Below are 70,001 nucleotides of genomic sequence, written 5' to 3' on the forward strand. Positions count from 1 at the left end.
GTGGCTGAATTGGCGTCTCACCGGATCGCACTTCCTTTGCCAAAGCCGACAGCAACGATGACAGATGTCAGGACAGGACCTTCGGTTTGTGAGCGGATTCAACACCAACACCCTTTAGCGTTCGGTGCCTTGACGCGAGAGGTAATCGTCATCCATTTCCATCCTAGCAGCAAAGGAACCGTACACAGTGACGTACGGTATCCTCCAATGCCAACTATGATTGCATCAACGACCGTTAGGTGGTTGCCGTTGTAGATTCGAACCTCGGTCAATGGCGCCCTTTTATCTCTTTGCAAAAATTCACACGATTTTGTGTTCGTTTTAACCGAAAATAGGCGCGCTGTCACACTGACGTATGACGAAACTAGTCGCTTCCAAAACGGTGGCCGATAGGCGACTTCTCACCGACATCACCCCAAATAATCGCTCGGAAACTTCCCGCCATCACCGCCTACCTGGTGCTAGCTTTGGGCCACCCTGCACCAACCCCTTTTCAGGCTACGGCTTTCCTTGCATATCCATCGAACAGGGTGGAATAACAGCCATTACCACAACCGCCACCGGAGAGGGGCTATCGATTTTTCCAACCCCCTACGCCTCTTCACTTCCCTTCTAATGGCATCGATCTCGGGGGCAACTGGAGCCACGGAGCCTCCATTTTATTTGCTTGCCAACCCTCACCACGTCCCGACCACCCGGTGCTCTATGACGTCATGCGGCGTGATGGGCGCTGGTGATAGTGAAGTTTTGCTTTCAATGAAAGAAATTAGCATTTCTATGGAAGCTGCTGGAGGGGTGGCGTAAGAAGGATGAGTGGAACTGGAGGACGCACGCGGAGAGACGACAAAATTGCCATCGACCGAACGGACCGGTAAGGAGAGATGCAAGCGGATACCCAGGAAGGGGCAAAATGCCGGAAGCATTGTCCTTTGACCTTCGCTCTACTCCCCTACCTCCTTGCCACCGTCCTCTGCCACTCCCAAGTGGGGGGAGGGGGCGGAGGAAGCGAGATGGGCCACGGCGAATGATTGAAATAGACAAACCGGCAAGTTGGGCGCAGGAAGAGGCGTTCGTGCGGGGAAAATTATAACACGCCCCTTCCCGAGGGGGCGCGAACACGGATGGATAGGTTTATCGCAGAATAATTTTGCTTTTAGATAAATTACGGGGCTTTTGGTGGGTGGGAGTTGCATTTGCATAAAAATTCCAGCTCGTCCCGATATCGGCGAAGATGGATGGTTTTCCATATGTTACGCCCACGGGTCAGCGAAATAGAAACGGCGAGGCATTGAACCGAGCTTTGGGAATGCAGGAAGGTATAAATATGGTCCAGGAATACGAAGCAATGCGGCAATTTATGAGCTTTATTGGAGTATTTTCATGTGAGCTTGAGACACCAATTTAACGTTCGATTGTCAAATGACGTCTCGTTGGCTGTCAATCGTAGTAGGCGGATTTTAAATTTTCAAATGAAACACGTGGCCGCATATTAAGAACCCAATTTGCGCATATCAAAAGTACATTTAACTAGAAACAAAAAATGTCTGCGGATTAGAAAGTGCTCAAAAAACTCTCGCTCATCGACCCGTTTTATCAAAGCTAGGTCAAAACCTTCACCCAAAAACCTTATCACCCTTCGACCGGCAAACTAATTCTTTCGCCCTTTGTACTATCACGTTCTGTTCCACGCCGGCTGTCACCACCCATCAACCCACCCTCGAGAAGGAGTCTTGCGGCCGTAAAAGTGTTCCCGTCAAGTGAACCGCACTTCATCGGTTTGCTGCTGGTGGCGAAAAGAAGACTAAACTTAATATACCTTCCACGGTTCGCGCCATTACTTCGCCCGAGCCCTATCGCCAAACACCATGCTCCGGAAGGGCACGCTTTTCATTTCCGGAAATTCCACCACATCCTGATGCTTGCAGCCCGCAGCCTGATGCACGAACCGAGCTTCGGGTGAAAGTTTTGAGGGGCCCTCCATTTCTCGACTAATTAACATCTTGTTTACGCAACGTGGCGGCACGCCTTGAGGAGGTGTTGGGGGTGGTTAAGGGCCGCGTACGGAACGAGTAGTAGGTGGAGCTCGGGTAGTATTTCCCGAATTACCACCACCGGCAGCGTCAACGGCAGACCAACCGCCGTATGGCCGTTTTGTTTGCTTTCGGTATGTTTGTTTCCATGTTTCATTTTTCATTGTTTGGGTGAAGCTTTTTTCTGCTTCATTACCTCCGGGCAAGTGCTTCAGTTCCGTCCTGGTTGTTTGAATTCACAGCATGTACTTTTTTCCCAACTGTTTCCTACGCTCGATCGGTGAGGCGTTTTTATGCCATTCTGCACATCAAAATTATCCTGCGGGCGTGAATCCCGTACTACAGAGCAAGTTATCATCCAGCGATATCCTCGCGGCAGGGTAACGAATTTATGACTTAATTCGGCGGTGGCAGGAAACACGAGCTGATGGAGAGGTATTAATACATTACAACGTTTCCTCTCGCTTCAGTGCCACAACCAAACAATGGAAGGCCGATGCTTTTCCGGCCATTTCCGACGGAACGGACTCCGCAGGCTGTTTACGTACTCTCGGCCGTGTGATATGTGGTGTAGATGGTTTTTTTCGGTTATGTTTTCGATTTGCTAATATGAGCCATAAGAATATCTAAGCTGTATTTCAGTCATGAAAAACTTGCTTACATTTGTTTCAATTCACGAAATAGTACAAGGATTCCAGTCAAGGGTGGATCCATTTCTGTTCATGATATTCATGTTCGGAAGAAATTCACATTGATTCGCTTTGGTCTAATCTAATGAAATGAAGGCCAAGACCGCCAAGCAGTTGTAGCGCCTGATAAGTAAGTAAGTAATCTAATGAAATTCATACTGGTTTGCTTTGATTTGTTTTAACAAACAATTTTCTACGAATTTACGAACGATATCTGGATGAAAGAGCAGAGTTTCCCTTCAAAGAATTTTCCTACATAAATCGCTTATGTGTGAACACCCTTCACAAGCATACATTGGGTGTAATATAATTCCATAATGAAACATAACTGATGATCTTCATTCCACCATTCTCTCATCATGTGCCAGTGAGGGAATCTCCCATTTCTAGCTGATCATATGCTTTTAAAGAGAAGAGCGAATGCCAGTCCCAAGATGATCAAGGGCACCATCTGAGAGCAATCTCTTCTTCGATCCCAGTTGTATAAAAATAAAGCAGATAGAACGTGGACAGAGCCAGCAGTCGGGAGAAACCACGAGAATCACAAATGATCTCGAAACTCACATGCGCTCCAAACCAGTTCTTGAAAGACGTCACTCTTGCACAGTGGAGCAGATCGTCTATCAGCGATCGGCTGTCAAAAGGCGCTTGACCGGTCGATCCTTTTCAAAACACGCTACACAATGCATTGGCTGCACTATTTAGGACTCTTGTTTTTAAGTCAAGCTGTGGCTTACACCATTCCAGAGGTACTCTTCGAGTATCCAACGATGCGAGGATTCCGTGCCAGCATTCCGGGTAAGTGCAAACTGTCGAGCTGGCAAACCACCAAGGGGGTTAAACATTCCTGCTTTTTCGCCCTACTCCCACAGACACTCCCGGGTTGGAGATGTTTGCATTCCATGCGCGACTCAACAAACCCTTCGAGCGGTTCGAGGAAGGAGATTACACCGAAGACATTGTAAAGCCCAACGACAACGGCCAGTGGACGTACGAAACCACCAAACCACAGCTCCCACACGGTACAGTCATCTACTATTGGGTGTACGTGCAGTTCGAAAATGCTGGCTATTGGCTCAAGGATCAGGTACACACGGTTAACAGACCGAAGGGAACGGGAACACGTAAGACCACTCCAAAACCAACCACAACCGTGAGTCCGTGCGTGAAAACTGTGACGACCTTTAACGGAGGTCAGTCGACCTGTGCCGGGAAGCTGATTTTCGAGGACACTTTCGAACAGGGTACCTTCGCACCCAAGTGGCAGCACGAGATCCGCATTCCACTGGACACGGAGGTAACGTGAAGAGGTTATTACTGGAGGCGCAATCCGGATTAATGCTGCATTTCACCATTTTCGTAGTCGGCCGAATTCCTATCCTACCAGAACTTATCGGAAAACAGCTACATTGCGGCGGGCCGGCTGATCATCGTCCCAACACTTGTTACTGCGGACGGGGTCTATACGGATGAGCGGATTCGGACTGGAGAACTCGTGCTCTCAGGGTAAGAAGTCATGTGCGGAAAGATAGACAGTTTTAATGCGTTCTTGGCTGAATAACTCGACCAATAACCTGGGGAGTGTATCAAGCTTTTTGAGTTTTTTTTAAAATCCTGATCCAAGCATGCTTTGATGTCTTGTATCGCGTTTATATTGCACATTGCATTACTCTTAAAGTTCGCTTTTTCATCACACTCACCCGCGAAACATCCTATGGATTGTCTATTGAAGTTCTGCCAATTTTTATCCACATTTTTACTCGCTCACCCCTAATGAATGATGTATTTTGATTCATAATTTGCCAGCTGTAAATCTCCCACGGCCAATCCGTACGAATGCCAACGACAAGCCGCCCGATCGACCATTCTCCCGCCCGTCGTGTCGGCAAAACTAAACACCAAAAACTATTTCCGCTTCCGATACGGACGCGTCGAGATACGCGCGAAACTTCCAAAGGGCGATTGGATTTTCCCACGTAAGAGTTTCTCCACAGTTTCGAGTCCTCGAAGGCTGGATTCACATTCCCATCCAATCCCCGTTTCAGAGCTTTACCTGCAGCCGTATGAAAACTTCTACGGATTTGCCGATTACGCTTCCGGCCAAATGTGGATCGCCCATGTCCTTGCAAACCGTCAGCTAATGGCGGCTGACGGAAAGCAGCTTGATGGCCGGCGATTGCGAGGTGGTGTGCTCATCACCAACACCGAACCCGTCCGGTCTGAATTCCTGCGCTCGAACGTGAATGATGATCATTTTGGCGATCAGTTCCACGTGTACGGATTGGTGTGGACACCGGAACAAATTGCCCTCACCATCGATGGGTTCCAGTACGGCACTCTACGGCAAAACTTCCGCCAGCTCGCACACCAACGCAACCTGACGCAGGCAACTCACTGGAATGCGGAAGCACCTCTGGCACCGTTCGATCGTGAAGTAAGATTTGTCCTCTAAGGATCCATCTAGGGCTCTAAGGCTTTAACAAAAACGTTCTTTTTTTGGCAATTGCTGCCTATTTTCAGTTCTACATCTCGCTCGGTGTTGGCGTTGGTGGTGTGAAGGATTTTCCCGACCTTATCCAGACCGGACAGGGTAGAACACCGAAACCGTGGAACAACACCAGCCCGAAGGCGGAGTATTTCTTCTACCAGAACCGCAACACCTGGTACCGGACGTGGACGGAACCAGAGCTAACAGTGGACTACGTGCGGGTTTACGCACTCTAATCGGTGCTGTGCTGTGTGTGTGTAAATAAATATTTTAAAACGACCTCACGGCGTTCTCGTTGATTTGAAATTAATGACCGAATGGGGGAGTGTTCCAGTGTCGGGTAATATGTACCGAACAACGCGCCTCAAGCTATCATTCTTCTCACAACCATGGAACGGGTTCGTTTGGTAGCGTTGACACTGCTCCTGGCCGTATTGCTGGCAAATATCTGGTTTGGAAGTGCACAGGTAACTGCTCTCGACTACTCCGGGGAAAACGAGTTGATTCCAGTGTCGCCTTTGATTCCGTAGTTCTCCGAGCAGGAATGCAAACGCAAGATAGAGCAAGTGAGCATTCGACAGTGCTGCAAAATGCCTCAGATATTGCCACCGGAAGTCGTCCAGTTGTGCCGGAAGCGTCCGATGCCTCCCGCGGCCAGTCCGGCTGAACCGAAACCGTTTCGTGTCAACGTGAGTGTATCGAGGATGTGAGGAATTGCTGTAGCAAAACGATAATCCACCGTTTACCGGGTTTCAGTGTCATGGGGAGTGTGTCCTCAACGTAACACGTGTGCTGATGGATCGAACGTTTCGTCCTGAACAAGCACAAAAGGTCCTGTTGGCTCGAGCGTTGAATGATACTATTGCCTGGACACCGGTCATAAAAGTTGCCGTTAAAAAGTGCTACATGATGCAGGTGGTGAGTAGATGTAGCTTGTTACTGTGTGCTACTGTATGATATTGAAGAGCGCGTTCGATGAAACTTCCATGCTGTTGTAGGCCAACGTGTTCTACTTGACGGATGTGGCGCAAAACCGCATTTCCAGCCAGTGCATCCCATCCTCGCGCCGATTCCTTGAGTGTGCCTTCGCCATGATATACAGGGTAAATGTGACGCTAAAAGCCTTAGAAGAACTTCAAATCATCTGAAACATTTCGTTTTACCTTTCATCCGGTAGGATTGTCCCGAACAACACTGGAACTATAACGATGATCGTTGTAGAGACCTCGTGACTACGTTCAACAACTGCGATTTTCTCTTTAAGCTCGTGTGGGACATCTAAATTGCCGAACAATGCTCGCCAAATGGAACGTACGCTTCTTCGAAACCATCAAATGGAAAGCATCTATGAATGAAAAACAAAACGATGTAATTGCTTGGCACATTTTGGCAGAGAAATAAAACAAAAAACGTAAATAGCAGCATTCAAAGTCTCATTTCGGCGTATTATTTTTCGCATTGGATGAAAGGAGTAAATAAGTAGCATTGGTGAATTGAAACGTTAACAACATTAGGCTAGATGTTTAATCCTTTTTTCTACCCTTTTCCGCAATTGCTGTATGCTTCTATCAGCTCACTTAATAACCAATTTTGACACCAATTACCCAGAAAAGTTTAAAAAATACTACTTACAGTAGTAGTACTATTTGGCTGGCGTTTTCTCTTCATCATCGATTTCGGATAGCTTACAATATATTGCACGATTTTGGACACATTATTTTCACAGATTTTATGCACAAACTATGCAAAGTTGATACATATATTTGGTTTCTCTTACAAGTAACAATCTTGCTTCACACACACCAAAGGGCAGCCACCGCAACCCGCCCCGGATCTTGCTGGCAATGTACGGAAAGGAACAACACGGATGAAATGAGAGCAGGTGTCGCGGGGGAGACGGTTACTAGAGGGCTGCCTGGCAATAAAACCGGCATACAGCGTTTCTAACTTAACGTACTTTTGTCAATAAATTAGTCTACATGTAGATTGCATTCTATTCCACCCGCACCATGCACGCCATTCCGCCGATGGTCGGAATGTGCCCGTGTTAAATTATGAGCGAAGTGGTCAATAAATACATATTAAATACCCTACGGACTCCGCGGGCCGGAGACGCAGGTGATGGTTTTGCACGAATCAATCACCCGGCCGGGTTCATTAAAACATTCCAGGCAAGCGAACGCGCGGAAAAACAATCGAATTAACTGGCATAAGATAGAGAACGGGTTCTCGCTGAAAATTATGTACAACCAACCACGCGGAAGCGGCGGTTTCTGGTGTCATAGCACCGCTGAGATACGCATATTTAATTTTTTTCTGCTTTCAAAAACTGCCACACTAACGTCCTTCACAGGTGTGTGATTTATGCTAGTTGATGCTGTTGATTATAAACTAATACTGTACAATTGTGTTTTGTTGACTAAAAATCTAGCTGCTACGAGAGCGGATGATTGATTGACTGTCCTGTTACGATAGGGCCGCAAGTGTGCATAATGCAGTGGAGAAAACAAGATATTGTGGGAGTCCATTCTTTAATCATCAATTAACCCAGACTTCCAGGATATCTACTACTCGTACTTAAAGCATATCGTTTTGTACAACAGCATGGCGTATGGGACGTTTGTACAATAGATGGCTAGAGTATGTATGCTCGCAGAACATATGCAATGCATGCGTTCTATTTATTAAACTAACCGAGATACTGTGACTAATACAACGGACTACTGCCACATTCACACATCGGCTGGCAGCAGGGGCCACCAGTCATTTGTGTTATGATCATTAGGTAAAATGAAATCGCTTCTAAATGCAACCGTGCATTACCGCATGGCAATTGAACGCATTTGGAACAAAAATGCAGTCTTGGGATAGAAAACGAAAACGATGCATTACGTGCCTGGACTAGATTTTCCCTTACGTCCACGTGCGTGAACTAGATCCCTAACAGTACAGCGTACAACGACGCCTCGTACATTTCTGTACACTTAACGCTAAAATGAGAGACAAAGAGAGCGTGGAATCCCGACGACCGTTTACGTCTGACGGTTGGTCGTCATGAGCTGCGAAGTGTCGAAGATAAAGTTCGGCGGCATGGCAAATACGGAATTTTGCACACTACCGGAGGTGGCCGCCGACGACGTGGACGTCGATACCGTCTGACCAGTGACGTGGTGCGGTAGCGTTATTTGCAGATGCTGAATGATCTGTTTACCGTTGGCAGTCGAAATGTGCGCCGGGATGGCGATAATTTGCTGCTGCGTCGTACCATTCTGGGGTTGTTGCTGCTGGATCAGCTGATGCACCTGCTGTTGGTTGGCGCAGATAGTCGGCAGCTGGATGGTAGCACTGCTAGTCGGAACGTGTGTGATGGTAAGCGGCAAGGACTGCACCACCGATGTCGCCGGGTCAGATGTCACCACACTCGAAACAGGCGTCTGAGCAAGGGGTGGTGGTTGTGTGGATGATTTCGATATAACCGGCGATTCCACATAGGTGATACCGCTGTTTACAGCTGGTTTTGTTTCCGCTTTAACGACCAATTCCTTTTTCAATGGTGGCTTATGATAAAGGAACACAAATCAAAAAATGTTTGCGTTAAGCCATAGATTACCTCAAACAACGTAAGATCCTACCGAATGATCTATCCATTATACCGTCGCTTAGCAACGTACCTTTGGCGCTGCCTGATCCTCTCCGCTGCTGTCATGCGTCAATTTATGCTTCATTGACTGCGTTGCTCCAGGCTGTTCTTGATGCGTTCTGAAAAGATTGATTACATGAAATTAGAAATGGATGTATGAAAAAACAAATCTCGTTATGGTTTCCACCATTGAGACAACGTACTTTCTGTGCTTGTTGAGATTGTCTTTGCGCGAGAACAGCTTATCGCACTTGTCACAGCGGAACCGTTTCTGTCCGGTATGTGAAACCCGGTGCCGCAACAGATGCTCCTTCCGGTTGAAGCTTTTATTGCATGTGGGATCCTCGCACTTGAAAGGCCGCAACCCGAGGTGTGATTTCAAATGCTGCACCAGATGTTCCTTCCGCCCGAACTGCTTCTGACAGACGGCACATGTTGTGAAGCTGACACTGGCTGGATCTCTTCGAACACCCGTGCCCGCGTTTTCGCCGCCAGTACCTCCGCTTGCCAGCTGATCCGACCCCATCGGTTCCTGCTTACAGGACATGGCCGAAATCGCACTCATCTGCTGGGAAGCCATCATTGATTGTACGCTTCGGCTGGGGTCCGATTCACCGCTCTCTGGTCCACTTTCGTCGAAATCTGCCGATTCTGCGGAACTATTGTGCGCGGAACCATTGCTAACAGTCGCCGTCACGGTCGTTGTCTGTTGTCCAGTACGACCAGCGGTCACGGAAGGCCGAACGACAGTACTGGCCGTAGTACTGGTGCTCTTCAAATTACTCACAGGCCTATTTGCGACGGTGGTCGTTTTCGAACCAGTGGTAACGTGTACAAGCTTAGGTAGCGTATTCGTCGGCTGCGTTGGAGCAGCTTTGCGAACCGTTGGAATGCTTCGTGGGTTGGTTTTTTGCACCGGTCCAGCCCCAGAGACCGTTACGGTGCGCTGTTGCACTGTTGGCAATGGTGGAGTAGGCTGTGATTTTTTTACGATTTGTGTTTGATGTATTTGTATCTGCTGCTGTGGCTGGTGTTGTTGCTGTTGCTGCTGTGGAACAGGTTGCTGCGATGATTGAGCAGCCTGTGATGTCGCTATCAGGACACCCATCTGTTGCCCATTAGCATCACCAACGGTTTGCGTTTGGGATGATGTTTTCCCGACTAGCGTGACGTAGTTACCGGCACTTATCTGGCCTTGTACCATCGGTTGCGTTTGTCCCAAAATGGCCATAGGCGGCAGAGAGGCAACCTGCTGGCCGTTGGTAGTGACCGTGCCCATGCTGTACTGTGGCATCGTCGATTGTTGCATCGCAAGCGGAGGATGCTGCACCGGTGCGAACCGCATCACACCATCCGGTCCGACCTTGACGTGCAAAACTTGCACCGAATTCTGAGGCACGTTGCCGGTAATGGCGGGTGTCGACATCGTCACGCTAGGGACGGTACTAGTCCCGGTGGTTTCCACCGATGCATTTTCGCTTTTCACTACAATCGGCAGCAGGCATTTGTTTCCGGCGGACACGACCTTTACCTCATTCGGTCGCACGAATGTCTTCTGTGGCACACTGATCGGGGTGGTCGTGTAAATAGTCCCGGGACCCGTCGTGCACACGATCGTACCGGACGAAGCGGGTGTTGCCACAGGAAGTGTCCCAACAGAGGGACTCTCTATCGTGATGTTACCAACAGTCGTGGTGGTCTTTGGTACTGACGTTTGGGTTACTGGCGGATTTTTTACGATTTGAATGATTCGCTTTTTCTTTACCGGAACGGGCTCGACCTGACGTTGCAGAGGCAACATAAAAAAATCGTCAATCAATAGTGTTACGAATGTTTTAGCATGCTTTTGTAACTACCGTCAAGCTTTGAGGCTGTGCGCGTTTTAGCAGCTTCGTCGGGCTCACTTTGGGTTTTAAAAACTCGTCTACCTGTGTTAACGTCCTGCTAGAAAAAAAAGTACATGATGCGTTTAAAAGACAGAACCCAGGTACACGTTGCGCTATTTCGATCCGACTTACGTCTGCGTTTGCACCTCGGGGGCCTTCGACGTGATCGGTATGAGCGTTCCGTTCTCCAGCTTGTACAGCGTGTTGTTCGCCCTTATCGTCATCTGCCCATCGAACGTTTTCGCGAACGGCTGCGTCGCTGACTGCAAATTTTGGATCGTCAATATCTGTGATTGGTTGGCAGCGTGTTGCGTTTGCTGCTGCTGCTGCTGCTGTGGCTGCCCTACTACGATCGTGCGGTTCGAATCGTTTTCAGGTTTGATGCCAACCGCCTGAATGATCGTACTAAGCTGATCCCCGTTCGACGTCCGTATTGTGGTTGGTACGGCCGTCAGGGACATCGTGCCCGTGCTATTCGTCGTCCCGTTCACCGTGTGAACGATATTCTTTGGACTGCTGGTTATCACCATCGATGCGGTACTGACCGGTAGCTGTGACCGTTGGGGCGGTTTTTGTTGTTGCCGCTGCTGCTGCTGTTGTTGGCCCTGCTGTGTTGTGGTCTGTTTCGTTTGGACAACTCTAGTTGTAGTGCCGGATGGTGCAGTCTGCGTTCGTCCTGTGGCCGCCTGAGCCGGCTGATCGCTCGCTTGCCGAATATACACCATACCGCTCTTCTCCATGCTGGCGGGTTTGAGACAGCTCTCCAGCATGCCTTGCGCTTCCACTGCTGTTTCGCGGAACTTGTCGTGCATCTCCAACTGCTTCAGGCATTCCGTGCACACGGACTTTGGCAGACGGTCGGTCTCGTGTACCTAAAAGGCCGGCCAAGCCCCGACAAGGTGGAAGGAAGAGAGCATTACATATGAGAAAAGAAGGGTGGGTTTTTTTGCGTTAACAAAACGCGCTACTCACTGTAATGTGCAACGAATCCGTTATCTTGGCGTTGATTCGCTTTTTGCGGCCTTCCTCCGAATAAATGCCGACCAGCGGACTCTTGCTGCAAGCGCACAGCCGGCACAGCTCGGAAATATGCACGCTTTTGTAGGCCATCATCGTTCAAGCAGGTTGTGGGTGTTGTGCAGATGAATTGTCCCTCCTTACAGGATCGCCTTAACTCGCTTTCCTACGCTAAGTTCCCGCCTTGTCACAGTCGCGCCCACCAACAACAACACCTGGTTGTTTTGTTTATCTTTTTTTATGCTCTCACTTTGCGTAACTTAGATCAACAACGCGCTTTTTTACAAACATACACCCCACCCCTCTACACACACATGCACTTACTAAGCGTACAGTGGCACACACGCATGTGAACAGTCGACAATAAAAGCCCGTGGGGGAGGAAAAACACAACCTCCTCGCCAAACCACCCGCGCAAATTTTCCTGACACACACACATAAACACACACGCGCGCGGGCCCTGGTGCAGTAGAGATAGGATGCACTAAGCGCGAAAGCGCACAGCAAATTAGGACGAACGCTTGGTACCAGCAGATTGAGACACTAAACACACGTGCACTATTTTACGAAACAGAGAAACCGCCTTTTGCCAGTAGCTCCAAGAAGTAGCTTGCGGCAAGACACGACAAAACACCCCAGCAAAACGGAAGCGTCTAATCAATTACGATGGTAGAACATTTAGACGAACTAACCCCGCTCATTTCCCTGCGGGACAGAACGCTGCATATTTTCGCCGGAGTACTCCATCGCTTACAGGCACGGCACCACACAAGGGACACAATTTTAAGATACTTTTCATACAATTTTGCTAGCGCGACACGACAAATATTTCTGCCGCGACGCTGTTTCCCTTTTTTGCTTGATTTTTTTTGTGTTTTTAATTTGCCCCCTTGACAGTCGTGACACCCACTGGGGAGGTTGACAGCAAAATGATGCGTCCGTCTATGGATATGGATAGAAGGGTAGGAACCGCAGCGCTATCTGTTATACAACCCAAGCCATAAACCAAGCCGTAGTACAGTCTCGAAAACTGCATGCGTATCAACGAAATTGCATTTGCTTTTGAATAAAACCACATATACTACTGTTACACCATTGTCGTTAAAAATATACTTTATTACACAGTTACTTTACGTTTGTTTCTATAAAGCATTACATTCTCACCGTTACTATGATCGTGTAACAGCGTTTGGTGTCGCTTATACCTATCTTACGGGAGAATGCAGATCAACGGCCATCTTCCCCTGCAATGTTCTATGCAATCGTGCTCCATAGCACCCCATCATGACGAACTGATACTGCGCTTACACTTTACGGTAACATTAAACATCTAGTTTCATACATATTCAACCTAGCGATAAACCGATGCAAACGGTGAAGTCTCTAGAAGGTGAAGGGTACACTAGCAGTCTATGAGAAGAATAGTGCCACCGCCGTTGAAGTATTCGGCAAAGGAGATATGCCCAGCTGAGTAGAATATGTTAGTCTGGAAGCCGTAAACCTAACCATAATCTTGCGGTGTTGATTGACCAACCGAAGCAGACGATCCCACTGTTGGTGTGCTGTACAGTTGCGCTCCAGAATCGCACCCTAGGCCGTCCAATTCGCTCTAGTTTCGAACCTTCGCTCGTGCTGGAACCGGAGAGTGTGCCGGTGTCGCGTTCCGACTGTCAGTAGAACCACTATCCACCGAACTGCGGCGGGAGGTGTCCGTCGATCCGTTGGTTTCCAGCGACGCTTCGTATTTTTTGATAAGCGCGTTATTATTCGCGTACGTCACCTCTAGTCTACGGTGGAGCAAAGGGGATTCGAACAGTTAATGTAAGCTGAAACGGATCATGTCAAATGATCGTCCAACACCTGCCGCCTTCCTTCCGGAGGGCGCCCACCAGATTAGCACGTGCACCATTCATGCCGGATGGGTGGTTAAGCGGCGGTTTTGTTTAAAAAAAAAGCCAAATTTTGTTTTAGCATGCAGGTCACATGGCTCCCACGGGGGTATCTTCATACATCAGTAGGGTGAGTTAGGTGTAGGTCAATGTAAGGGTCAGTATGCTTGCGAATCGGATGGATGCAGTTTTGGCAACGTGCTCGCTTTCCAACTGTTTGTTAGTATGCGCACAGTACACACCACATGTATCCCCGGGCTTACTTTGGCACTTCCAACGGTCGGATCAGACTTTGGATGATCTTCCGGTTGGCAGACAGGGCCGGGCCGCTCACGCACAGTGTGGCCGACTTCAGGTAGTTCACCAGATCCTTGGTGTAGTTCTCCTCGCCCTCCTTGTTGGCCGTCTTCGAGTCCTTGGAGGAGTTGAAGTTAAAGGGAAATACTTTGCGGAACTTCGAGCGGAATCCTGTGGGTGGAGCAATGAACCACGTGTTTACAAAACAATTGCAACCAGCTAAACTTTGATGAGCTAAAGTCCTTCCGGGACGTACCATTTTGCGTCGGTTGTGGCGTAATGCTGCAGCTTCGCGCCTTAAGTGCATTCTTGTCCACCGGAATATTGATGTCATGCGACCACCGGCCACAAGGAGTCGATTTGTCCAACAACCGAGCACGGGCACATTGTTCTATCGTTTCCGCACATGTGTGCCTATTGTGTGTGAGAGAGAAAAAAGAAGTGAACATTACTATTCCGACCATTCTGATCCTTCACCGCAAGATATCTCAACCTACCTGCCACAGAAGCGGGCCCACTGTTCCGCCCTAAACCCTCGTCCGGCATCGGTTTCGACTGGCGATGCCCCTGTCCGAGGGATGGTAAGCACGGATGACGGAGCACGGAACGACACCACGGTGGCGAGAGAAAAAGTTAAATAGAAAACATCTTCACCGAGAGCACCCGCCGTGTGGCACACTTACCAGCGAAGAGCAGCAGTTTGGCGCAGCGTGTCCGTCCCTGAAGGGCGGCCTTCATGAGCGGCGTGAAACCGAGGTTGTTCTTTGGGTCGATCGTCAAACTGCGGCACTTGGTGATGAGCATATTAACCACATCCGAGAGACCTGTGCAAAGGATTCGAAAACTCCCATTGAGTGTCCTTTCCTCAGTGATCGTGATACGGGATCGTCCCCATCGACTTACCAGCTTGTGCCGCAAAATGCAACGGAGTGTTGCCCTCGTTGTCCGGTTTGTTAACATCGATGCCGGGCAGTTGCAGAAACAGCTCCAAAAAGTTAGTTAAATTCGTCGAGCAGATGTACGATATGGCCGTCTGCAACGGGAACGAGAAGGTGAACGATAAAAAGCCTTGAGCCGGGGGAAACAACCCACCACCGATGGGGTAAGAATTTATTATTTTTACAACCCCCAAACAATTGGCCATGAAACGGCACGGCGTTCGTTCGATAGGAAATCTGCCCGATAGGAAGCAGCCAGCTGTCACGTATTTAAGCGCGAAGGCCAAACATCGCTTCGACGGTCGCGACTACCGAGACTAAAATATCAATTCATTTCCTTTCAATACAAGTGCACACAAAACTGCCGTGCCGTTGGAAGGAAGCGTTTGTACAATCGTTCATTATCGACAGCCACGTGGTATTCAGAAGCTATGGTTTGTATCCTCACCGTGACATCAAATTGCGGGGTCCAAACCTAACTCACCCCGCAAACCTAACTGAAAGGACAACCTTTAGCGGAAAATCATCGCCCACCTTCTACGGCATGCGAATAAAGGCCGCATTCTCGTCGCCGCAAAAAACATCGCCCAATCAAAGTATGCGATGCGTCAGTTGCTAGCGCCGTCCTGGTGTGGGGTGAACGTTGCAACAACCGTAATAAAACGGGAAGCCAACCTGCCAACTGCAATGGCCACCGACAACACGACTCGTGCGGCTGTTGTTCGCGGAACACAATTAAACCAGAACCGTGCGGCAGAGCTCGAAGCACCGGACGACAGCGTAAACAAATTGCGCCGCAAAAGATCGACCGAATCCATTTTCCAACCCCATTTTTCCGATCCCTATATCACGCGTTTATTTTTTTTTTGCATCCCCAATGCCCACCACACTACGCGACTGTGTGTCTGTGGGGAGTTGGGGAGGTTTTTCATTCGTTATGCTGTTCTATTTCGTTATTTTCATATTTTGATTTTCTCCCCACCGATTGGCCGTGCCAGCCGCTAGAAATTCCTGATGTATTTGAGCTTGTCCCGAGAAGCGAATAGTTTACAAAATGCCACTAGAAAGTCTCAACGAGGGTGGGCGTGGATAACAATGTTATCGAGAAAATGTGAGCGAGGGTTTTGTTTTTGAGAACAGAACGCCGATGGAGGCGTTAGTTGTTTTCCGTTTGTTATGCCGGCGGTGTTTTTTTTTGCAGCGTTTCTTCATTGTCCGGTTATTTTGTTCCGTTTTCTTGCGTGACCACGAAGTTTTCAGTGAAGATTTCCCGGAAAAGCGGAAAGCCAAAACCCCGTTTTTACCCTCACTACGACGCCGTGTTCCCGTGCGGTGTTTACGCCGGGAAATTGAACGCTTTCCCGCCGGGGAATTTCCATGCAACGACACACCAGCACGGTGGGCGATAAATGGTCGTTAATGCGAGCTGTGGATGAATCAGGCTCCCGTCGGTGCATCTAAAGTCGTATGGTGAAAACTCACCCCCGATTGAAAGCGATCCCACCCGGGAAACGGCATGCGATCGCGTCAGATCCTGTAAATAGATCATGCCGGCCCGACGCGCCACATCGAAGGTTAATTAATCTTCGGAAAAGCGCGGAACAATCACCAGAAGAATGCGGTGCGAAAGGCAAGCGCGTAAACACGGGCGGAAAATTACCATTTGCTCAATCGGTTATTAAAGACACCGGCAAGCGGCGAAAGAACATCGGCGAGAAGAATTCGTACACAACAGCCTGTTGTTTTCAAAAGGGCACATCGGCTAGGAAATTTTCTACGAATGGCTCCTTTGCCAGTGATTTGTTCCATTTGTCTACCGCAAAGCCAACTAGGATACGGATGGATAGATTTTGCGAAACAAATCCTACCCCAACACACCGCCAGAAGACAATCAATCTCCCATCTGACACGCTCCAATTAGCCTCTCATTTCATGTTTTCAATCATCCCGATTCTAACGCTCCACACGTCCGAACCGGTTCGATTACGAGTTCTCATCGGATGGGAGTTCATAAACAGCCAAGGGAAGCAGGCAAACTAGGGCTTGTTCTCGTTCACTAGACCTTCGGTAATGTCTCTATGTCATGGTTCGTTTGTCGGTTGCATAATGCACACGAACGCGGGCCATGCGATGAGATTACTTCCAATAGGAATCAATGTCTCCAACTCTCATACATGTGTCACCCAGCAGTCTGACTTACCCGTCCGCTGCGATCGGTCGAGTTGAGGTTGTCCTTTGAGATGCCATTTTCCAGGATGTCCCGGAACACCTCCTTCAGCAGGTACTCGTTCGCGTCCCGGGAAGCACGCAGCAGCGTCGTCACCGTTGGCACCTGCTCGAGGCTCATCCTGAGGGCGCGTATCCGCGAGCTGAGCGTAGGGCTAAAGCACCATGAAATGGAAAGGTTTTAGTGCGGGTTTATTGCAAGCGATTCACAGAAAGGCACTCAAACGCGCATTGACGTCACATTAGAGAGAGAAAGAGGGTTTTCTTCGAAAGGTTCTAAGGGTTGCTGCAACACCTTCAACACACGGGTGGGATCCCAAATTTCACAATCCCCAACGACTACATCTCGGAGAGCTAGTTAATCACGAAAAAGTGCTGTCGAATGAAAGCGTAACGACGAACGCACGCGGTTGCATCAGTTGCCAGGGCCTCGACGAACCGCGTGCATCATCTTGCACAATCCGCACACTCGAGCAGACATCCCTCACGCATCCCTATGGCCAATGACCGGGCGGTTGGGAATGTGCGTGTGTGTGGGAGGGGGAGGGGAGAGCAGGGATGAGGCTCACCACGATTCACTCGGCTGTCCTAAATGCCAGCGGACTGGAGAGCGAGACGCCAGGACGTGCTAGCAGGGAGGCCGAGTAGGGTTGTCCCAGCATGCTGTTTATGCTGAGGACGAAAAGGGGCAGGAACCGAGGGAGTGGAGGGCAGTAAAGTAGTACAACATTTCCCACATGGGGCCCATGTGCGTCTGCGGTAGTTTCTTGCCCCCGATCAATCGATATAAATAGAGCAACATCGAATCGTGGCACCCTGGCGAGTTTCTGAGCCAGCAGAGCAGAGCAGAGTGCTTCCGTCGGTGCAGCTGCTTCAACCCCTCCGGTGGGGTCAATCACGGTAACATGTCACCTCCCCGGGGGGAGCAACTAAAGAGCCTGACGTAACACCGACTGGGAGACGGTGAAATCTTCTTCGGTGTCTCGTGCATTCACTTCCGGTGAAGATCTCCATTACGCGACCCAGCAACATGCCTTACCCGTTGACGATTCGTGGTGTATTTTAATCGGTGCATTAACCGCAATTGACCGCAAGAAACACACATACATACACCCACGCGCTAGTGCAGCAATCGAAAGCAATAATCCATACCAGACGCAGTTCCGAATGCCAAGCGCAATCCGCTTAGGTTGAGGTCGTATGGCCTGGTGCATACTAATGAGCGTATAGAAAGGCTAAATGGCTAAAGGCTTCTGGTCTACCAGACCGCCTCCACAATGCAATCGAGCATGATTCACCTTGGGGTTGATGCTAAACGACGGTGGTACTAAGCGATTAAGCAATAGCTATAAACGCTGCGCAGTAACCGACCGGCACAGATAAGACTAATCAAACGGAAGATGCGCTCGTTACCACAGCATCGTATTTGTTCTAGACCGCTATGAGACAGGCATGTTTGGTTGATTGCATGTGATGTCTTCAAAATTTCACTCCTAACCTAACAAATTCGTGCTCTTAACCTATGTTCAAATGCACCGTTGTCACGAAATCTGTTTCGGGCAGTTTGCATGTGGTTGGGTGCAAACGACTTATGAATACTTAAGCGAACGATAAACGACTGATGAATACTTAAGCACAGCGTCAGCTAGAAACCTTTCCGTTTAGATCTCTACCGTTCCATTCAGCTGCAACTGTACACCTTTTTTTACGCAGAAAAGGGACTAATTTTGCCTCCACGCGACTCTGTTTACGATGCCTCCCCAACCCACAGCCTACTACTGCTGTTTGATAGTGTCCAACGAAAACAGATGTGCGCTCCATCTGTTCGGACGTTGAATCCCTGTTCGCGGTTGAAGTGGAGGCAAAAAAAACACAACAGCACCTAAAAAAACATCGCCACACAAAAGGGATGCGTGCGTGAATGCGTAGTGTCCACCTTGTGAACACCCGTTAGAAGTTCAAAGGACTGGTAATTTATTTTTAAATCCACTCCTCTTACAAACGCCACTAGCTCATCCACAGATGGTATCAAACGTGTGTAAAATAGAGTATGGTGAGGTGTGGGGTTTTCTTTTTCCACGCTCTATGGTCCTCATTTTTTCGATCAATATGGCGTACATTGATGGCGTAGCTGAGGAAAGCGACACACCTCTCTCAACACCTGGTTGTGTATATTTCTTAACCGGTCTTTGGACGCCCTTCAAGGTGCGAGATATCACATTTCCTGACGTTACAATTACGACCTTCTCCAAAGGGACGCGAGGATCTGTTTGGATTATTGTTCCATGAAAGTTTCCACAAATCCTACGGCGCTGATCCTTGCCATTCGGCCAACGTGCCAACAGATCAATCCCGGACACAGACAGGGATGAATCCATCATCTCTCGCCTGCTCTGATGATCGATACAGTTTGATTCGTTCTCCTGCCGCCATCATTGACGTCTGACGTTCGGAGGTCTGACGTCCATTAGTGAAATTCGGAGAAATCCTCCGGCGCACTCGAAACCGCGATTGCGGTCCAGTTGATTTCGGCTCAAGTGCCGGCAGAACGGCTCGAAGCGGTTTTCAGAAGCACATGTGGAGTTGCGTAGCGCGATTTCAAACATCCACGTCTTTCCACGCAACATATCTGTCAGTGATTTCGGGGTGCGATTCTATTCGTTTACACAATGTCCTTTTACACATCTGCGGCTAGCCGGTCTTCTTATCGTTCGTCCATACGAAGCAAGAAAAACCGGTGGGGAATTCGAATCAACCGGTTTTGGGGTGAGATTTCATAACCGCCTCATTGGGGTGCGGCATCATTGATAGCACCAGGAAAATCGCACAATCGCGGGACCACCGAACCACCGACAGAATGATGTTTACGTTTGGAGGTTATGTTTTTTTTTACGTTCCTGTGTTTTTTGTACCGATCCGTTCGATGCTCTCGGGTCGACTGATAAGACCCGTAGACTCAGGTTATCAACCATGAAGTATACCCCCTTGTTTAAAGTACGCAGCATTGCCAATTAGCCTGTTTGGTTCGCGAATGCATGCTTAGTTCGCGAATGACGCAGCAATTCGCTTCTATCTCTCGCATCCTCAGTGGAATTGCTTTTAGAATTTCTCCATCCGTAGGCTGCTTGTTTCTGCAAAACAGTAAGCAAACTCTGCCAGTCCTGGAGGCGTTATTAATAGCTATGCTGGGTACGGATTGATAAATGAGCATGCATAAACGTTTGGCTAATTTTCGTACATCCCACCGGGTTTTGCCCTTGCCCCTTTTTCCTGCACTGCCACCCTCCCCAGCCGTTGATGAAAACGAAGATCCTGGCTTCCAGCGAGGCACGCCTCCAACGTCCAAAGTAAGTTTGCACACAGCCGAAGCTCGTCATTTTTCATCTGTTTCCACATCCCGACAAGCCGTGACCACTGCTGCTGTTGCCGCTGCCATCACTGTCGCCGCATAGCCTTTCGAAAGGAACTTCAACGTCTCAACCGTGCAGCTGGAATATCCGCGAAACGCGTCAGCACTCGGAAATGGACGGCGAATGGCCGGTCGGAGGACGGCGTGCGCGATACATTCATCTCTTCGGTGAGTAAATATTTACCCTACAACTTCTCTGCCGACGGGGTGCCTCGGTGGGAAAAATTGTTTTCCCTTTCGTCGATTTTTGCCTTCCTCCTTCTCGGCTCGGGGAACCCGGCGAGATGGCGAAATGCATTGAACCGAAATTGGATGAAATATAAACGCTATCTTTCATGCGTTCATCCCGGCGTGGAACTGTGTGCGATCACGCACTTGATCGCTAGACCCCTGACGGGTTGAAGATCTTGACTTCGTGAACCCTTCCAGACCGTTCGTGGCAATCGGATCATCCAGGAAGAGTACCAGATACGATCCATAGGGATCGTTGTGGTCCAGTTTGCCCATGACCGATGACGATCAGTATCGATAGCTTCCGGACGTGGCATTCAGCTTCCCGGATCTTGCCGTACATGGGCTAGCAACACCCTATTTCGTGGGTCAATTGGTGGAATTGAATTTGCAAACCATCACCAGCAGTAGTCCTCAATTGATTGTACCTTGTGGAGGGAATTCCGTGTCTCGAACACGTCGATTCAATGTGATACATTGATTCAGCTGGCGGAACTCCTGTACTTCTGCAGGCTATTAATAACGATCGCTAGCTTAAGTGGATCTGGTAGCATAAATCACGCCGAAGAAAGTCGATTGAGTGTTTCGCCTTTTGCGCGAAAGTTCCTCCAACAAATCAAGATCCACATCAAAGAACTACGTGTTTTCAGGCCGTACGGGGTGAATTTTGACTCTATTACGACTGGGAGAATAAATGCGGTATTTCGGAAACCGCGAAATGAATCCCATACCCCTCGTTGATGTCGGAAGGAACGAGATTCTCACATCGGTGTAGTTGAACGTGGGTGTTTATCTACTGGTACGCCTCGAGTGGTTCACTTTCTGCTGAAACACTTCCATTTTTTCCCGTTCTACTCGTCGATCCAAATGAGGCATTCCTGAACTACGGAGGAATTGCTAGTACGCGAATCTACTCCCATACTGGCGCCGGAAAGGGCTGCGGCGTACTCAAAACGCCGACGTTCTAAATAAATACACCCCCGGTAAAATGATGTGCGATAAGTATGGTTCACCGTAAAACTACCCACCCAAAGATGAGGTGCGCGAATAATCCGGCACACCGATCGGCCATTTCACTGCGCGGTGTTGATTGTTGATTTTTTTTTTTCATTTTATCTTTCTCTCTCGAGCCGCCACACCGAATCCGGGAACGCGCGGGGTCTTTACATTTGATTTACGAGGCGTCTGGGAATGGCGCAAGCACCCGTCCACCAGAAGTTCGCAATCTACTACCGAGGTAGGAGAGTCGAATTATCACCTGTCAATTCCGGTACGGGTGCAGGTGGTTCGGTCGTCCGGACCAGACCATGCGCAAAGCAAGTCAATTTAGATAGCAATCTGCCCATTATTTACCCGCCAGCTCAGAAGTAATTGAGGTGCCGCACTAGCAAGATGGCTGTACGTTTGCTAGTTGCGATCATGCGTCACCAGAGGGCGCGTTCATTTGGCGCGTTATCAACCACAAATCGTAATGTTCTCTCTCGTCCTCTGCCTCGGTCGTACTGGAGGCTGCGTTAGATCTCGAAAACGTCCGATCACTATCGCTACTTGCTTCTTCCGGCTCCGGACTTACAGATATCTCTTCCTAACAAGGGCGCAGTTAATGTCACCACGATTGCATTCGTTACCGCCCATCCGGTACCATGCGAACCGAGAGGCAGAAATGGTGAAAAACCATCAACACTAACGGTGCAATTTGCATGCGCAATGTTTGATTTATATTAATTGTTGTTTAGCTGTCAATGGCACATCGCACAGCAAGGTTCTACCCGCGAAAACCTTGCCAACCCCTCAGTGGATGATGCTATCGCTTTCGGGGTTGGGGTTGTTGTTTTTTTTCCACCCCCTCATTCGAGGTGCAGCTCGCGCAACGGCTAAAAAAATCAACACCAAACACGCTGCATTTCAATTCAACCCGCGCCACGGCTTAGAGCCGTTAACATCGCATGCGCCCATCTTGAAACATTATTTTTTCCAATGGCCGTTCTGTTCCGTTTGCACCCGTTGAGTTGGTCCTTCGTGAACTTTTTTTGTCTTCATTTTTGAGTCTTTTATTTTAAATTTATGTGATGACAGCCCATCCCGACCATCCGCGTGATCGCATTCGTGTGCCGACGGCGGAAGGAAACGTGCTGCGCAAAATAAAAAAGAAACGTCGAAACCCGCACTGGGGTTGCTCCAATTTTCGGTCCACAGGACACAAACCTCCCCCATCATCGCCCGGTAATGTCAAACGCCACACTGTCTCGGCAGCCGGCTCAGCGACATCCGTTGGCGCGATCGGCGCGGTTAGGAGACTTTATTTTCACACCAACACCGGGCGCGGACGAGGGTATCGATGCTGGATTGATATTTTTAACGAACGAGCGTGTAAACCATGTTTGTTTACCTTTCCTTGTTCTCTTCCACGACTCCTGCTCACCCGATAAGTGGCCATTTAATTATATGGGTGTGTTCTCTTTTTCATATTTCTTCCATTTCCCAGAGATGGAATGACGACATTTTTTCTCTCACATCCACCCTTCTTCCACGCTGCACCTCAAGTTGGTCTTTATTCGGGAATATTTTGCTGCCACCTACCAAATGCAACATCAACGGTGAGTGGGTTTTACAGGGTGCAAAAACGAGGATGGGAAAACGACATTTTCCCCCGGGATTTAAACATCCCCAATTATGCGCTATCCGTTGCATCTCAATTTTTTTTCGGTTGAATAATTAAACACGGATTCGTGTGCACTCAATTAATTGCACGCAAGAACGCCATGGAAACACCGAAAGTCGATCAGACGTACGTGTTTTCTGCCCATGTCCTTACGAATTGGATTAACAAAAGCCTGTACCAAATCCGAAGGGATTAATGGGCCGTATGCAAAAAAAGTACGCGATTCCGATATCACAAGGTGGCGATATCGCGCAACCGGAAGGGCACCGGTGACGATTAAACCAGGGTGAGTGCTGGAAAAGCGCGTTAAATTGATGCCCCTTTGGGTGGAGCTGTCCATCATGAAACAACAACCAACGCAGCAGAATTGTGCGATCAATAACTATTTTTAACGCCCTCCGTTTGTGACGCCCATCGTTCGCAGGCGTGTGCGGCTTTTTTAGCATACAATAAGCTATAATTGTTCGAAATTGCTCGAATTTCAAACACTCATCGGAGGCGTGTTTTTCTATTCGCATAAACTGCTGGCATTCGAATCGGTTTGAAACCGTTGGCTTGGATTTCCTAAGTGATGGAAATCTGCCTTAGCCGCTCAAGCTCGTGCATTCACATTCACTGCCGGAGTTCAACCGATCAACCGATACAACCTTGATCGACTGCACACGCACTCGAATTTAATGCTCAACCTCCAACGTTGAGCAAATGCCGCCAGGCCACGTACCAAATAACGTGGCAGTTTTTGAATGCTTTTCTTAAAGATATACAACTCACGATTTATAGCGCCGTTGCTGTGCGTTTCTTGACCGCAATAATAAGCGTGTTTCACAGCCGCAGTGTGAAGCGATCGCTTGAGGAAGAGGAAATTAATTTCACTGTGCACAAGTTTTGAAAGCAAACAATAGTACTGTGTTCGTTCGCGAACGATGAGTGTTTTTGCTGGCAACGCACTAGCACACCGTTAAGATTCCAAAGCTGCACTGAATCGAACGTTGTCTGCTTTCGAGAGCCGGGATGCGAAACCGCGCCAAATCGCACATTGTGGGGTATGGAGTGGTCAAAAATCATACACATCAATAAGTTTACTGAAGAGTTTATAATTTTGCATGTGTAGCGTATCGTGAAGAAATTAAAATATATTAAGACTTAGTTACTAAATGTTAATTTTAAAAAAAAATAGCATTCGTTTAGTGTTCCGAAATAGTCCAAATATGTGACGTAATTGTACGGGGACAGAGTTGCTGGCAAAATTTACTAATTTATCCTTTTTGTTAGGTTACTACTAATAAGGCACATCAAATGAATCGAAGCACTGATAAAATATTTATTAAACAAAAATAAGATAAAATTTTGCGCTAGTAAAAGGCACATAAGCTCGTTGTGCAGAAACACCGAGAGAGTAAGCAATGGAAAATCTCTCTTCTGAAATTCTCACGGAAATCCGCGGGCAAAACCAGATCTTTTGAATTGAAGATATCCTTAAATCCTGTCTTGTACGATCCTACAGAAGGGTTTCAATTTACTTAATACTTTATAAACCAAAAAATAGATTAATTTGCTCACGTGGATAAAAGAAGAAACAGAAAAAGATCGTTAGGGGTGAGTATAACAAAACTAAGGGAGGCATCTATTTTCAGCGATGGAAAGCGTTTCAATTCGTATAACAAAACGCTTCAAAAACGCTTCGATTCAAGTCATGATTAGGCCATGGTTAAGGCATGCTATTGAGCATGCTTCCTACTCATCGTCGATTTTTTACTCAAATTTTATTCAAACACCAAAAATACATAACATTTTAAAGAGTTTGAAAGCCATAAATTATCCTCAGGTTCACACTAATCGATAGAGGCAGCTTAAAATTCGCTTGTCGAGTATACAACACCTACCTTTTGTTGTCGGACTTCGTCCGCTCGGATCCAATAAGTACCGACGTACTAACCGGTGCACTAGGTTCGTGGTTATCCTCTCTCTTGAGTGCTCGATTCGTGCGCCACCTCTCGACAAAGTCCCAAAACTGTGCAGCGTTTCGATCCCGGCCGAGGTTCGTGTCACGGGTGCACCGGAACTTCGTGTCGTCCTTCGACGCATCACCGCCATTCTCAGACTGCTCGTGGCCGTTTAGACCTCGTTCTTCTCCACCACTACCCCGGCTTCCATCCTGCTCACTATCATCGAGTTCGTCCTCCTCCTCGTCATGTGCCGTCACTGAAACGGCCGTCTCCATGCCCTCGTACCTGTCGCTATACTCCGGCACGACCAGAAACTGTCCGCCCTTTCCATACACCGATCGATGACCACCGCCGGTTACATTGGGCTGGCGAATAATACTGGACACGTTGATCTCCTCGCCACGGCGGTCCTTTCCATCGACTGGTGCAATCGACTCGCCCGGAATTTTATTCACTCCCGACAGGCTCTCCTGTCCTCTGCCATCCATCGGTGCCAGGTGGGGTGAGATAAGGCCCTTTGGGTGGCGCCCTCCGGTCCCCATTCCTCCCGGTAGTTTTCCAACCGATTTCGTGCGAGTTCGCCCCGAAATCGGCGGGGCTTTCGAGGCATGCGTTTGTGTACTACTGTTCGAAATCGTGCGCAGTATAATGGTAGGTTTCTTAGACGGATGTGTCCACAAACCTCCAGCAATCGAGCTGCTCAAATCTTCGGCTGGTCTCTGCCGATTCACACCACCGACGTTGTTATTCACGTCTTCCGTGCTCGGGTACTTCTGGTTAATCTGAGGCAGCGACTTGAGAGACCGTGCGCCTCCACCACTAGCCCCACCGGCACCAGAAGCACCAGTGGACCCGCTTTTCACCGCGTACGGTTTTTGTCTCGATGCTCGATTCGCATCGGTGGAGCCACCTGGTGAACCCTTCGGTGAGGACAACTCGCTGCCACTGTCAAGCGAACTGACGGATGGGCGCAGGTGAAGTACGATTTTGTTGTTCAGTTCCTTCGGTTTGAATCCGGTCACGGATCCGGCGGATGTGGGCGTGGGTGTGATTTGAAGGGATTGGTGAGAGCGAGATTGGGCCGAGGTTGATGTCTGTGCAGATTGGCTGATGAGCGTTCCATTCACGTACTGCATCGTGCCGTGGGCCATCCGTTGCTTTTGGACAGGAGTTGTCGAAGGAACAGCGGGGACCGCGGGCTCGGGTAGAGAAAAACGCACCTTCCGGTTGGCTTTTGGTGGTGATCCATCCATGGTGAATGCTGGAAGTAAGCAGAAAGGATATTCGATGAGAAAAAATTGAAATAAATAGCTTCAATTTGATACCTTATCATCTTCAAAACACATCTAAAAACAAAATTATCATCAAAACTGTTGCTCGTGCAATTTTTTTCTCTCTCTAACGCCTGCTACATTAAAGTCTGTCACGCGCCTTGTTTAAGACGCGTGTTTACGATATCGTTCGTCCAACACGTGTGGCCCGTTTCGAATGGCGATCAAGTGAAAACCCGTAAATCATTACCAAACGGCTCAGCTCACAAACCGGGAAGCCAGCTACGGTATGCAGTGGATTGAGGGAATTCAATGCACGTTACTGCAACGTTTTTGCTTTGGCTTTTTCCCAACCCACTTTCACGGTTTTCGATGGAAAAAGAACATTCTGATCTCTCGCGCTTTTATTAAACAGCTGTTTAGCATCAGCATAGTGGAAGGGTTTAAAATTTCCTTCGGCAAGAGTTAGTTGTGTTCTTTTTAACCGTCTTGTAAAATTCCTTTAAGGAGACGATCGGAGGAACAACTTAGTAACTTCAACGAAGTTTGATATTTTCTTCTTAAAATAGGTTTAAACAATATGTTGACCTACCCAATCGTGTGTGTTGCGTTTTGACCACTGTGCAAGTGAAAAAATCAACGCAATGGCAGACTACAATAATAAAATCAACGAGACGGATTAAACGAGCAGAATAATAAATCCGTTCGTAATAAAATCTTATTTGTTCAACAAATGGACGGTTGGAGTGTTTTCAATTGGACAACTGTTTTCACGAGCATGGGTCATAATTGCAGATTTCACGCCAATAATCATAAATCCGCATTCCAACACCACCGAGTGTGTAAACGTGGCTGCTTACAAATACAACGGAGGACGCTTCTGTGTTGAGTGAACGCGAGAATATAACAAGTGACAGCAATTTATAAACAAATTTGTGAGTCTGTTGATCATAAACATGCGTTAAAGATGAAGTGCAAAATGCAATAAATCTTTCGCAAAACGCAGGGACCGTTTTGAGCACCTATTTACAACAGGTTCATGTTTGTTTAGAACACACATTCGATTGCTTTTCATTCTGTTCGATGACCCAATTCACGTTCACGTTTTCTATCCTATATCTGCTTTTTTATTTTCACACTCGTGTTATCAACCTACTCCAAATATTGTTTTAAAATCCCATCAAACTGCTCCTGCTTCCTGTCATCGACCTCCGGCCTGTTGACGTGTCGAACAGTGAAACTCGCGTCTCACGGAAATCTCACGGGCTGTCCCATTTCCCTGCTCCACGTCAGCCCCACATGTCCGCCCCGACGAAAGAGGCTCGCGCACGAAACGGAACTGAGCCGTTCAGGCAGCCGGAAAATGTGCAGGCCACGTTCCTGTGAGCCAGTCGAGATCGAGCAATCGAGCAATGTTCGATCGAGATTATGTGTGTGTGTGTTTTTTTTCACCCTCCCGAATGACGTACGCCATACCGGAACGAATGACGCATGTATGCCGATGGAAACTTTCGATTGGAACGCAAACACTCGCGCATCCAAAGTCTGCGATCCGGTACAAACCTTCCCGGATAGCTTTCCAGCACTTGTTCCCCCATTCATTCGGCTCCAGCGCTGGCCGTCGATTTGTTTTCCAACCCCGTTCCGTATGCGGTCGAAGAAAAACACCCCACTCTGCTTCGGCATGCTACCCGGAGCAGTGAAGCAGGAACGCCAAATTGCCAAATATGCAACCCTCGCACCTCCGGCTTTACGCTCCCGGAACAAACACCCACACCCGGTGGTGAAGCAGAGCGTTTTCCGTTGCTCTTTTTTTTCCGGCGGATCGCGCTCATTTTCCTGGCATCCGTGTTTGCGTTCCACATGGCACCCCGTGTCCTGGCACCTTTCGATTGCTCCGCTCGTGGGTTGATGAATATTATTGATTGCCACGGCCGATGCGATATTTTTGCAAAATAAACTAAGCCTTTTTTGTTGCTGCTGGTGCTTCTTCTCGTGTCGCTCTGACGGTTTGGTGCAGGCATTAATGGTGCCTTCGGCGTTCCGTATCCGTGCGTTCCGTGAACGGGAGTCACGCGCGGCGAAACGGCGAGAATCCAATGGCAACGGTTAGTGAACACGCTATCATTGTTATAATTGCTCCAGCAGAGTCATTGAACTGCAGTAGCTCAATCGCGCGAGCGAATACTGCGAATACGTGCTGTTCGAGTGATGGACCGTGTGATCTAAACACGAGCGCGCACCGGCCTCGTCCATAACCAGGCGCCTCCATCGGGAGCGATGACGCGGCACGGAACTGCTATCATAGAAGGGGATTTCAATCCATTACTATAATGAGGCCAGGAAGTACTCGCTCAAGCTGATAGCGTTATCGTGCGCTCAAAGGGAACGGAAATTTGCATAAATTTATCATCAAAAAATTTAATTATTTCAAAAAGCAAAAAGTCTATCTGCTTCTACAGAAGTTATCATTGGTTTAAAAATTTTCTCTCATCATTCTTCTTTAAAAAAAAATCACTTTCCATTTTTTGTATAAAGAAAATAAACCGTGTAATAGACTTCAGAGTTCAAAAATGGATCACTGTAGAAAGTATTTCATTTTAAGAGTACTTTATTATTATTAGTTGTTACTAAAACAATATACAAATACTAGAATGGAAGGGGATTGGAACAACGGCATAGCATAGTAGTGCAGCACAAAGCAGATTTCAAGCATTTGACTATTATGAAAATCGTACTTTGATTTGAAATATGCACGAAAATTATGATAATAAATTGATTACTCATCTGGGCACATCTTGCTCCCCACGATTGTGCACTCGATGGCACTAACCATTATACTGCAGGTTCCATTGGAACGATTTGTGTCCAAATTGTTGCCATTCAGGTGCGATTTCTTTTACTCCCGCGGTGTAATACTGTTGTAAAAATCTAATCCATCAGTGCCATGCACCCAACACCCGGTCCTAGGCACACGCAAGGACCTTCGTGTGTGGCGCACTGTTCAAGGTTCAAACCAACGAACTAACAGCAACTAGCAGAAAAAAAAACAAGAATCCCAATGCTGTCTACAGCACTCCGAGGGTTCCTCTTCAGTCTCCAATCATGACAATTCCGTGCGCTCCATGGCGTGACCGAGCCAAGTTGTAATCGAATTCGCTACACTTTGCTCACGTTAGTCCACCCGCTCTTTACACCAATAGCGGCAAAAAGGGATGAACCGGATTGGCGTTTTCTTTTACCCCAGCTCCACCAAACAAGCGCCCATTTTGCGGGGAATAGTTTTGCGGGTCTTCTATCAGCGCTACCATTCACGCCCTGGCTCGAAGGTCGCCACTCCGGTCGAAGTGGCTTCATTACTCACGAGCACGGGCTTTGTGATTACGGTGCGATTCACACCGTTGCAAAATGGGCTCGAAATCGCATGCCATGCAGCGGACGTCCACCGATTAATGGTCCACGTAATAGTGCTTCTTCGCGGGTTGTTCTCCATACCTGGGTGTCCCTTTTTTGGCTTGGTCTTTAGTCACACTTTGATGCGTGAAGCAAAGAAAAAAGAGCAACTGCGTCAAGGGGAAAAAAGTATCAGGAACTTTTCCCGATGGATGTTTTTTTACGATTTTTAAGGACGTACTTTCGCAACGACAAAACCCAAGAGACACAGGCGCGAGAAACTCACCATATCACGATCGTTGACAGGGAGAGAATTAATAGGGGTGTAATTTATATGTTCGTGCCCATCGGATGAAGTGAGCGAGAGAAACAATAAAACAACCCATTCGAGGATCGCGTGCTCCTTCAAAAACACCCGTCCCGTTGAGCCGAAGTTAGGGTAGGCAATGGTCGTAACGAAACTACACTCCAGAGACGCTGGAGTTATACCTTCTACCACGAGGACGAACAGCAAGAACGGTGAATTAAAGTCCCAAGACCACCCACTGAATCAGGTCACATTCGACCCCCACAGGGTGGTTGCGAGAATGCGTTTTTTGTGCGGTTTCGTCGGTCGAATGGCTCCGTACGAAATGCTCGATTATTCCAATTTCCTTCGCCGATTCCAGGTGCCCTAGATACGGAGCGTAATGTGAGTAGGAACCCTACCTAGAGTCCTATTCACCGCGGTTCCGGTTCGGGGTCACGTGTAACCTGCGCCCCGGATTTGCATGCACTTAAACGGGAGCCCAACAACGCACCCTCTTTATGCAGCTGGCTGGGTGGCATTCCTGCCCCACGTGACCTTCGCGTAAAAAAAGGAACCACTATCAAGTGGCTACCGTGGAGGGAAATCGATTTTCCACTGCAAATGACTCGGTTGTTGTAGTGTGTTGATGTGCTTGTGTTCTTACGAGGTAAATTGAACCAATCCCAGTGGATTGCGTTGAGGGTGCATTTAAATAAACCCATTCTTTTCCCAAGTACCCCCGGCGCTGACACTTCGCGGACAGATATTCAGCGAGAAATGACACTCCGAATCACGGGAAAAAAATAACAGAAGAACGAGAGAAAGCGAGTTGCGAACAAAACGCAAAACAAACGGCGTGTTGATGAATGTGCAACGCAACCCAACGAGAGCAGGGTTCTATTTTTGTGTGACCATTTCAGTGACATGTTTAGCGGACCAAACGGTAGGTGTGAAGCAAAAAAAAAGGCCCACACACATGACCTATTAACAACCGAACGTCCAAACGACAACAAAAGTACAAACATTTTCGGACAAAACAATCAACTGCGATTTTTTTTTGTCGTTATAGCATGTAGCTGCAGGCAGGGAAGTTACTTTTGCGTAGGAAATCACGCTCATGACACCTAAACGATCGGCAATTTGACTTGAGCTCGCAAAACCAGACGCATCCCAAGAAAAATGTTGCCATTTTATCTTACTCAAACGTCCGGATTGCTTGTAATATTTTCACGAACAAATTGGTGATATTTGTAGTATTTGAATGTATCTTTATCCAAATTTATTTCACTCCCCAGCTTGAAATTTTAAATCTGAATAGCGCCTCAGGCTAAAGGATTATGCTATTCCACGTTTATTTTATTATTATGTTAACTTGGTGAAATTTAAACCAACCATTAGAAATCGAAATCGAGCTGAAAATTGTGGTGTTTTCTAACAAACAACATTGGTATTTGATCGGCTCTTGAGAACCGACAATTAAACAATTTTTCCAAAACATCTTCCACAACCAAACCAGACTAAGACGAATTTATGATATTGCAACATAGTGGAAATAGCCAACCATAACCTCGTCCACCATCAGCTGGTGGCCGTTTAGGTCGATCGCATTAGAAGGTGAACTCACCGCGACTGCTTGTTTACTTTAGTGCGAGGTCGAACTCAAACCCGCGAAACACAACCCGCACATCCTCAACCAAACCCCATCCTTTGCCGGTCAGCGTCATCTTCGCCCTATTCCCGCCATAACGAAGATGGATCTATTTTCGTCCCAATATCGTTCCCTTCTGCCCACGCCTTTGCGTAGCCGGATCTTCCGTTCGATCGTTCGCACCGGACTGCCTCCGAATGGTCCACGCTTCCGAAGCCTAATGAGGCATACGTTAACCTTTCGGCCCCGAGTCCACCGCCTTCGGCAAGCCGGAAGTGGGAAAGGGCACGACGGACGCGTTTTATTTTTATGCCAAAAACGGTCACCCTCGCGTCCGGTGAAGGTTGCCGGTCTAATAATAACCTTGACACTAAGTAGCAAACATACCGTTTGGAAAATGGTGCTGTCGCAGGATCTAATGGAGCGTCTGTTGGGAATCGTCGGTTTGATGGTTAGACTAGGTTGGCTAAGGACCTGTCGTAAATGGCTTCGAATGGCATCTTACCTTTCTGATGGAAAACTCCTTCTTTTTGGGTATTAATTTTGAGTATCACAGGCGCTTCTTAACGCTTTTCCGCACTTCACAATTGACTGAGGCTTGTTTGTTAATGTTTAAGGTCATTCACACTCCTTTTGCAGACGGAATTTTATTCACAATCCACCACAAACCAACGGCACCAGTCATTTTTCATCCAGCACAATACGATCGCTTTTCCCTTCCAGCTGATTTGTGGCCGCTTTTCCGGGTTGCGTCGACGTGTGCATCGGGCCACTTCAGTCACCGCGAACTGGGAACCACTCTCTTTCCCATTCTCTACCACCTACTTCACGTCGTGTTCCGATTTCACGGGGTGGAAACTCAAACGAAGGAAAACCCGTTCCGTGTGACAGTGACGAGTGTCAAACGGGCACCTCCGACAGAAAAAAAGGAAACACTTTAAACGCCAGCCCAACCCGCGATGCCTACTACGATGCGGTGGAAAATGCCGCCTTTTGATAGACTGCTGCTGCTGCTGTTGCTGCCGCTACGAGATGGCTGTGTGCCTTTTTCACGTTTTCATTTCCCGACCCACGGAGACGGGACTTCTGTTTGACACGCTCGCGAGCCCGGAGGAAAAAACTGCCGAAAAATACTTTGACCGATAAGCAGGACTGGAAGGGCGCACGACACTCAATCTTTCACCGACCCACCGACGGGGTGTTGCTTGGTTGTTGGTTTTGTTTTAGCGTTGCTGTTGTTGTTCTGTTGTTGCTGGTGTTGCTTTTCGCGCACGTTCACGGTGGTGCGGGTTTGCCGGTTTTGTGGTGCGAAAACTAAAATGAACACGCGCGCGAACGCCACCCAATGTGACGGCACGCTCTCACCAACGGTTGGGTGGAAAATGAGGAAAATCGGAAAAGCGCTGCAACGTTTTTATACGCCAAGGCTGCAATCCTCGGCTGCCGAACGCGAGAGCACGCGAGCGCCGGAAGGAGAGCAACGCGAACGCCATCGGCTTATGCTCAGGTGGACAGGACGTGCGTTTAGGCGCCAATTGTTTGTTTGAACAAAAGACTGTGAGCTGAAGAAACACCTGCGAAGAAGAGTAACGAGCATAACGAGCATACCTTTATCGGAAGAGTTACGGCATTACGGTGTCATCATAGATAAGATAAGTAACTAATTTTAAAATGTTGTAGATGAGTTTATAATTTTGTGCAACATCTGTTTTTTTGTTCATTGTTTTTGCTATGGCCTACATCGGCTTCTTAGTTGCCAACATATTCAAAAAGTTCATGGCCTTTTCTCTTCATTTTTGCTCGACATGCTCAGGAACTACAATAATGCTTAATGTTGGATCATGCTGGTTCTTGGTTAAAATGGCCTTTGTAGTTCATAAGGACTGGTTCATGCTGGTTCACGAAACATCGCTAAGAAATGTGAAAAATTGAGCAGAAATCAAAGCACGTTTTTAACTGAACGTTCTCCTCCAGGAAGCCATCGTAATGGCAACATTAGTCGTTGCTCCTAAAACAATGCACTCTCGTGAAGCGAACACGAAATGCACACGGAGCTGCATGCTTGCATAAACTATTTCACATCGATAAAGCTGGCACGTAAATCATGCACTCACGGCACGGTAAGAGCAATGAATTACCGTGACCTTCGCATAGCAACGGCTTAAAGGCTATCGGATGTGTCTTTACACGAAATCCAACACCCTCTGGTTCGGCGGATAAAACGACTCATTCATTGACCATGAATCTGACGTGGCAGCTAGGGAGCAAAAGGAGCTACTACAACCAAACTGTATGAATGCCAATGAGCGCCACATAAATCGTACGATGATCTCCTCCTTCTCTTGGCCACATCCTTTCATCCCCCCAGGAAGGCTGAGGAATATTATTTATAATCAATTTCCGAGCATCTCGCCAACGCCTTCCGAAGAGAGATGAGCTCAGACGGCATGATTCACTGCACACAGGGTGCAGGAAACTAACAAAACGCCTCGAGGCTAAACTTCAACCCGACGGCACTGGATGGGAGAGCCCTTGTTCACCTTCGATCCCTCGCGGCATTGACCAGTAGGTGCTTCCCTTAGTGACACCGAAACGATAATTAGCTGCCCCGGTGGAGGTTCACCACAGCAACCCTCACGTGGGTGATCGATTGGATTGGAGCCTGGGGATCGTGGTGGGTGGAACCGAGAGCAATGTTTACTTGAACCTCCCCACCCAAGGGGTGGGTAAACACACACTGGCGTGCGCGCGCGAAAAATCGAAACGTAAATTAGTAGCGCTAAGTGGTCGTATGTGTATTCTCCCGACCGCGGTCTCGCTCGCGATCGCTCGATGAGTCGTAAATAGTTGAGAACGCAGCAACAACAAACAAGAACATTCGCTGGTGGGGGGTGGGATTCGCTTCGTCGCATCGTGACGTCATGCACGTTCATTTGGGCAACCGCAAAAACCGGTCCAGAGCGTGCAAGGGGACGTTCTACTTTATGCTGCGTTAAAATAAAACAAAAATCGTCCAAATAAATGGGCTGTAACGGTTAGCGTTTCGACTAAATCACATGAAATTGCAGCCCTTCCAGGCACAAGATAATGTAGTATAATGGACGTATAGTGGAGAGAACCGACTGAACAGCGAGAAAATGAGAATCGAGATATGTTTTTCCTTTCGGTTGATGATTTTCTCTCCGTCCGAATGAATCGCGAGAATTGTTCGGGCGCAAATGCACCCGTAAAGTGTTCACACAAACAATGCTCCATGCGTCACCCCTAACCCCTAACCCTCTGCCCCTGGAAAAAAAACTCACCCTCGATTCCAGCGCCCACCTGATCGTGGGATCGCGATCGCGAATGGGCGAACCGCGAGCGAGATAAAACCCGCGCACGTTAGTCTTCTCCCGGCGTTGATCTCGATCGCACCGTTTCGCGTGGGGCTTCGTCTGCGTGGCTGGCCGAGCGTTATAGTTTGGGTGGATTTGTTTGTTTGTTTGTGTTTTTTTCCTACGTTCAACCCCCACCCTAGTTTTTTGTCACCACCCGAACCTAGATCTAGTGCGCGGGCTAGTCGTGGCACGTATACACGCGCAACACGCCGGTCATATCGTGGGGAGCTGAGCAGCCGGTCCAAAGGTGAGAAACCCGCCAGGGGGTGGCACCTGGAGTGGGAGACCCAACAAAACCCGTTCCAACCCGTTAACGACCCCATCGCAGAAAGGGGGCTGATTTGGAGGGCCACTTTTCCGAGCTGTCAACGAGTGTTATCTAAACCAAAACAATCGTCTTTCCGGTGTTCACACACCCCGGCAACCTCATTTAAGGGCCTACTAGCCCTGGTAAGCTGTTGACAGAGACATACCGGTGCGTGCGTAATTCTCAGGGTGCTGCAGCCATCGAAGCAGATTGCACTTGAAGTTGATTCAATTATCTGTAATTTGGTTCGATTGAATTTAGCCGTTTGGTTCAAGGAAGGGAACCGATCACGATCACGATCTCGGTCACTCGTCAGTTGAGATGTAATCTATGCTTCATGGCCGGTGTGTCACTAAACGATTGAGATGCAAATTAAAGGCTAGAAAGAGAGAACAGCACAATGAGTTCAATGGCGAATGGCACGGTAAACGACTCATCACTTTCCGACGACGCATAAGCGAATGCTGTCTACCGTCAGAGACGAGATGACATCATGGTTTTTATTTCCCGTGTGCGCCTGTTCGCGAGTGCGTGTGGTTCTGTGCGAAGCATTGCTCTATGTGTGTGACCTCCAGGTTTGGTGCAGAAATGGCGCCTCAAAACAGCGTTAACTGTGCCGAGGAGAGCAATGGTTGCTGCGATGCAAATGAAGATTGCCACCTGTCAAGCTTTCCCGGGTGTGTAAACAAACCCTAGAACAAACGGGGTGCCGTTGCACAAACTCATACCGCTAGGTGATGCAATTTGCTCTGCATTGGCCTGGAGATGGGTCCAGAAATACCGAGAGCCACTTGTTGTCGCGATCCGCATCGCAAGCTAGAAACTATTCCGCGCCGTGGCTCGTGTCATGTGACCGATCACGTAATCACGTTTCACGCTGCAAACACCACCGTCCCAAATGAAACGGATGGTTGGGAAGCAACGCGAGCTTCATATTAGGCTCCATTTTGAGAGGAAGTACGCATTGCCCGCGTGCCACGTGTTGGTGGAGGCGCCCTGTTTTACTGGCGCCAAAAACAAACGTTGACCATCAACCTTGTGGCTCACGCATTCCAGAGAAGCACCCGTTAGTGAGTGTGTTAACTCTGATCGTTATCGGTTTCCCTGATATGGAAGCGACTGATTGGATAGCGACATGGTACATCAGATCTAGCAGGGTCGTTAGATCGGTGTCGAACGTTGTGTCTAACATCGTGTACACCAAAAGCAAAAAAAAGCTACCATTACTTTCCTCCGCAATCTACCGGCAATCTAACGAACGTGACAGCACTATTAATCAGACACACGCGACGGGATGGCGTGGAGGCAGGGCCGCTCATTACAGCTACTTACTGCTGTTTGTCAGCGCCAGAACATGTACAAAAACGGATGCTTTTTTCTGCTATCTACGATTTAAGGTCGAACAATTTCTGTACGTGGTGGAATGAGGTACCTTGACAACTTCCCCGTTGCATCATCACCGATCGGATGCAGCTAAAGCTCTCGATGATGATCAGCAGAAAGCGTTAGATCACACTAAATAAGGCTGCAAAAATCACGCTCAAAGCAATGGCGTAACGAATCGTTTAAAGTTTCTTGACGTCTTGACGTGTTGTTATCATTCTTGCTGTTTTTGTAACAACACCATTGCACGTCGTTCTGGCTGGTCTCCATCGTTCGAACCTGCTCGGTTGTGGAGGGAAGTAAACTTTATTTTTCGAACCTACGCACAGACGGATGCACATGGCCAATTAACGCCTTCCCGCAAACATTCCCACCATAATGGACTCCAGATTGTCCGCTCGTCCGGTGCTCAGCCATATCAGTATCGATAACATGGCAGTATCTATTGGCGCAACCGTTTGGCAACTTTCGATCGAGCCGGCCCTCGGGTGGTTACAAAACGCCGTGGACACATTTCATCGAACCGGGAGCTAATTGGTAAGCAGAGCCAAACGCTGCCAAGTGTCAAGCGATCCAGAAGAGATGAACCCTTTTCGCGGCCAACTGCGGTCGTCTGTGCGGGGCAATTAACACCGATTCGCTGTCGAGACACGTCTGAGCGATTTTAGGCGAGAACAGCAGATGTAAATAGCGTTCGGTAAATGACTCTATATTTTTCCAGTTGCTAAACCGTCCTCATAGATTGTTGGGAGTCGGTGAACACAAGGTTTCTGTAACTAAATTTATGTTTTAAGCGTTTGGTAATATTTAACATTTTTCCGACTAAGAATAAGTTGTGAAATTTCGATTCAAAAGTTGTGTTAATTTTGATTTGTGATTTGTTAATTTGTTAAACAGAATCCACAAACGGCCTTCCGTTGAAAAGTACCAAAATGTAAACCTCTTGCGAACAAAAGCCAACCATTTAGAAACGCGTGCTCAAAGTGGTGCTCACCATTTTTGGGGTTTTAACCACGCACCAGCGGGCAAGAGTGTATTTTAGGGGTCTAGAAGAACCTCCCATCATCTCGGAGTACTCGGTTCTCTTGATCCGGGCCCATTTCTAGCGATTGCCCGGTATGACTGTGGGCAAGTTTCCGTAAAAGGGTGGGGTCGTCCCATGTGCTGACGGTTCCACGTACAACTCAATAAGACGACGTCCGATCGACGTGTAATACGTGCCGTCGAGCATTTCCGCCTCCCATTTAATCACCTTCTAGTTGTAAAGCAACCTTGTTTTGTTTGGCTTCCAGATTTCTAGATGGGAAACGCGCTGTGTAAAGAGCCCCGGACGGGCTCGAACCCGGGCACGGGCAACACGTTCAGCAACCTTAGCAGCGTGATCTGCCCGAACGGGCTCGGCAAAGGTAAAACACATCCCATGCGCAAGACATACTTCACTCGCAGCGCGTAAGTACAGCCGGAAAATGATCCATCGATCCTCGATGCAGTCTAACGCAGCCTTTTTTCCATTCCTCCCACTGACCCGTTGCAGAGTGGATGCCTCGAAGAAGACAACGTCCGCAACCGGATGGCAGAGCGTGGGTCTATTCGTGCCAGATGGTTCAGGGCGTCAGCAGAAGGTGATCGATACGCCACCGGTGGCGCCACCACGTAAGAAACGAGGAGCAACCTTGGACGGTCGTTACCGATCCGATGAGTCGCTTGGAGTGAAGAACGGTTTCCGGGAGGTGTTCGGACGAGAGAGCCGTCGTCATTCGTGTGAACTTCCGGCGGCCGTCACACGACCAGCCAGTGTACCACCACCTCGACCGGAAGTGGCCGCCTTACCAGCACGCCAAACGTCCTGCTTCGAGATAGACGCCAGTAACGACGCATTCAGTGATTTCTCTAAGGTACCGACGACGGCAGAGCTGGAGAAAACGCCCTGTACGTCGCAAATCCCACGCGTTGGAAACCGGAAATCGGACAAGTTTTTCGGGGAACGTCTAGCAGACTCACTCTCTCTCGAGCGGGAATCGGCTGGATCTACAGCACCACAGGTGGAGCAGAAACGACGCAGCGAAAGAACGACCCCACCACGGGATGACGTCGACAAGATCGAGAAGTTTGTCGAGCAGAACAAAACGGCTAACGCTGCAGAACAGCAGAAAGTCGACAAGCGATCGGAGAAACTCGAAACGAGTGTCCCAAAGATAGATACCGATCCGGTGAAAGCTGAGGGTGAAGATTTGATGAAGTACATCGATCGTACGGTCAGCGGAGACAATCAGATCGGTCGGCGGGCAGAGTTCCTGATGGCCATGCTGGAGGACTACAACGACAGCGTGCGATATTCTGGCATGGAACCGGTTGAGGAACCTCTGATCGTGCCGAAACGGCGCAAGAGCAAACACATCTGCGATGATCATGATCACATGCACAACAAGCTTCAGGATCACGAGAGAGAAGCATCCGCAGGAAGCATGATCCGGACGGAAGTCTCCATTGAGCAGGCTCCACGAAAGCCGAGTCGGGACTTTTCACGCTACAAACCGATTGACGTAGAGGATCCCTCCGAGGGATCGGACGCTGATGGCAAGAGCAATGCCGTGCGACCTGTTCGAACTAAGCAACGAGTGAAGACTCGAGATAAACCACTTTCATCGCCTCCACCGCCACCACGAAAGTTCCAGAAGAGTCACTCCGAGACGCAGTTCACTGAGATGTCCAAACCACCTCCGGCATCACCTACGGAACAGGATGCTCAGCCCAAGGTACACACGCCTCGCACGCTCAAGCGCATCATCTCCATGCCGACGACAACGGACTACTTTGGCGCGGGCAATAGTACACCTGGACGTTCAGACACTCCTCAGCGGCCGGTACTGATGAAGAGCTCGAGTTCCAGCTCGTTCTCGGGTGTTGATCTACAGCGTACGCGCATCAGCGTCACTCGTTTCACGCCGGAGGACTACGCCATTCATCACTCCTCGGGAGCGGACGATCTGGTAAAGCCCAAGTCCAAGCTGACGACGCGCAAAATTTCATGGAAATCTAACGAGCCGCCTGCCATCTGTCGCACGCCAACTCCAACACCAGGCGATCAGCCTGGTGAAAGTGCAAGCTTCACGATCGGTGGCACAGCGGTGGTAACTTCTGGTGGCGATGGTCCGTTACTTAGTCCTCCTGAGATACCGCATCGCAAACGCTCAGATGTATCTACCGGGCAGGAATCCGTTGGCACCCTCGAACGCCAGGAACCCGCTGAAGATTCGGCACCGGAAGCGATGACGAATGCCGGACACGATCACGAGGATTCCAGTTTGCGGCAGTTCTGTCTGGGATCGTTCATCGAGTCGAGCAGGGTGTTGCAACACCACGACGTGGTCAACGTGCTAGATCGCGTGTACAGCGCATCAGATAAGAAAGAGAACATCATAGAGCAGTTCCAGTCGTTCCTAGAGGACGCGATCAGCTCCGAGCTGAGTGAACCGAATCCAACCAACCCGAATGTGTCCAAGCTGCTGGAGAAGTTGTCCCAGACTAGCTCGAGCAGCCAGCTGGAGAACGAAAAGCTTCAGCTAGTTGGTTCGAGCCACTCCTCGATGTCTGAAGTAGACGACTGTTTCGATCCCGAATTCGAGAAGATCGAAAAGTCAGAAATTGTGGGCGATCTGCCGAAGATCGATCACGTGCCCAAGCACGCTGGCAGTAGGCGACGTGACAGCATCGAGTATATGAGTGATTGGTTCGGGGGTGACTCGGACGGTTCCACTACAACGCTGTCGGTTGGTGCAGGCAGTGAGGACAGGGGCAATGAACAACGAAGCACCGTCAAACCGCTGGCCATCCACCCGCGATTTAGCTCGCGTAAGGAAAGCATCGAGGACGTCGGTGGTTGGTTCTCGAACCACAATGTGCTTCGACCGTCCTTTGGGGAGGAATTCGAACCAAATCGCCGCTTACGGCGCGGATCTGATGGATTCCTTGGGTACGACCTACAGCGCCAGTATCCTTTTGGAAAAGGGCGCGATCGATCCGACTCGCTATCGGCTGAGATGTTCGAGGATATCACGAAGCTGCAGGAGGAGCATAGTAATCAACCGCCACGGACGATTCCACTGAACCCGCCCCGAAAGAAGGTGCTCGAACACCGCAACAGTTCCGATGCGTTGCTGATGAAGGTCCTAAACAAACCGCATCTCGCAACGAACCTCCATCACCATCACAGTCAGGGCGAGGACGTCAAACCGAATCGCACACCGGAACCGGCACAACACGTGGACGAGAGTAACCCACTGCTGGAGGCACCCGAGGACAAATTAGCAACGACGGAAGAGGAACCATCCCGCGGACCAGCTCCGATAGCGCAGAGTGAAGAGCGCGATCACAGCGAACATTCCACGTTGCTGAAGTTCCTCTCGAAGGAGAAACTCGTCGAGTGACCACGCCGCAAGGAGGAACCCTGCGAAGCCCTTCATGGGAAGCCGCAATGAATTAGTCAGTATTATACGTTTTACCGCACGCTTGTTTCCAGCGTAAAAGCATCACCAGGTGGGTCTGTTCCATAGGAGTGCACCGCCAGATATGTTGTATAACACGTTCTTGCCTTTTTAGTGATAGAATAAACTTAATTCAATACATTTATGTGCTGTATGTTCTTTCGATGAATATTAACACGTGGTAAGATAAGAATCTTTGTGTTGCATATGAATTTATTGAAATGTTTACGTACACAGTACTGTGGGAAAACTCTGTCGGTGCCGGAGTTTCTTCCTGACCCACGGACACAACGAGATTATGCGTTAGCTCATCCGTTTAGAGGAGAAAATTTCGAGGTGCACTTAAAGCTGCTCCTCCTTCTTGGCATTACTTTAACTTACATTGCCAGCTCCGTTGCGTATCCAAACGCGACAAGCATATCCACAACATAAATCGACACCTTTAATCAACAGGCCGAGATCATTACATTACATTACAATCCCAAAGTTCAATCAAATAGAGTGCCACTTTTACAGCTTGTGGAAATGGAAAAGCACTGCGTACAGGCTACAATAAACGTGGCATAACGTCGTTTGGACGAAGCGTACGTTTTGCACAGGAAATGCGTTAGAAAAACAGCTCAACAAATTACAGGCTGCCGATGCAACTCGGCTCGTACATTGTGCGCAACACTACAGCGAACGGCAGAGGACGAAAAGATACTTTGTTATCAAGAAAAATTTAACCTAAGAAACTACACAGCAGCATGAACGCATGTTACCCCTTGGAATTGGAAGCTGCAATTGGAAGGCGCTTTTCTTGTGCGCGGACCATAGCCGTGCGGGTGTTTTCCCAGAATTCGGGAACAATGATACCCGCCAGCTGCGTGTCCTTCGCCACGCAGTCCTTCGATTAGTAGCCCTGACCGTTGTCATAATCACCATCATCGTCCCCATTGTTGGTGGTATAGCCGCGTCCATTGTCCGCTCGAAGATGCGGAGGTTCGTGCTCGTGCGGATGATACTTCTCCTCTTCACCATCCTCATACTTAACCTGCGACTGGTACTGCGAGTATTGGGCACTGTAGTCGGGATAATCTGCAAGGACGAGCGAACAAAATGGTGCATATAAATATTTCCAGCTTTGCTACAGCACTTCCTTTACCCACTTTAGCGAACTATATTAGAGTGCCTTAGGGACAAGCATTTTAAAATATGTACGAAATTTAGATACTACCAAACAGTTAACCACTCCACAACTGATAGCCCTGGAACTTCGCGACAACGATCGTGTAATCTAGCAACTAACCAAGGGATCGACGCAGGGATACCCTTCACCATTACGGGTACCACCACGGATCCGAACGTTGCGCGGACGTGTTTTCCCTGGCACTTATTGAATAAAACAAAATTCGCTTACTTACCATCGATCGGTTCCTCCTTGATCTTGATCTCCCCATCGCGGAAGTCAGGTTTACGTTCCTTGCGCTCGCCACCGCTATTCCCTGGGCCACCACCACCACGTTCACCCCGATCACGATCGCCTCCACGATCGCGTTCACTGCGCTTGTGCCGGTTCTTTTCGGCTCGATCGCGTTCGCGCGAGCGGCTACGCTTCCGTTTCCGATCCTTGTCCCGATCTCTGCTCCGCTCGCGCTCACGCTCACGATCCTTATCCCACCGGTCGCCACGTTCTTCCATCTCACGTTCGCGACTACGACGGCGCCGGTTGCGATCTTTCGATCTACTCCGATGGCGCCGATCGCGATCACGAGAACGAGATCTACGTCGTTCAAACCCTTAGAACAGAGAGAAAAAGAGAGATATAATTAAGATCCATCCATGCAATTTGGGCTAGTTTTCCCAGGCCAGCAGCTACTTACGATTTTCCGGCCGATCCCGTTCCCGACGATCGCGATCCTCCCGTTCGCGCTCGAGTCGGTAACGTTCCCGTTCGCGCTCGTTGTCCTCGCGGCCAGAGTGCTTGATGTTCACGTCGGGACCACCACGTCGCGTACCACCCAATCCACCACCGAGTCTTCGTGGGAGCCATCCTTTCACTGTGCGGGCTCGCTCTACGTCCACCAGGACACGCTTACCGTCTATTTTCTTACCATCCGCGTGTTTGTAGGCCGCTGTTGGTTAGGTCCAGAGGTTCGATGGACAGTCCGTGCAGCAGAAGGATATGAAGCCGTCGCAGAATGCCGCCGCGCAACGCAGAGACCACAAGTGGGGCATTCATACATATTCATACACATTGAGATCATTGTACACGCACAGTAGAAGGAAGACATGCGACAGTGCGCCAGGGCGGAAAAAAGAGAGTCGAAAGAGAAAAGAAAATAGTACAAAACGGGCCGAGAGGGCGTTCGCGGCTCTGGGTTTCAGGGTGCTTTCCCAATGTGGCACAACGCACGGCCTAATCATGTGGAGTAGAGAGTACTACTGGGAGATCGAACCTGCACTTCCCTGCGTTTGCTGATGGCTCAGGATGGAGGAAATTCAAGAATGATAACACAATGCATAGGACTGTAACCCGTAACGACACGCTTCTTTTGTACACTTTCAGACGTTCTTTGCACTACTTATGGCCTACCTGGTAGCATGCGGTGCAAGCGTTACAGAACAAGAGATTAAGTTGAGTTCTTCTAGATAGTAAAGAATAGTACCGGCAGGAGCTATGACTAACCTACTGCATCCATCGCTCCTTCTCACCTTACTTCAAACTAGGAGAAATGAGATGCTTTTCCGCAGGCTACCTACAACCATTTCGCTGGGTTGTCGAACTGGGCATACCTACCAGAAAAAAATGGAATACACGTTGGTAGGAGGCATTTCCGGAGCAGTTAGCTTACGGCAAAGAGAAGGTCGCTACATCACGACCTAAGGGGGACTGATGCTAGCGGGGACGAGGAAACGAGAGACAAAAAGCACTGTTTCAACTCGCCTCCCACTGAGATCTCTTGCACACGTCCACTTCCGGTGGGGGATCATATTTCCAAATTAAAAAAAGTTCGACTCTTGGTGAAAGGGGAGTTTGGAATTGAAAAGATTGAATTGAATTTCTTGTCTTCTTCGTGTCCAGTTCATACCACATAACTTACACGACGCATATTGTCTTGAATCTCTGTACCGTGTCACCGTTTACCTGTGATGCGCAAACACCATACTTACGTAAGGGAAAACGGTAGCTAACGCGGAGAATAAAACCTGAAGTATCAATCCCAAATCAACGTCACCTTCCTGTCCCGCTCTCGGGTACGCTTTTTCCCAACACCGGAACTTGTCCAGGGGAACAACGAAGGAAGAAAAAGGGAAGACGGGGAACCGTCGCGCACCATCCGAAACCGCAACCGGTGTACCTACTAACCACCCGGGGCGGCACGGTCCAACGGGGCTGGGATGTCCCTGCAGCATAACCGTTGCCTTTCGGTTATGGATGGGTATGTTGTTTGTATCGTTTTGTATTGATATGTTGTTTAGCTTTATATTATTTTTGTAGTGAGTTTGATTTGATTTTAGAAGGGACAAGTTACCATTCATGGATCGCAATTCCTCCGGCACCGATATACTAACCATTATCGTGTGTACGCAATAACCACAACAGCAGCAACCAACCAACCAACCAATGGTACGGTACGGAACTGTTTGCAGAGCACTTACGTTTCGTTTTGGTTTAACTTACAGTATGCAGTTTTACCGAAAAATGTTACCGTAACAATATCCAGAGCTTACCATCACACCTTATCATTTATGTTAAGTGAGCACACTTACACGGCTGGCAAAGGAGCGTTTCCGTTGCGGAGTTGAACTTGGGCTGAACGAGGAAGAGACAGAGTGAGAAATAGCGAGGTTTTTTTTCTGCGCGCGCGATTCTAGAGCATCCAACATTAGGGGTGTAGCTAGGCGTAGAACAATCGTATCCGATTCTAGAGACCATTCAATCCCAGCCGTTCCAGTTATGCAAAGTTGCGTGCGACTAGACATAAAATAAGCTACGCACATGGAAGGCACTGGTGAGGGAAAGCAAATTATGGCGAAACTCCTTTGAAAGTGTATTTCCAATAGAAGCCAAAATTGGATGATTACGACTGTTTGCTGTACTAACATATTCTCTTCCTCGCGACTCCTCGCAGCATATGAGTGATGCATCTGAACGCAAACGCTACAACTGCCCGCCGTGGTCCGCTCCGGGAGAGGACCAACACTCCGTAAGTGATATGATGCTTTTGGCTTCGTTTTCTGCTGCTGCTTGGATGGAAATTTTGGTGAAAGAAACAACATAGCGACCGAAAGGTTTTGTTTTTGTGTTTTGAATGTTTGTTCTTCTCTTACCGAATGGGCGCCGGTTACCGACAACCTACGCATACAAACCTACCAACGTTCGTGTACGTTCATCTACAGAGTAAGCATATAATGTCTTGTAAGTTGTAAGTTCCGCACAGCGAAATCTACAATGAAAAACAGTTACTCACGCATGATTTAGGTGTTAAATATGGAACTTTGAAAACTTCTTACACTGGATGTTACTGCGGTCCGGGACAGACAAAACAAACCCATAAAAAGTTACACACATCGTGTCCTGTAATCGCCGTTCCATGTAATAATCGATTCGAAACAAACAATACGTTTACTCGTTTCCGCGGGAGAACGTTACCTGAGCTTCCATTGTTTTCTTCAAACACCTTTTTTGTTCGTTTTGCAAACGTTTAAACCAACACGTAGAAATGCAACACTCTAAGGGTGTTGCATAATAAAAATATAACATAAATATGTAAGCTATCGTACAACGGCTGGTGAAAAGGAAATAAGCACGGTTGACGATCATCAGACTTGGCAGTAGTTATTTACACACGGATCGCTAAATCGGGGGATCGATGGGACGAACGGAACCACAGGATCGAGATTCCGACAGGAACAATATTTTAACGTTATCCACTGTCATCTATTACCCCGGTACTCACCATGCATGTCCCGTTCATGTTCATACTCAATAAAAGCGTATCCACGCGGCTTGCCCGTTTCCTTGTCGTTGTTCATGATAATTTTCTTAATATTACCGTAAATTTCAAACTCTCGTCGAAGCTTCGATTCTGATGTGTCATAATTCTAAAACAAAACAAATATGGATCGAATTTAGATTTAAATCCATAAAGCATCACCTAAGTTACAATGCACTACATACAATGCGAGCAACGAACAGAGTTTTGAACGGATCTTCCGTCGCTTCCAGCAGCTGGTTCGGATCCCATGTAGCTATTTCTCGCTCGAGCTTGTACGCAACCTGTTCGGCTCGTTCCCTGCGACGCCTTTCTAGGCGCTCCTCACGAGTTTCAACGCGCGTAGGAGGAGGTGTGTCCTTGGGATCCTGCGAATGTAGAATGGTGTTCTTGTAGTTCAACTGAAAATCAACGCAAAGGCAAACGAACGAAAAACTTACCTCGAAACAATCGAGGAATCCTCCGACTCCCAAGTAGCCCTGGGATTTCTTTTCATGCGGAAGCTTGTCTGGTGGTGCCAGGTACGGAATAGGATCGCGGGGAGCAAAGAGGGCAAGCAAGTTCGGTGGTAAATACTGCGTCATATTGTTGAGATTTGCACAGTACTTTTTCTCTCAACAGCAGCCGACAATTTTCACTCTTAGCTACGGATGTGATCCTGCTCAAAACATGGCAAGAACAGTTTCTTTATGAGATTTTCACCTATTCAATACAGCAATGAAGCGAAAAAATGGATGCGTAGTCTTCTTTGTCTTCTTATGCGAATACGAAATGTTTTTCGCGAAGTTTCCAACACGTGATATTCACACGTGTTACAAACTTTGAGTTTATCACGTGCGTTTGTCAATTATCTATTCCGAAAAGAAACGTTTAAACGGAATTCAATGATTAAACTATGTTTTATGTTAAAATAATAGCAGTCTTCGCTGAGCAGCTTACCAAACGAAACAATCGCACACACAGACTGAACTTGTCAAGCCAAATGTCACTTGAAGCATGTTTTCTACTATTCTGGAGATGGAAATGATTTCCGTTGTTTTTTGTACTGAAGCTAACACAATAGACATGCCGAAATAATGAGCACTACAACAACTCACATAAATTTTAGTAATATTATTTTGATGCTAAAATATTATAAAGTTTCAAATCATTCCGTTTGAAAACAATCCCTATGAAAAATGTACATGAGTACATATGAAATCGCTTATGGTTATAATTTTATTCCTTGTTATAGCATCCATTGTAGATGTATGCATTTTTCTGTCTGCTTATCTATTGCTGGCCTTGATATAGAAAACTTTGTCATCATACGGAAAAAGTAATGATAGATCAATCAATCATCAATATTTGGGAGATGGTTCGACCACGTGAAGAGTTCAACACATGGCTGTAAAAGCATCACAAATTTGTCAAAATATGGCTGTTTACCAATTGCTGTCATATTCTGGTTGGTTTACTTTTTCGTTGTTAAAGTTTAAAAGTTCTGTGAAAATAAGAAAATTGGTGTAACGTTTCCTTAACAATTAAATTTCAAATCGGCAGGGAGATTTTGCTTTCGTCAAGCACTACGATTTTGTTTGGGTGTGTTCTGGATGGCTGCATCTCGTGCCGTACCGTGGCATAACTTCATGGGATAGCAAGAGCAAGAAGAAGAAGTAGTGGACGAGAAGAAAAGATACGCATCGCTTTGATGTGAGGTAAAATTACGCGCTTTGGTTGTTCTTCTCTGTACTTCCGTGTGCTTTTTATACAAGTAGTGCTCGGTACTCGTTCGAAGGACAAATAAACAAATCATTTGATGCACGTAACGGTGCATTCGTTTCACCAGCGCGCTCCCTCGGTCTTCTCGCCTGTGCAGCAGTTCCCATGAACGTAGTTGCTATCTTTCTGATTTACGACGGTGCGACGTGCGTTTTGGGAGCTTTGTGATTCGTGCCTAGTGTGAGTTTAGATCTTTTGTGGACTCCCACACGTTACACGTTCTGCTCACAAACGGGCTAAGAATCTGAAAGTGTGAATTCGGAAGGCGCAAGGAGGTTGTGAGTGAGATAAACGGGCCGTTTTTTTCTGATAGCCATTTTGCTTTCTGTCATTATTCCCACCGTCTTTGAGGGCTTCGCTCGCTCACTCTCGCCAACGCGCTCGTTCCGATGCTTGCTCTCTTTTCTTCCCACGCGTGGTCCCTGGTCCTGTGAACGCCACACTACGGATAAGTCCCACTCTAGGGCGCGTTTGGCAGCAAGAAAAAAAACAAGCCAACGAATAAAAAACACGGCTCGATCGAGGGAAGGTGAAGAAAACCTTTTTACGAACCGCTGCTCGGTTACGGTGGAGTGTGGCGGGGTGGTCCGTGCGTGAAACAAGACGCGGTTGGCAGTGATTCGTGCGTGCGTGCGTGCATGCAACCGGTCAAGCAAGAAGGGTGAGCGGCCGCGCGGCAGAGACAAAGAAGGCAAGGCAAAAAGAAAAACATTCCGCAAGAAGCGATGTTCGACGGTAACGAAAGAGTTGTTCTTGGATTCGGAGTGTGGGATGGCTCTGCTATCGCGCGTTCGAGCGATGTTATCTATCGTGAGCAAGCTTAGATTTGTCGCGCTATCGGTGATTTTTCGTCCTTCCCAGCACTCGCCAAACCCCTTGTGCTGTTGCGCCGTCATTTAGGACGCCCGACAAAGGCAGGCAAATAATAGCACGGAACGTCCGTTGACAGTTCGTTTTACTTTGCGGATGTCCTTTATTTCTCCGATCGCAGCAGCCATGTCCTACAGTAGCTTTTGGGAGTTTTGGAAGCATACCATCCAGCGAGTTTTCGAGCTCCGTTTCGCTTCGATTGTAATAATCAATAAACCTGTTCCGATTTTAGGTGTTTTTGTTTTGGTCGTGCGAACGTAGGGTTTTTGGAGCATTTTGCGTATCCCAAATTCCGGACGGCCTCAAATCCTGTGACCCTTTCGTGTCTGAAACGACCGCACCGGGCATCGTGTTTGTGTGTGATTAACCGTGTGTAAAAGTGTTACCGGTAGCCGCGCGCGCGATTGTCAAATTTTCTTCAATCTTTCTCTGACGCAGTGATTTTATTGCAAAAAAGTGTTGTGTTTATTGTGGTCCATTCTGGTGAACTGCATAGCTGTGTTCAGCCAGTGAACGTTTCCAGATTCCAGGGCCACATTTGGAACCATCTGCTCTCGACGTGCTACTTGAATGCCCCTACGGTGCGGTCAGCAATCGTGTCCTGCTAGAATTCTATCAAACATCGACGGCAAGCGGACGGCTTCCGCGACGAGGCAGAGAAAATGTTTTTCAGTAAGTGATAATACCGGTGATCTATGGAAGGTGGATTTTTTGCGCGTTCTGTCTATCGAAGATCAAATCCGACAATTTGGATTGTGTTTCGCAGCATTCTCAAAGAAAATAGTGATAGACAAGAGTGAATACTTCAATTTGTGCCATAAATACAGAGAGATCATTCTAAACAAAGCTAGGCCAGCTGCGAGTTGAGTTGTCCTGAAGAGGGACAAAACGTGCATCCAGTGTGGTTCGCGCAAAACAATGATTAATTTTGAAATTCGGATTAGAATACTCATAGTTTGCTTTACTTCTAGATTCACAAACGCGCAATCATGGATCGCACCCAGCCAAAACAGCGGCTCTTGATCTTAGGAAAAAAATTAAACCAGTTACTGATTATATTGCAACCTGTGCACGGAAACAGTTCGGCTCGTAGACGCGGGAATGCGTAAAATACTGTCGGTGGGATGGCACACGACATATGAAGAAGCGAGGCGGCAGAGAGCTTTTCTCCCCTGCGAGCCACTGCTTCCAGGCGCGAAATGATAAGCGAGATAGGAGTGGTTTTAAAATCGCGAGTATATGTACAGTTCGCTGCTGTCCGTGCTTGAAAAATCGCAGACGGCGCATAATCACACATGTCGGTCGTACTAAATGCTACAATTCCATGCATTTTTGAGGGAATGTACCCTATACGTTTCCAAATAATGAATACCTGCTATGTTACGATGCTAGCTGTGCATTATTGTATCGTATGACTTAATAGATTGTCGCGTGAGTTTTCAGAAAGGTCTCTTGAACATTATTTATATACGAGCAACCCCCAGTTACTGTCGTATGTACTGTAGATTTTTTTTGATACTATTATTTTACGCGAGAATCCTGCAATCCCGTTGTGTTTGATTTTATATTTGAACACCAATTGCAAGATAATCGTTTATATGTGTCTAAGATGATTGAAGCGTTTTGAATTGAGTTCGAAAGTTGTATTGGGAAGCGTTTTATTGCTTCGTAACTTAGGTAACGATTGAGGCTAGCGTAGCTGTGTTTCGAACATACATTTTCGCTCTGTTTTCGCCCGGTTGTGGCTGGACTACGTTCGAAAATGCGATTGCTCTCAAATACAATCAAGTTAACTCACTTAATGTTTCGATGTTTTCTATCTTTTTCCAGCTCAAAACCTCGGTGATATTTTCAATGAAAATGATCCCGTGAATTCCCTGAAGAAGATCGCTACTGCAAAGGAAAAAAATGCAAGGTATGTAATGATTTCTAAACACATATATTATGAAATGCATTGTGAATGTGTCTCTCGCCCTGTGTTGTTATGAAAACTCATTAAACTATGATTATCTTGAGATAATTGTGGATTGTGGATTGTGCATGTATTCGGAAGAAATTTATAACACTTTCACAGGTTTATATTAAATCAATTGACCCGGGTTACTTTTGGGTTTGAGAATGATTCCTTACTTTTGTATTGCGCTTGATATGTTGAAATAATCTATTAAATAAGATTTCAATCTTATGTAAGGGAATGGCGTTACGATAAGGCTCGATGTCTCGATATGTCGAGTTGTTTTTGGTGCTACCGTTGCACAAATATAAAATATAGATTTTATTACTGCATTTCATGGTTTGTGAAAAAACTATAATGATTACAAAACGAAATAAGTTCGACCTACTTGATGTGTAGTGTACGAATTGCATTTTTGAAGCTTTTCACTGCTTCTGTTGACCGAGATTGAACTCGTTCCTGCCATACTCAAGTTTTGATTGATGATTTGGGCACAAAATCCGTTGCAAGGATAGGACATACACGCACACACTATCTTCTGTGTGGGTATTCTACGCGGATCGTAATAACACCACGGAATGGACAGTAAAAGCAACAATAAACCTTTCGTTTGCAACCTTCTGGCCGCCGCCATCGCGAAACAAAAAGAGTAAAGCGATGGCGTGCAGTAGACCGCGGCTCAGAAGATGCGCTACAATGTTGCCGCCAGTCGTCGCGTACATTATGCGAAACAGAAACGCGACACCGGCCTTTTGGCATGCGGCTGACTACCTCAACATGAAGCATTTTAAGAAGCTGCCCGCTGCCTATGCGCGCGAGCGAGCCTCCGGCTGTCGTGTGATGTCGGCAGTGCCCTGCCAGGGTGGCCGGTCTCGAACGCGATGTGAGTAATTAAAGCGAATTGCAATTGCATTTGCCATACCGGCCGACCGTAATGGATGGAGCAGACACATTCGCCAGAAACGGGAGACGCGTTTGTTCCGCCGGGAAAAGGAAACGCTTCGGCTTCAGTTTGCCTGATATTGCTCCCGTACCGTCGTATTGCAGTGTGACCCTATGGATCCTCTAGGTGTGAAGAGGGGAGCTGGAGGCAGACCTTCGGCTCAGACCGGAAGCGATTCCCAATTTGCCGCGACCGAACGAGACGAGCGTGTCTAGACGGACGGTGCATGTGCACTTCACACGTGCTTCGTCTGTGTGTGAGTATGTACGTGCGTCACTGTGGGGACCATAAGATGCTGTGGTCGGCAATGCGCCACATTCGAGCTGCGCCACTGCGAGACGATCTTGTATATATATATATAATTATAATTCGCCCGTGCGACGGATCGGATTTTTGCAGCTCACTTTGCTTGGCATGGCGTCTCCTTGCTCCTGTACAGTGCGGCTCGGTTTAAAGCACAAGCTGAGACGAAAGATAATATACAAAGCATAAATCCTTTCGGAATCTATGTTTGATATGACATAGTTTGAACAGTTCCGTGTAAGATTACACCCAAACGGCTAATTGGGCGTGCTTCTTATAAGTAACGGCTGCATTTAAATAACGAATCTTCCGTACATTTCGCATCTCCGAATGATGCGCCATCTAGCGGAGACTAGCAACGTTATTCGCAGCAGCTCGATCTATCTGCTCCTTGATTTAGGGGTTGTTTTCGAAATACATTTTAAAGAGATTTTTTTTTTCAAATTTTACACAAAACCACTAGCGCACTCGGTGATCTTTGGAGAGAAGCGAGTCGACCACTGTATCATAAATTGATGGGTGGCCAAGAAAAAAGAACTCCTACGAGTAGACCCAGACGCCGTCTCTCTTTCTTTGGCTCCCTTACTTTTCCACGCACACACACACACGCGCACAAATGCGTGCTCGATCTCCTGAATATGTGCATTCTTCTTCTCTCCTTTTGGATGCTGCGCGGCCCGTTGACGAACGAAGGTTCAGCCAATCGTCCATGATTGAGCCGGACTAAGCGGCACCGACAAATCGCCCCAGTGCGTTATTCGCCTCTCGAAGGCAACCCAAATCCAGCACGCGGTCTCTGGGGTGTTAGGAGGGCGCAGATATATGTATGGAAAAAAAGGTATAATAAATACGGAAAAGATATCGAACCAGTCCATGTTTACGAGATTTTCGCCGCGTTGCCTGCGGAGTGTCCTCCGGTTTCCGATCGTGGTCGCGCGATCGCTCGTTAATTTTCTTCTCAAACTGGGGGTCCCGTTCGCGCCTTTTCGCGCGATGTTTTACGGATTAAACGAAGCTCTCCGTCATCCCTCTCCGGCGGCGTGCGCCGTTTGGTGGGTTGCGCCGTTTTCATGCTGCTTCCTTTTTGGTTGTTTCTAGCGGCTGTTGATCATGTTTTTGTTATATTTATATTTTTAGTTTTATATTTTCCCCCCTGTCTAGAACACGCAGTGTGGTTTCAATTTTTTTTCCTGTGGTTATTTCTTCCGTCTCGTCGCACACCGTGCTAGTGTGCGCAAATGTGCCGGCATATGTGTGGCGTCTATATAAATACAGACGCACAAATTCGAACATAATTTTAGCGCACCGAGCGTGTCTAGACGTTAGCGCGCGGGAACTTTAATTTTTTCGCGTTTGTTTTGCAGTCTATTTTCGGTATATTGTGTGTGTCTCGCGCGCCTGCCGCGTGTCGCCGAATGAAGGAGCTCCGGTCGGTCCGAATGAATGAGGATACCGTGGAACCCCTGAAGATGCTAGCGGAGAAAGGTGTGGCACAGGGGTAGCTAATGGTAGCGATAGAGAACGACGTAATTGCTGAATTTTCTTCTTACATTGATTATATGTCATCGGCACGTCGAGCAAAGAGTGTTCGATTGCTTCAAAGCTGCCAAGGATATATCGGTAGCTAAAAAAAAAACGATCCTATTTTATTGCATTTTTGTGAAGTAAAACTTTGCAATACCTATCTTTGCAATACGATTATCGATATTCGTTCTATTGATATTGACCTCAACCCTCCAAAACAAAGTTTACAAGCTACTTTTATGCCAGCTTGCCAGCTTGAAGGAATGCTCGTTAGTTTACAACATTGTAATCATTCACGTTACTCGAAACCGATATGGAAAAGTCGTCGAAAGCCACTTTCTAGTGCAGCGATCGACGAATCGCCGGTGGAAACGTTTCCAGTCGTTGGTGGAAATGTGCAAGGGGGAGCCAAGGAAAAACAGACCTTGGATGGGAAGCGGTCTGGGGACACATACTGTACGAGACGGCGTCGCCGGCGGTTGTCGTAATACGCGTAGAAAAGAGAGAGAGACAGAGAGAAAGATAGAGTAATAGAGAGAATGAGAAAGGAAGAGAGAAGGAGAGAGATAGAGAAGAAGAAGGGTCTGGGGCGGGGGAATGGGTGCAGGGATGAACGGGGAGAGAACCAGACGAGGTCGACGGACGATGGCCGCTTTCGACGAGTTCCCGACCTACTTCAATGAGTCTGGCGTTTCTTTCCCGGCGTTTATGTGTGTTTTTTTTTGTATTCACTCCCATACGTGCACCCAGCTTACTCGCAGCTATTCTCTCCAACAGTATTCGCACATACGCGTGCACACACACGAAAGCCATCGCACGCAGGGATGTGTCACAGTGACACCGGCGGGTTCGTTCTCTCTCTTTCTCTCTCTCTCCCTTTTGGCACAGCGCTAATGAGCGCTGCTCGGGTAAATGGAAAGTGTGTTAGGAGAAGGAGAGTAAGGGAGGGGGGGGGGGAAGGACAGGAGGAGATAGGAAGAGAAGGGTGACAGGCAGACCAGACAGAACGGCTGGGAGGGGCCGCCAATAGATGCAAAGTAGCCTCGACCCGCTTACGTCCCGCCCGCAGCCGATGCACTGCGGATGCAGCGAAAAGTGCAGTGCGAAAAAGGGTGAACCCTTTTTCCCCGTTCCATCCCCCTGCGGGCAGATCCTGGGCGTATTGGGTTGGTTCAGGAGGATGTGTCGCAACAATCGTACTAGGCGCGCTCGTATATCCTTTTGTGTCGGTGTCTCGATATCCCGGTAGACGGCAGAGGGGGAAGTGAAATGGGTAAAAAAGGATGCCAGAGGCAAGGGTTGGTTTGGAGGGAAAATGGAGGGTTGCGCCGTTCAATCCGGTAGCGCCAATACAACAACAACAAAAAAATACACGCCACACAAGCGATGGCGCGAAAAAGAAGAAGCGGAAAACCGGAACACGAATGCAAAATTGCGAAAGTGTGCATCGTCCGTGTTTTATTTTCCGTCCTCTTTCTCACTCCCCGGGGAAAATTGCCCCGATGCCTCCCCGGGGGTTGCCTCGTGAGATGAAGGGTTCTCGTCTTCCAGCCTGGGCTACTATCTATTTCATCGTCCGACGAGCGACGGGTTTGGGCTTTTGCCTTCATTTCGATAGCATTTTCTTCTTCTACTTCCTCACTAGAGGAAAAGGTCCTTAAGGAGCGCCAGGAATGGAAGACATCCAAAGCCAGCTGACGGGCGCCCCCTTTTTTTGAACCGCGCCGCTCTGAAAAGGCACAATTATAATCGAATTTATTTGAAGTTAGACTCACACACAGACACACACCCTGGCAGGACCTGGTACAGCTATGAAAACACGATGTAGCCGGCTGGCAACAGACCGACGAAGAGGGAAAAGGGTTTTTATTGGATTCGTTTTCGTTTAAAATATCGCCGCTGTTGCTTCCGACGGATGGATGTGGAACCGGTGCACAATCCTGTCGGTGGCTCCTTTAACCCCGCTGTCCAGGTGCCTCGGAAGGGAGCCTCGGGAAGCACACGCTGCGTTAATGTGAGTGTTAACGTGTGCCAGGGTTAATATCAATCTGGTTTTACCCTACGACGACCGGATGGCTTGGGCTCGGGAGATCGTCGCCTCATTACTTTGCGATCAATTTAATTGCAGCTCGTTTTGAATTCGTGCCGAATCCGTTGGTTTGAAAATTAAAAGAGTAATTAAATTGGCTCGCTCTTGTCAGCCCACGCAAGAGTAGGGGAGGCTACGATAGGTGCTGCAGGATCGAGACAGTAATGGAAGATTTGTTCAATGACTCGCAAATTGTTGATAATTTTGATTTTTATTCGTTTCGAATTTGAGCAAACTCGAAACCAATGAAAGCTAATTTTTTAAACAATTTGATGAAAATTACAAAAGATGATATTATTCATTAGTTGCTTGATTATGCTGCTATTTTTGTTTGAGGTAAATATTAAGGAATTATGTGGGCTCCATTTTTGAGGCAACCCTAACCGGCTGTGTTGTATATTATCTTCAAATTTTCAGGATTGGCAATCGTCGCTTCACGCGTTTACGATGGGTTTGTCGCTTCATCCCCTCACAGGGGATCCAATTATTAGTCTTAATTTATTTTGAATAATAAAACTAAAAAATGCTATAACCACGACTGCACGCTCGCTGCATCTTCCCATGCAAGTCAGAGAAGGTGCCGCGTCAGCCGATGTCGTTAATGCGTCCGGGGATCTATAAAATGCATTCCACCATGCATGCATAACCGATGGTGGGGTCGGCTTTGGGTGAAGGAGCTACTGAACCGAACGAAAGATAGCCACTAAAATGCAGCTAAAGGGAAAAGCGCCACAGTGCGACAGCAATTTTGAATTGTAAAACCCCCGCCAAGCCCAAAATGAAGGATCGATGAAAATGTCCGAAAATTATGTGTGTATAATTGTGGAATTACAAACATAAAAACGAGCGCCGTAAAAAGTGAGGAATTTTATTCCCACTCGTTCTCGCGCCACAAGGCGTGTTTAATGAAGAGGCAGGATGAAAGGAAATGGTGCATTCCGTCGCGTGCATTTTCGGCCTCGCGATGTGCGGCTTAGTCATGTGGCAAAGAGCTGCCCGGTTCTTCTACGGGCTGCGGGTGCGATCATTTCCATTTTTATGTGTTGTTTATTTGCTCCTTACGGGCGAACATGATGTGAAAGTTTTGCTACCGCTCGTCGAAACACGGATCATTTCGGGGAGGAAAAGCCCGCTTTCGAGACGAAACACAATGCCGGTGTACATGTGTTGCATTTATTTTTACCGATGTTTGATTCAGGTTTTACATTTTTAATTCATACTAAACTGTCCTGAGACAGTTGTCATTACGACGGTGGAGAATCGTCATGGCTCGTTTAATTTTAGTTTTGTTTTTAAGCAATTTTTGCTTGTCTCACAAAAGCACATTATGCCAATTATTTAATGCTCTTGACATTGATGGCAATGGTTTGCCAAAAATGATAAAAGCATAACGTTTGCTGAAACTCTACTTTGCTTCCAATCATCGCTATTTGGTCTTTTTATTTAGGACACCTTTTTGTAGACAATTCGCATCGCATTCTCTTTGTGATGGACAGCCCAGTTTATGCTTTATCTAACGCATATGCAGTTATGTCTCACTCAGCTTGGGCTCACATCTAATAACTGTTTTCCAGCGCAACTCAACTTTCATCACATCCAGCACACAGTTGGCAAACGGTATCTAATTTATCGGTCGTTAATGCAGTTTATTAGTGAAAGTTAATGATCGGAACATGTACGCGACTCCCGAAATAATGTAATTGAGCGTCTCGTAAATTTGGTCAGTTTGAAGAAACGTGGGTACAGAGAAGAAGAAAAAAAAACTCCCTAAAAATGTGAACGCATTGCTCCGATAAGCATGACATTGGGGTGAAATTTGTCCTCCGTATTGATTGGGTCTAAAGCAAGGAAATAACGAGGGGTCTTCTTCACTGGTGCGTGCTGCGTATTTTTTGTGTACCGTTTCTTCTAATCCACCTCAGTGCTGAAAAGGCTCGTTCGGTCGGTTTTCACATCATGGCTGCCAAACAACGACCATCCGTTGCACCGGGTGCATCTGCATCAGGCGCTTGCACCCGGTTGGGGCTTTCCAGGGGCGCTAACCGAGGTCGAACCACCCTTTTGGTGGTTTGGGTACTTGGAAACCACCAAACAGCCACAGATGGTCAATCGACGTGTGGCGGCAGCGAAAAAAAAAATGTTTGTAAACAGCGCGGTTAAAGGTGGATGGCCGGCAGGCAAGGATCCGGGAAAGGAAAAGTCAGGACCGTGCCAGGATACGCTCTTATGCGTTCGATTTTCGGGACAGGGTTTTCGGTAACGAGGAGCTGAAACGGTTGTTCTTCGTTGCCTTGCTGCCGCACCAGGATCTCGGTTTGCCTTCAGGGTCTCGCACTTGCGCGTGTGTTTTACAGCTTTCAATCTACGCTTTCGGGCGATGAGAACAACACACCTGTCGCTTTTATCGTCCGGCGCTGGTCTCATGTTTTGTTGCCTGTCTGCTTGCGCTGTTTCGAGGTAATCAGGATGGTGTACGGCAACGTAATGAGCTCTTAGAGGTTGCCCTGTTTGCTGAGGTGGCTCGTGCTTAAACTCCCGTTTTCGTCGGTTTTGTTTTCTTCACGATCGACTCCTATTTCCGTTGCCTTCCAGGAGCGGACGTCCGAACTGCACGGAAATACGAAACTTTATTCGAAGTTTTCAACTGTTCCTGTTCTCGCTTACCTTCCTCTGGTGTAAGGTTTCGTTTGAAACGAAACTCACATTGTGCTTACAAACGGTGTTTAGTAGTAATAGAATACCTTACATTGAAGTGTAAAGCTCAAACGATTGCGAGGAGCATTCCGGAAGCATTATATTTGAATTTTCTTACTAATGCTTTGGTACTTGGATGACAATTGTGGAATGGAAATACCTGATATTACTAGTAAATCAAAGCTTCTCACATATCGAAGGGCTTAGGTTTTATGAGTTTTTTTCTGAGGACCCTTTCGATAAAATGAAATACTTCCTTATTTATTTACTTTTCTGCTTTCCGGAACTAAAAAGCTGTTTATTTTATTACACAACTGGAATAGAACAATTTGGAAAGTAAACACAAATTGAGTACCTGCTGGCAATAAATTTAGCGACCCGTATTTTGCCAATGATTTTTCATTCGCTCAAAACCACATCCTAGCTATTCCCTGCCAATTTTTACGCTTCATTCAACCCCACTTGGTGGCACGATTTTCCGAGCTTTTGGGTTTGTTGTTGTTGCTATTTGCTGTTCGTCGATTTTCCCCCACATCGCCACGAAACGATTTAACGGAAAATGAGCGATGCTGCCAATTAATGGTTTGAAATGAAAATTAATGATCGCACGTACCGGTCGCGCTCGCGCACACATACCATCCGCCACTTGGGCCCCGTGTCCTTATGGGCCACTATTTGGTGCTTTGCCCTGTGTACCTAACAGCGAAAAAAGAAGAAGAAATGATTGGAAAACTTTGCAATGAAGGTGGCCAGCAGCACCGGGTCGGGCCGAGGGTCATCCATCATCGCTCGGGGACTCCCTAGGACAAAACGCCCAAGCCAAACCGACTGCGTGGTGTTCGATGTGGTGATGGCGGCGCCGGTGGTGTCGCAAAGTGAGCGGATTTATTTGAGCCCCTCCTTGCCCGTGCCCTCCTCCTTCTCCATGCTGCACATGCATCGCCCCGAAACCCGGGGCGCACACACCCTACACGCCCACAAGGGTGTCCCGTTCGTCCCCGTGGCGATGGTGGTGTTGATGTCCTTGGGTCGGTTGGTTTTTCAGCGCACGCACGTAAACGCAGGAGAAAGCCACCCGACCGACCCGCCAGCCAATCAGCCGGGGAAAATGAGAAATTGATCATCCTTTCATGGGTAACAGATGTGCGTGCATCGACGGTGCAACTGCACCCTGGGCCGCCGGATGGTATTTAGGTGGAGGGAGAACCGGTAGTGGAGGAGGTTAAGGAGCAGCAGGGTGTGTGACAAAAGGGATTTCGCTTTGTCTCGGTGCTGTTGGGCCGTGCTGTGAAAGTGGTAGAATGATGCTGGCGAGAGTCCTTTTTCGGGATAGATTTTGCACGCTTTCTATCGTGACGTTGGCGTTCGCGAATCACCTATTTGTTTGTAGTTTTTTTCAAACATTAAAGGCACGTATGAGTATTGGAAAAAAAATCGATCCACGTGGGTTGTGTTTAATTTAGATTAACGTTCATTTAGTATCCCTACCCAACATCCCTTGAGTGCTGATGATTTTTCCGATCAAGAGCTCGAACGGGTCTTTCACGGAAAGAGAGGTTACATGATGTATATTAAATGTTGCCTTCGCGATGAAACTTCACAGGAAGAGCACGTGGAAGGTGATTGGTATCCTGCGGGAAGGATAATTGAATAAAAATTTTGCTCCAATCAAGCATCTCCTTTCAAGCGATCCGTTCGACGGCGCCATCTAATAGCGATGAAGCTTTATCGCTGATCGGGAGATTTTATCTTGATGACATCTCACGTCTTGAATATCATTCCTGGCAACTGAGTATTAAAGTATAGCAAAAATGCAGTCCATTTTCAGCTTATGATGCTAAATAAGGGGTTTGTCTTACTACCGCCCAACGTGCATCAATCTTAAAATTAAGGTGATGTGCTTCACATTCGTGATTATTTTATTATAACTGATTTTTTATTGCAACCCCTTTAGTGTAGCAGCCTTGTAAATAAAATATATTCATGCATTTTTGTAAATCCATTTTGTAATCCATTCTGCTGGCATCATTTACCTTTCTGGTTTGTCAAGCTGTGCCTCCGTTTCACTGTCGAGCGGCATTATCTTCACGCCTCGTACTCGAACGAGCAAGACGACAGAACAACCCGAAGAACCGTAACCTAAATCTCCCAAAAGAAAACAGACTCCGTACCTAGAACGACGCCACCCGGTGACGGTGTAATCTATTTCATGTGTCACAGTCTTCCGGTTGTCGCTGTCGGTTTGTTGCCGTAAATGTCATTTCGATTCAACATCTGTCCCCGGGTGTGTCTCTTCTCCCTTGCTTTTTTGTGTACTTTTTCCTTGTGCAGCCTGGAGGAGGGTGAAGAGGAATACAGCATGTGTGTGAGAGGGAGAGAGGATGGATGAATGTGAAGAGAATTAGAGAGCCAAGTCGACCATCGGTGAGGTTAGAACCAAACAATAAAAGCGCATTGAGAGCCCAAGCTGGTACCACTCGGAGCGGTGGCTGAGAAAACTCTGACCGCGGCCACTCACTCGTTTAGTCCTTTTTCGCTGGAAAAGTGAGGCTTCGAGTTCCAACGAGATGATGTTTTTTCTCCACAACGATCATGGCAGGATTTGTTGCGGGTCTCTCTCGAGATCGAGAGACAGAGAGTCCTTTGAAAGGATCTCAGCTACCTTGGTTAACGCAAAACCAAGCCAAGCCCTTCGAGCAACGGATGCGTTTGGCTCGCAGGATCCTGCCAGGATGCACTCACACTCGCACACCCATTTCCCGCCGGTCGATTAGCCCAAACCCATACACGTGTCCTTGTGCGAGGACGACGTCATGTGAGACGCATTTCATACGGCGAGCTCGTTCGCTTCGGGATGCAGTTTTAAAAATCGGCCACATAAGGAACCGGTTGGTCGGATTGGGAAGGAACAGGAGTCGAAGGGTGGGCTTTTGGGCTCGAAAAACCCAAGCCCCGGCACGCAGATGTTGTGCTGCTGGACGGATGGATTACAGCACACATCACGTCGCGCTTTTATCGGGCGTCCCGCTCCTCTACGACGAGGACCCTTCGCAGGACGACGTCGAGATCCTTCAGCTGTTGGTGGACGCTTGTATGCAACAAACTGCAGCAACAGCAACTGCAACATCGGGATGCGCCGGAGATCGCTTGTTTGGGGCTAATTTTGTTCATCTTCTGCAAGCGGAACGTGCGTCAGGACACCATCAAGGTGCCCGCTGGCAAACGATGGCTCATTGGTTGGATGTCCCAGATGTTGGCAGATCGGGTAGAATCACACGTGGAGCGCTGCAGATTTGGAGCACAGCCTTGTTTTTACGAGGTGTAACCGAAAAGAGGAGACCATTAAAAGGGATAATACCTTCTAACGGCAGTAATGACTGGCGAGTTGCTTTTGTGTTGCTCCGAGCATGCTCCCCGCGTCACGTTGGGAATGTAGACGCATTTGTGCTAACTGCAGCGATTAGACTAAATGGAAGGCCGGCTTAATAGAACCCAATAATTGGGGCCGGGTTTGTTTTTGGGAATGGTGTGGCCGCGTTTCTGTATTTGACGGTCGTTTGTTTTTCCTGTTCTGTTGTGTTCGTGTGCTTTATTTTATGTAAATTCTGCTTTGCAAGTGCAGATAGGAAAGCATGTGGAAATATTCAAATTAAATAGAATAAAAGTATACATTGAAACTAGTTGGACCTGGTCAAATAGTTTCCGCTAGAGGATAGCAGTGTATCAAATCTGATTATATAAAATTGCTCTTTGCTTTCATTATTATATGGTATGGTACATTCAATGCGGGGCACTCACTCAAACATTCGACATTAAATGTATGATAGTTTAGTTTAAATTGAATATCATTTGTGAAGCAAAACACACAGCTCAAAACGTCTGTCAAATTAATCGCATCAAATAATGACAGAAAGGGTATGGGACACGTGCTGGAGTTGCTGGAATAAAATATAAAACCCACAGAGTGCGTGCGAGCGAGCGAGCGAGCAAATTCTAAAGATAAATCGATGTTTGATACAATAACGCCCCATGATACATATTTTATTCAACCGCCCTACCCTAGTTTGTACGATCCTCAATATGTAATTAATTCGGCGTCGAACCGAAAGGACGGAATTTATTCGGGAAACCGTATTGCATAAATTAGAGGACCCCGAGATCGATAATAATCGCATTAATAAGGACCCGTTTAGTGCCCGGTCCGCGTTACGAATCCTTTCGGGCCTTCGTAGAATGGGCTGCCGACAGCAACGACCGGACAAAATGATGGAAACGTTCCTTCGACAACCGAATCCTTCTGCGATGGGAATTGGAAACGAGTACGAGGCGGGTGTATTCTATGCACAAATATCTTTTAATTTCGACGTGTGCGCACTGGTGTGGATGTAGCTGTGTGTGAGTGGTGAATAAATTAGAAATTAATTTTCCACCCTCATCCCCCAAGCCAATCGTGCGATCGTTCGAGTGAAGATACGAATCTAGTTCCTGTTTTGGCGTTATTTTTCTGCCGCTCCTCGCAGGTTCGATCGCTTGGTACAAACGAAACGAATTCCCAATATTTTACACGGCTGAAGCCACGACCGTATGTCATTTCGGACGCGTCCTTTTCTTCCGCTTCCGTGTGGTGCATGGTGTTTGTTGTCCTCTCTTTCCCGCTTTGGCGCCCTTTTTTTTGGGCCGTGCCGGAGACAAATTTGCATACATTATGAAATGATTAAATAAAATTTATTTACCGCCAGGGTGCCGTTCGAAGCGCTGAAGCATAATTTATGGTGCCCGCGAGCGTCCGTGGTGGGCCAAAAATGCGTGTGTTAGTCGGGTCGTCGCGGGAGGTTTTACCCTCGGGGTCGTGTGTACGCATGCCATAGCAGGTTGACGTGAGAAGCAATAGGTGATAAACAGTTGGGAAGATGATTGGAAATTTGCAGCCACAGCAGCACAGCTTAGGACACTTAATGGTGGATGGGAAATTGAATTCGGTTTTTATTCTTAAATTATGTTTTTTTAATGGTCCATTTGAAGGAGTTTTCCCAAAATTGCGCCAAGATTAACATTTCAATTACAACCCCCGGTCCTGACGGTTTTCCTTAGGGAATGCAATTTCTTCGATTCGAGCTTTGTGTTTGTGGCTTTTCTTCAATCTTTCTTCATGCCACGTTTCATAAATGTCCGTTGTCACTGCCCGATCCCGGTGCCATTGTGGAGCTCGACTTTCGCCGGCATTTGGCGCGCTTTGTCCAGGATTCCTTCATCGTCAAGTATCTCATTATTATTGCTGGGACGCTTTTCCACGTCTGCTAGCGACACAATGCCGGCAGGGCATTGTTTTCTCTTCATCACAATCGCCATGCTACCGGGCGTCGCACTTCTGCCTATTGTGCGGTGCAAGCTAGCAAAATAATGCACAAAATGCATACGGAGAGGCATGGTGAAGCCCGGAGTTGCCCAGTTTTCTTTGAGTTCCATTGCTCGAGCGCAGTAGCGCATATAATCGCATTTTAATCGTCCGTCCGTACTTGGGCGGTAGAAGAATCGTTCGGGGTTTCGAAATGATGAAATGAATTTTCCCAAACCCCCGCATCGGATCGTGGGAGGACCCAATGGAAAGTGAGGCATATATTTTTGAACGGGGAAAATAATTTCAACCTTCCAAAGACACGTTTTCGGCTGGAACGAGAAAACTATACAATCGTGGGCTGCTGTGGATTCGCGCCTGACGATGGTACAGTGCGACTTCAAAGGCCCTCGAGAATCGACGATAGTGAAGGATTTTCGGTTATTATCCTGTTTTAATTTTCCCAGTTCTTTGTGTGGAAACGCGACCGGGCGATGCACTTGAAAGTTGAATATTGAACCACCGAAATAAGGCGAGAGGTCCACGCATCCTGGCTGAAGGTGGGGATTGTTCTTTCGCTATCTATCTCTCCATCTCTCTTTCTCGCTCTTGGCCCTTTGTTGTCGAGGTTGTAGAGTCCTGAGCTGGCCGAGTACTGCTGCATTTCATTTGCAGCTGCCGCTGCTCGTGCCGCTCGGAAGCGAGAGAAAACGAAGGATAAAATGTGTTTCCTTTCCATGGGGGGTGGACGACGGAAGAGGGTACGAAATGAATCTGCTGGCGTTTCGATCCGACAGAGCGCTTCTCCAGGACGAAGCAAGCATGTGGGTTGGGTGCAGGGTCAGAAGAAGGTACCACCAAGCAAACCCTTCGAGTGCAGCCAGGATACCGTTTTAGTCCATTGCATGTGGTGCCACGTGCCACGCAAGGCTTTATTCGGCTTTTGAACATTCTGCATTTTTTTTCATTTTTTGAGGTTTTATAAAATGCTTTTTGGGCTTAGAGTAAATTAGGTATCAAAAGTTTCTTTAAAAACATAAATAAATAAATATGCAAAGAAAAAAAAATGCATTTTTCAAATGAATTTCTGGTGGATTTCGTGGAATTATTATTTACAAGGAATTATTCATTTATCTTCGCTGCGTTCTCTCCTCACAATCGGCAAGCTTGTGTGCTCCGACCAAAGCTTGATGGTTGTCACTTTTCTTGTGGTTTGTCCATCGCATCTTGTTGTTCCCCGAGGATAGCAGCTGCAACTCGCAGCAGCACCGAGCAACACATGCTTCGTTGGTCGGTTTGGTGGCTTTTTATTTTGTTTTCTTATTTGCTTGTTCACAGTGCTTTTCCCCAGTGCCTCGTGGCACGTGGTACGCCGCTGGCAGCAAACTGGCAGCAAGATGCGTCTCCTTGGCGATCAGCGATTACCGATGCCCGTGGCCCGTGCCGGGGAGTTATAAATTTTAATCTTCATAGCATCTCGCTGAAATTATTCATTTATTACCTTTCGTTTGCCCCATTTCGTCAGTTCCTCTATCGGATAGTATGTTCTTCCTATATTCAAAAGAAATGGCCAGTCTTGCATGCTTGGTTTGAGTGATTTTTTATGGACATTTTTTGCCTATGCTAATAATAAATGGTACATACATTGACGAAAAGTGTCATCTTCATTAGCATTTTTGTTTTTAATTATAAAAAATAATCAAAATGATTGAAGTTGATGTCCTAATTACTGCATGTTTCCTCTTTTTTTTCGCCATAATGATAGTAATTATTACCTCTATGCCTTGCGTGCTATTTACCTTCTATTTGTTCGAGCATTAAAATCATTGCAAAAACCCCTTTTTGCCAACATATGACAGAGAATTGTACACACGAACAACGAAACAAACCCAAAAAGGAGGCACCATTTCGGCCAGCAGCAGATGGTCTCGAAATCCTAAGAAAGCTCATATCGAGCGGCTCCTAATTTTCTTGACCGCCTGTAAGCCAGTTCGCTATCTCCCGTGCCTCGTCCTGTGTGAGTCTTTGTAGCCTTTCCCAACGTCCGAAGATATCCACAAGCGCGCGTGCTCCCATACAATTGGTATCGGCTCGTGCCATCAAATCGAACGGAAACGAAGCCTCCGCGAAAGTGTGCCACCATCCATTTTTCCAGCCGCATGTTCTCCTTCGGCACGGGCGCGCAGAACCGAAAGATTAAGAGGAAAATACAACACCAAAGAAATATGTTCGCCGCGTCAAAGACCATCTGCTCGCGTGGCGCGAGTCAAATGAAAAGAGTGAACCTCTCTCGTGCAGGCATAGGGCAGAAATCGCGCACCGGTCGTGTCCTCCCCACGATGGTGGATCGCGTCATGAAACCAAAGGACAGGTGTTCTCGTATGCCGCCAGTCTGCCAGTTTGGCCTCAAATGTTGCACCGGTTGTTGCTTTCGGGGGCCCCCGGGAAGGCGTAATTGTGCGAGCGCCCTTTTGGGCGATCTTCATTTAGCATCGGGGCCTCTGTTTTTTTTTTACTTCGCTCCTTCAACTGTCTTGGTCATGTTCTTGTCACTCGGACTGGCGTTCTGCGATCCTTCGGATGTATGCCAGGCACGCTTCGGTTTTTCGACGTGGGGCCGTTTGTTTTTTTTCCCCTTCGTTGAAATATTTAATGGCGTTTCCTTGGGTCGATCCTTCCAATGCTGCAGCATGGCGTTTCGCTAGCTTTCGCAAATGGCTCATCGAAATCGGAAGGGCTCGATTCGTTTTTTTTTTTCATGAGTTTCGTGACCGATCGAACGGACATGTTTTGGCCCCTTGGGGGAGAAACGACACCGACGATAATGATGACTGATGTGCGATGAATAGTTTGGCATATTCTTTCTTTTTTTTTCTCTTTCTTTCTCCATTTGCAGGCAGCCGTCGTTTGTCTTAATTTCAGTCACATTACGCCGTGTTAATTATGGAGGCGCGCTCGTTTTTTTTCCGGAAGCGATTGCTTCGATTGATTTATTTAGCAAAACTACAGAGAAGAGCTTTTGCGAAGTGTTTCGTGTCACTAGCATGTCCGCTACGCCTCATCGTTTTTCCTCAAAGCGGATGCAAATGTTTGCATCTGCCGAGACAAACGTTTTTTTAGTCATTTGTCTGTGCGATGTAATTACCATTCAACATCCGTATTTGTCGACGTGTGTGCCCACAATTCGGGTCGAGATCGCTCCATTTTTCCATCTCGCGGCGCTTTGCGTTCATTTACCAGTTTTATTGGATTGCTTTAATGTCGCCACCAACATGCATGGCATACATTCCATTCCATTCCATTCCAGGAACTTGTTGAGCGTATGTAAAAGAATGCACACGCGTGCCCGCGAGAGATTACGGTGGGCTTGTTGAGCGTTGTTGTTATTTTTTTTACGACCATCCGGCCGCTCTCTGCATCCTCCGCCAAAATAAATTCCTCCGCGCCTCGACGGTTCCACTGATGAGGACGCGACAATTAACGGGACACCGCAGGTTGCTGCACGGCTGCATGCTGCACTTACACGCAATTCCGAGAGTGGTTCACGTTGTGTTTTTTCTTCGCTTCGTTCCACGAGCGCCGCGCGTATACGCACGTGCCAGGCGTGTAAATATGCGCTTCCACCTTCGGTGCATGCGTGCCGGATGAAACCGATGCCGGAAGCATAATTGACACCCGCTACCATATCGTTGCATCCCGCGGGTGAGACTAACCTTCCGGTGGAGGGTTTTTTGTTTAATTACACCGTACTTTCCTCGCAATTGCCCCGCTGGCCAAGTGACTGTAACGAAATGAGGAAAGTGCACTAGCAATAGATTTTTATGGAGATAGAGTTTGTTTTCTATGTTTCTCGGCATAAAATTGAGCTGCAAATACTTATGCTACGTCTAGCATAGTTTATTCTATTGGTGTTAAATGAAATATCTGACTAATGAATTTAGGCCGTTTCTAAATTGTATTACGCCGATTTAGAGAGCCTTAACTCTCCGCAACTGCCCTTTTGATACGTTCATTATCAAAGACTTTTGTTTAAGACTGTCGCCCAAAGCTCATAAACTCTTCCTAATATCTATTTGGACGAGTTTATATTGCTTCAAGATGCGTGCTCAAATAGCTCTAGCGAAGATCCATCTACAGTTTATGGAACATTTCTGGCGTACCCAACGGTTCCAAGCGCAGCGAGCCCTCCTTCCAAGCACCATTTGGCGCCTTTGCTGATGAATAGCTCCTCAGAATGCAAAGATCTTAATTTTATGTGCCAACAGCCGTGCGTCCTCTGTCTCGCACTGTCTCGAGAAAATCCGACGTACTTGTTTGTCCGCCGTGTGGTTCTGCTTAGGCCAGGAGTTGATGGTTTTTCGGATGGTGAGTGATTTCCGTGCGGTGGTGCAGCTGCTCGCTCTCGGTGCCTTATCCGAACCATTTGTGGACCGCACGGTGTGGCTTGGCGCGCGTGCCAAAGGACGTGATGCGACGATAGGTTTGATTTGTGTGGCTGTGCATGCGAGTTGACAGGACGCGCTGTGAAGGAGAGAAAAGAAAGATCCCATCCACATGCACGATGGAAGGCATAATTGTTGGGCTTTTCGTGTGCAATTTTTAATGCGAAGAAAATGAGAGTTTGATTGACAGCGCCTGTACCTCCGGTTTCACGTTTGATAGCTTCGAAAAACGGATGTGGTGTGCAAAAAATAATTTATCCTCTTTTTTCCAAAGCACTTCCTACAATCGGTGGTCTCCCCGTGCGCTGCACATGCTGGCAATAAACTAAGATGCAGCGTCAGAGGAAATTAAATTGTGCGGAGTAAAGAAAAACTCCGCAAGGATAAAAGTGCGGAAGCGGTGCGAGTAGGTGTTTTGTGGTGTAAAAAATATAATAACAAAATCCCCGAAATAAAGCAAACACCAGGTGAAACCGAGCGAGGGCGCATTTATCCTGCGTTCGTGGACCGTTGTGGTAGCAGCTTGAAGAGTGTTGAAATACGACGACAGGAGCCAGCGAATGGCATAAAAAACTCAACGAATCCTAACACCGCCTGTGCGCACGTGGCCCTTCGCGTTCGACGGCCCAGCCGTTGCATCTCGAACGTGTCAGCGTGTTTCTCGAGGCCCAAGCGGGCTTTCTTGGGCTGGGACGCTACGGCTGCATCCGCCTTGACATTGAATTCAATAAAATTTCAGCGCCAGGTGGTTCTGCCCTCATGTGTTTGTCCTTTGCCTTGGTTAGGGGCCGTTTTTTCTCGGCATCTTCCTCTCGCTGTTTGCTCCTTGTCGTGTCCTTTTATGTGGGCTTGCGAGGGCCACATGCTCGCGTCGTGTCATCGCTGCCCCAATGTCAAGCTTTGGCAGGGAGATCGACGGCGATAATGAAAATTGACACGATGCATTAATCCAGGGATGAACAACCAGACGTTGTTCTCGTGGAACTACGACAATGCGCGTTGGAATGAAGGTCATTATGCTTATATTACAATGAAGAGTGACTGAATAGTTTTGTGATTTTTTCCCACTGTATTCTTTCATAACTAACTTTCATAATTTAACGCTTTTACTATTCTATGCGAATCGTGTTAATGTAATCTATACACCTTTCTTGAACATTCCCATATCGATGTCTAAAATTAACATCCTGTCGACAAATCTAGCTTCCGTTTCATTTTGAATGCGCCGTTGATTGGCATAATTTGCTGCTTATCTTACTTCTAGCAGACGGCTGCTGTTTTCACTTCGTTTGGCACGGAGTGTTTGCTCATTGCAACAAGGATTCAATATGATCGAACGGTTTCTTGCGATCCGCAGCTGAGCTGAGAGCTGAGAAAAATCCTCCAGCTTTTCTTCCGCACATGCCTTACCATGCTCGGTTAGGATATTCGCAATTTTGCTATATCCTTCGTCCGCTCACCTGCAGCTGCCACCCGTACAATACCTTCCGAAGAGCAATATGCCTCAGTCAGTTACGGTCCGATACGATTCGGATCGATTTTCCCCCTTTTCAGCTGTCCACCTCCAGGCTTTTGCTTTCCTTTCTTTCGTTCTCCATTCTGGGCAA

General features: G+C 47.7%; 6 protein-coding genes across 6 annotated transcripts; 3 read left to right on the forward strand and 3 right to left on the reverse strand.

The window, feature by feature from the left end:
* The first annotated feature begins 2,273 nt into the window (after window positions 1–2,273).
* LOC128724974 (beta-1,3-glucan-binding protein) lies at window positions 2,274–5,443 on the forward strand. The gene is made up of 7 exons (XM_053818693.1): window positions 2,274–2,410; window positions 3,327–3,517; window positions 3,592–4,016; window positions 4,083–4,225; window positions 4,526–4,695; window positions 4,765–5,153; window positions 5,240–5,443. Exons 1-7 carry the CDS (start codon window positions 2,274–2,276, stop codon window positions 5,441–5,443), a joined length of 1,659 nt encoding a protein of 552 aa, XP_053674668.1.
* Window positions 5,444–5,743: 300 nt separating this feature from the next.
* Window positions 5,744–6,489, forward strand: LOC128726983 (uncharacterized). The gene is made up of 4 exons (XM_053820840.1): window positions 5,744–5,896; window positions 5,964–6,125; window positions 6,206–6,310; window positions 6,385–6,489. The coding sequence occupies exons 1-4, from the start codon at window positions 5,798–5,800 to the stop codon at window positions 6,487–6,489; spliced, it is 471 nt and encodes a 156-aa protein (XP_053676815.1). The 5' UTR covers window positions 5,744–5,797.
* A 1,750-nt stretch (window positions 6,490–8,239) lies between these two features.
* Window positions 8,240–11,846, reverse strand: LOC128724975 (transcription factor Sp4). The gene is made up of 6 exons (XM_053818694.1): window positions 11,706–11,846; window positions 10,866–11,605; window positions 10,704–10,788; window positions 9,051–10,627; window positions 8,879–8,966; window positions 8,240–8,764 (listed from the first exon to the last, which is right to left on the reverse strand). The coding sequence occupies exons 1-6, from the start codon at window positions 11,844–11,846 to the stop codon at window positions 8,240–8,242; spliced, it is 3,156 nt and encodes a 1,051-aa protein (XP_053674669.1).
* Window positions 11,847–12,890: 1,044 nt separating this feature from the next.
* Window positions 12,891–26,601, reverse strand: LOC128723325 (uncharacterized). The gene is made up of 8 exons (XM_053817053.1): window positions 25,286–26,601; window positions 17,075–17,255; window positions 14,840–14,969; window positions 14,620–14,760; window positions 14,434–14,503; window positions 14,193–14,350; window positions 13,903–14,107; window positions 12,891–13,537 (listed from the first exon to the last, which is right to left on the reverse strand). The coding sequence occupies exons 1-8, from the start codon at window positions 26,599–26,601 to the stop codon at window positions 13,360–13,362; spliced, it is 2,379 nt and encodes a 792-aa protein (XP_053673028.1). The 3' UTR covers window positions 12,891–13,359.
* Window positions 26,602–35,448: 8,847 nt separating this feature from the next.
* Window positions 35,449–41,635, forward strand: LOC128727489 (uncharacterized). The gene is made up of 3 exons (XM_053821408.1): window positions 35,449–35,573; window positions 38,309–38,465; window positions 38,551–41,635. Exons 2-3 carry the CDS (start codon window positions 38,317–38,319, stop codon window positions 41,441–41,443), a joined length of 3,042 nt encoding a protein of 1,013 aa, XP_053677383.1. The 5' UTR covers window positions 35,449–35,573; window positions 38,309–38,316; the 3' UTR covers window positions 41,444–41,635.
* Window positions 41,636–41,699: 64 nt separating this feature from the next.
* LOC128727490 (U1 small nuclear ribonucleoprotein 70 kDa) lies at window positions 41,700–47,063 on the reverse strand. Its single transcript, XM_053821409.1, has 6 exons — window positions 46,920–47,063; window positions 46,665–46,847; window positions 46,444–46,588; window positions 43,363–43,614; window positions 42,904–43,278; window positions 41,700–42,577 (listed from the first exon to the last, which is right to left on the reverse strand). The coding sequence occupies exons 1-6, from the start codon at window positions 47,061–47,063 to the stop codon at window positions 42,393–42,395; spliced, it is 1,284 nt and encodes a 427-aa protein (XP_053677384.1). The 3' UTR covers window positions 41,700–42,392.
* Between the last annotated feature and the right edge of the window lie 22,938 nt (window positions 47,064–70,001).

Source organism: Anopheles nili, chromosome 3 (assembly GCF_943737925.1).
Source record: "Anopheles nili chromosome 3, idAnoNiliSN_F5_01, whole genome shotgun sequence".
In the NCBI taxonomy this organism is placed as follows: Eukaryota; Metazoa; Arthropoda; class Insecta; order Diptera; family Culicidae; genus Anopheles; species Anopheles nili.

Excerpts from the sequence above, each read along its gene's own strand:
- LOC128724974 (XM_053818693.1), top strand. The coding sequence starts at position 2,274 with ATGTACTTTTTTCCCAACTGTTTCCTACGCTCGATCGGTGAGGCGTTT. Across the intron at positions 4,696-4,764 it reads GGGCGATTGGATTTTCCCAC|AGCTTTACCTGCAGCCGTAT; the intron begins GTAAGAGTTTCT and ends TCCCCGTTTCAG. Across the intron at positions 5,154-5,239 it reads TGGCACCGTTCGATCGTGAA|TTCTACATCTCGCTCGGTGT; the intron begins GTAAGATTTGTC and ends GCCTATTTTCAG.
- LOC128726983 (XM_053820840.1), top strand. The coding sequence starts at position 5,798 with ATGCCTCAGATATTGCCACCGGAAGTCGTCCAGTTGTGCCGGAAGCGT. Across the intron at positions 5,897-5,963 it reads CGAAACCGTTTCGTGTCAAC|TGTCATGGGGAGTGTGTCCT; the intron begins GTGAGTGTATCG and ends ACCGGGTTTCAG. Across the intron at positions 6,311-6,384 it reads CCTTCGCCATGATATACAGG|GATTGTCCCGAACAACACTG; the intron begins GTAAATGTGACG and ends TTCATCCGGTAG.
- LOC128724975 (XM_053818694.1), bottom strand. The coding sequence starts at position 11,846 with ATGATGGCCTACAAAAGCGTGCATATTTCCGAGCTGTGCCGGCTGTGC. Across the intron at positions 11,606-11,705 it reads CGGATTCGTTGCACATTACA|GTACACGAGACCGACCGTCT; the intron begins GTGAGTAGCGCG and ends CCGGCCTTTTAG. Across the intron at positions 10,628-10,703 it reads CACAGCCTCAAAGCTTGACG|GTCGAGCCCGTTCCGGTAAA; the intron begins GTAGTTACAAAA and ends CTGCAACGTCAG.
- LOC128723325 (XM_053817053.1), bottom strand. The coding sequence starts at position 26,601 with ATGGATGGATCACCACCAAAAGCCAACCGGAAGGTGCGTTTTTCTCTA. Across the intron at positions 14,970-17,074 it reads CGACCGATCGCAGCGGACGG|ACGGCCATATCGTACATCTG; the intron begins GTAAGTCAGACT and ends TTCCCGTTGCAG. Across the intron at positions 14,761-14,839 it reads GCATTTTGCGGCACAAGCTG|GTCTCTCGGATGTGGTTAAT; the intron begins GTAAGTCGATGG and ends TCCTTTGCACAG.
- LOC128727489 (XM_053821408.1), top strand. The coding sequence starts at position 38,317 with ATGGGAAACGCGCTGTGTAAAGAGCCCCGGACGGGCTCGAACCCGGGC. Across the intron at positions 38,466-38,550 it reads ACATACTTCACTCGCAGCGC|AGTGGATGCCTCGAAGAAGA; the intron begins GTAAGTACAGCC and ends GACCCGTTGCAG.
- LOC128727490 (XM_053821409.1), bottom strand. The coding sequence starts at position 47,063 with ATGACGCAGTATTTACCACCGAACTTGCTTGCCCTCTTTGCTCCCCGC. Across the intron at positions 43,279-43,362 it reads ACGGGATCGGCCGGAAAATC|GGTTTGAACGACGTAGATCT; the intron begins GTAAGTAGCTGC and ends CTCTGTTCTAAG. Across the intron at positions 42,578-42,903 it reads CAAGGAGGAACCGATCGATG|ATTATCCCGACTACAGTGCC; the intron begins GTAAGTAAGCGA and ends TCGTCCTTGCAG.